General features: G+C 32.7%; 1 protein-coding gene and 1 long non-coding RNA gene across 4 annotated transcripts; both read left to right on the top strand.

The window, feature by feature from the left end:
* Positions 1 to 975: 975 nt before the first annotated feature.
* On the top strand, positions 976 to 35,278 carry LOC127712159 (zinc finger protein 271-like). Of its 3 annotated transcripts, XR_007986975.1 has the most exons (4): positions 976 to 1,971; positions 5,335 to 5,910; positions 18,473 to 23,883; positions 33,612 to 35,278. XR_007986975.1 is itself a non-coding variant. In XM_052218442.1 (3 exons), the coding sequence occupies exons 2-3, from the start codon at positions 5,451 to 5,453 to the stop codon at positions 20,815 to 20,817; spliced, it is 2,805 nt and encodes a 934-aa protein (XP_052074402.1). In that variant the 5' UTR covers positions 976 to 1,971; positions 5,335 to 5,450; the 3' UTR covers positions 20,818 to 25,159. The 3 variants fall into 3 exon arrangements, 2 of the variants coding, with proteins under 2 accessions (XP_052074402.1, XP_052074403.1); XM_052218442.1 differs by lacking the exon at positions 33,612 to 35,278 and having other exon boundaries at positions 18,473 to 25,159; XM_052218443.1 differs by lacking the exons at positions 976 to 1,971; positions 33,612 to 35,278 and adding an exon at positions 2,214 to 2,351 and having other exon boundaries at positions 18,473 to 25,159.
* On the top strand, positions 8,476 to 14,626 carry LOC127712186 (uncharacterized). The gene is made up of 2 exons (XR_007986978.1): positions 8,476 to 9,313; positions 13,963 to 14,626. It is a non-coding gene; the product is annotated as an uncharacterized LOC127712186 (long non-coding RNA).
* Positions 35,279 to 72,089: the final 36,811 nt, after the last annotated feature.

Consider the following 72,089-nt stretch of genomic DNA (forward strand, 5'->3'; position numbering starts at 1 on the left):
ACAAAACTTTCTTACCATCATGACCATGGAAAACTTAATCAACATTTATTGAAATAGATTGAAAAACAAAAAAAAATCAAAATTCAAATTTAAATTAACAAATTAAAAATAAAAATAAATAATAAATAATAAAAAAAAAACATTTGAAAAAATTAAAACAGTAATAAAAAAGAATTAAATGGAAAAGAAAAACAAAAGGGGTGGTCTCATATGAAGGTTTCCCTGGAGTAAACACAATTCCGAAAAAAACCCCGACACATTGCGTACAGAACACAGTATCAATGTAAGGCCAGAGATATGATTGGCACCAAAATGGGTGGATATTGGATCAATTTCTATGAAATTAAAGGTCAGAGATATGATTCGCACCAAATTGGGTGGATATTGGATCAATTTCTATGAAATTAAGCACAGTATCAATGTAAGGCCAGAGATATGATTCGTACCAAAATGGGTGGATATTGGATCAATTTCTATGAAATTAAAGGTCAGAGATATGATTCGCACCAAATTGGGTGGATATTGGATCAATTTCTATGAAAGTATATTTAATAGGTACAATCAGAAGTCCATTAGAGTCTAGTAATGGACTTCTGGTACAATTAAACAGTGGGCGAAAAATTAATGTTACAGGATGGGAGGTGGGAGATTGAAGGGGGTGGGAGATTGGAGGTGGGAGGTGGGAGATTGGAGGTGGGAGGTGGGAGACTGGGGTGTGGGAGGTGGAAGAGAGTACCCCCCCCCCCCCTGTCCACCCCCTCATAATTATTTGAGACCTCTGACGAATCACGGTAATGATATTTTGACGAATCAAGATAAAAAAAAATAAACCATTTTGACGCTAACGGTAGCCGAAAATTGACCGTTTAACGCCTGACGGTAAAGGAATATTCCTACCCTCATCTATGTACACGGTAAAAGCTCGGGTAAAAGTTTTTTTACTCGGTAAAAGCAGAGACATATGTGATCATATCCTCGTGTATTGTGTTTTCGACCTACTTACAATTTATCAATATTTCCCCTTTAATATGTTTGAACATATACATGCCTAATATTTTTTAGAGTCACTAGTATACTTGTACATTAAATAATTGTATCTAAAATATATTTCGATCTTAAATATTTTTTTTATTTCAGTTCATTAGATCGATGGCACCTTTGTTGACAAAAACTAGCGTCTTGTGTTTTCGACCTATCTAAGAAACGGGTCCAAAGTCGGAAATGACATGTCGTACAAATCCGGAATTGGTTATAATTTGATGCCAATGTTTATATCAAATTATTCAAAGTTTTAGAGGCGATCAAACTTATGATTTAATGAATTAAATGGTGACATATACAACTATAAGATATAAAATATTATTTTGATATCTTTATTTGACTAGTTGTACACATTTCACATGAGGACCTTGTATACAGTCATGTTTCTGTTCAATATACTTCAGTGAAGGCATTATAAAGTGAGGTTGGTGAGTATTGTCTGTAATCTCCCCTGACAGACTGCTGTTTCTGTGAATTAAAATTAATTGATATTTTATTTTTTTCAGCAAAAAACTGTAAGAATCATCCACATTTCCGTATTAAAAATAACTTTTAAGTATATCACCTAACCACATGACAGTCATGTGACGTAATGACCTTGATGTTAACTTCACATGCTAAAAGTCCTCGGCCATATTTCTAGAATATTTGTTTATTTTTGATAGATTCTTGTGGAAGGTAAAAAAAGTATTAGTGAAAAGGTACAAAAATGTGATATCAAATAAAATAACGTAAATACTTAATTATAATAACTTTACTTGAAACATCTTCACCACACGTGGTATTATTTGCTATTGTTACTAAATATAGCAGCCAAATGTGACGTCACACGGGCATGCGCAGCATACGGGAAGTGAAAGTAGAATTAGGTCGAAAACGTACGTAAGACGGTCTAAAACACAATACGAGACGATATGTCTCTGGTAAAAGGTAAAATCCAGTTAATTTACACTTTCTTTATATACACACAAAATACGAAATATAAAAAGTAAAATAACAAAAATACTGAATCCCAAGGAAAATTCAAATCAGAATACGATGCTTAAATTTCAAATGTCTTTCGCTTTCAAATGTTCACGATTCCTTTTCTTTTTCACAAGGACAAATATAGAACGGAAATGCCGAAATCAACCAATCAAAAATTTCGATACAAATCCGAGTTCTGACATAAATTAGAATGATGAATTGTCGCATTTATTGATTTCTAGCAGCAACAAAAACAGGAGTTTTTTGTCCTTTGGGCAAAAGTTATGAATAGAAAATGCATTTATTTTTCAAGGTGATATATTTAAAGATTATTGAGTCATATGGTGAGTCCGTATTACATGTATATGTCTCTGGTAAGTCTGAATAAAACTTAACCAAAAAAACAATGATTTGATATTTTTAGACAATTTTAACAACGCAATGACCAGTTGTTGTAATTTTCTCATTTTATTTTGGAACTTATAGTATTTAAATGATTGAGAGACATCTGGAGACAGTCAAGTACAGTTTTGTCTGTTAATGTGACACACCTAAGTCTAAGACTGAGTAATTTTGTGTGTATTGATCAATGATGATGGTAGCCTGAGGCTGAGATGGAACAGGGACTTTCTATATATAGAAAATATAGAAAGTCCCTGGATGGAACCACTAGACTCCTATTGTTTTCAGAGTTTAATTAGAATAAATATGTTAACTTATTATGCCTACTCATTCCAGGGGCGGGTCCAGGTGGGCTTAATGGGCGTACGCACCCCCCCCCCCCCCCCCCCCCCCCTTTTAAAAAAAAACAACAAAAAAAACTATCGTTATGTGCTAATATTGTATTGAATATGGCAATTTATGCATTTCACAATTATTTTATGTTTTTTAACAAAAAAAAGGTCCAAAATTTTGTTCGCCTCGCTCCGCTCAGCGAAATTTTTCATTCTACACCCCCTCTTTCAAATATCCTAGAAACGCCCCTGCATTCTGTAAGTATGATCCCAATTCAAACTTTGACTTTCAGGCTCTTTTACTTATCTATTTTAATACAATAAATTATAATGATAATAAGAGACAAGAAGCCTCTCCACACTTCAAATATTTCTTGTTGTTGAAGGCTGTACAGTTGCCTATAATACACAAATCCCAAGTTGTTTTTTATGAATGAGTGGCACTGGTTGACCTTAGGTCAATCAGTGTAAATGACTTTATCAATCAATCAGTTCTTACTGTGATGTAATGACATAAGCATTTTGACATAAAATTTAAGGGAAAATGCACAAATTCGAAAATTATTGCTTTAGTTACATCCACTTCTGGATAGTTGTCTCATCGACAATTATACCACATCTCCTTATTTTTATATTATAATGTTATATCATATGGTCATACTTTTCTGTAATCAGATATAAAATAAATAAATAAATTAAAAAAATTTAACAGGAGATCTTTTTGAATCAGTTATTTTTATAGTTGGAAAATACTAATTTCTTGTACTTTATTAAAGAAAAGATACTGTAAAATTTGACTTCTGGGAACATAGGATTTTATTTTCAATCAGTTGTTTACTTAGATACTTCCTGTCTAGTTCATTGTAGTTAAAGGACAAAGAATAAAATCAGATATTTTTCTTACTTTTGAACCCTTTCTTCAAAACAACATTTTTCTTTTCCTGATCATGACATCATGACCATAGTTAAAAACTAAAAGTTGAGATGTAAACATATACCTAAAACAGATACGCCCCTAAAACGATTGTGAAGTACTCACTTCAAAACAATTGTTTCTATCCAAAGTTGAAATTCGAACCATTATATTTCTTTCCCTAAATTCTTAGCCAATTATGATTTTTAATTGCCAAAATTATTATTTTTAACAAAATGCAAAAAAGGCAACCGCCAGAGGAAACCCTGCAAGCAAATACTCCAATAGCAGAATCCTTGCAAGCAAATCAGGGTTTCCCCTGGGTCAATTTTCTTTTTCGCCATCTCTTTAGCCAATACAATATATTTTTCGCCACTTTCAATTTATTTTTCGCCAACTAAAACATATTTTTCTTTAAAATTTTCCTTCTTGCAAAAAAAAAAATCAGTTTGTCCCATTGTTGTCTATGATAATTCTACAAATCTTATTTTATAATCTACATTGTAATGAATAAACACTAAGCATTTACTTTTTAAACGATACTAAAATTGCAATATAGATCTATATTCATCGTTTTTGACTTCTGGGAACATGAGATTCATCTTCAATAAGTTTATCGGATATATATTTCCCGTCTAGTTGAAGGATAAAGAATAAAATGAGATTTTTCTTACTTTTGAATATATGTCTTCATTATCATAACAGTTTTCTTTTCCGGACCATCGTAAAAGTTGAGACATAAAACTATGCTTGAAACTCGTGCATCGCCAAAACGATTGTAAAGTACCCACTTCAAATCAATTATTTCTATCAAAGTTAAAGGATAAAGTTTAAAGTCGGAGATTTTTCTTGTTTTTCAACATTTTTTGTCATTACAACAGGTTTTTTCCGGACCTTCGTTAAAAGAAAAAGAGGAGACGTAAAACTATGCTTCAAACACGTGCATCGCAAAGTTGTAAATAAATCTTTTAGGTGTCATGTGACGCCATTTCACCTCATCCTTTCATTAAACCATACAATCAACACCTTTATTAATTAGTCCATTGTTGCCAGCAGCTATAAAATGCAATCAGCTGATTATTGATTTTCTGTCAAAAACGTAATGAGTTCAAGGTGAATTCCCAGTATTGTCTGATCAGGTAAAGTCCGAGAAACACCAAAAAAAGAAACAAGATGGATGAAATCGAATCGTTATGATTCTTTCGCCAAATTCTTTCACCAATAATTAATTTTAATCACCACAATTTTTGTTTTTTTCGCAAAATGCGAAAATGACGACCACCAGCGGAAACCCTGAAGCAAATACTCCAATGTAATTGAAAGTAATTCATTTATTAACATGGCAAAAAGGCAATGTAATTCATTACTTTCAATTACAATTTATTAAAAGATGCTCTATTGCTCATTACTTTAAATTACCTTCAAATTTGTAATTAGTTACATTGAGTACATGTATATGTTATTAAAACTATATTTTTGATCACCCCAGGCCTGATTATACATGTACATAAAATGTTCTATGTTCATATCTTTAACATGTTTAAGAAATTATATTTTAATAAGTTACTTTATTTAAAATGTCTTGGTTTTGGGTCTTGCAATATAATTAAGAAATACATATATTTTAACATTAAATGTACATGTACATGTAAGATGCACAATTTTTTTTATGTCTTCCAGAAACATCAGTATTTGATTATTACTGCTATGAATGATAAAGTTCCTGTTTTGAAAATGAAAAAACATCATACGTATACTATATTTTGGGCTACCAAGAATTGAGTTGAAGTGCTATAATGGAAAAGCAAACAGAAAATCTGGTGATTGAAATAAAAACTGAGCCTTCAGATAACTATTATGATAACAAAAATGAAAACTGTAATATTGGTCACTACAGCAGTCATGGCAATAAGCCATCAGATATTGATAATTTACAACTTGAAGAAACTTCACTGACTGTCCCTAACATAAAAACTGGAACAAAACTAGAGGATGCAGTAGAAGGCAGTCCATTCAGATTAAGTGGTAGAGCTTCATTTTTGTATCAGAAATCATCAGGAGATCTAAATTTAAATATATGTGGTAAAGAAAAAGATACGAAAAAGTCATCAAATGAGGTAGAATGTCCAAAGTTTATAGAGGATACTGCTAAAGTTAAAATGATATCATCAGAACAGGAAGAAATTGTTATAGAACATGTTGAAAAAGGTATAATGGACAAGTTGAAAATTTTGAAAGAAGACAACAAATCAAAAGGTAATATCTGTGTTTAATTAAGATTTTGTCTCGAACATGTCTCATTCATCAAATAACACACTTATAATTGGAGTAAAACATTTATTTGAAAATTTTGTGTTTTCTAAGTGGTGTGGCTGATAAACTGATTTTAAATCCATCATCATTTTGATGCGATTTCTTGGGGATAACTGTAGAACTGTATTTAAGTCATATGAAATGAATTTCTTTCTTGTAATTTTAATGTTATCGAAATTATTGAACCAATGCATGCACCTGTCCTAAGTCAGGAATCTGATGTTCAGTAGTTGTCGTTTGTTGATGTGGTTCATAAGTGTTTCTCATTTTTTATATAGATTAGACCATTGGTTTTCCCGTTTGAATGGTTTTACAGTAGTAATTTTTTGGGGCCCTTTATAGCTTACTGTTCGGTGTGAGCCAAGGCTCCGTGTTGTAGACCGTACTGTGACCTATAATGGTTTACTTTTATAAATTTTGACTTGGATGGAGAGTTGTCTCATTGGCACTCATACCACATCTTCTTATATCTATATATACTAAACTAAGTCATGTATGTACAATTTTTATACGACCGCAAAAAAATTTTTGTCGTCGTATATTGGTATGACGTTGGCGTCGTCGTCGTCCGAAGACACATTGGTTTTCGCACTCTAACTTTAGTTTAAGTGAATGGATCTCTATGAAATTTTACCACAAGGTTCAATACCACAAAAGGAAGGTTGGGATTGATTTTGGGGGTTATGGTACCAACAGTAAAGGAATTAGGGGCCAAAAAGGGGCCAAAAATTAGCATTTTTGTAACTTCCAGACATAACTTGTGTGTAAGTGTATGGATCTCTCTGACATTGTACCACAAGGTTCCATATCACAAAAGGAATGCTAGTATTGATTTGGGGGGTAATTGCCTCAAAATTTTAGGAATTAGGGGCCAAAAAAGGGGCAAAAAACAAGCATTTTTCTAGTTTCATGACAATAACTTGTGTGTAAGTGTATGGATCTTTCTGAAATTGTTATACAAGGTTCCATATCACAAAGGGAAAGCTGGGTATGAGTTTGGGGGTAATTGTCCTAAACGTTTAGGAATTGGGGGCCAAAAAGGGGCCAAAAAACACATTTTTCTAGTTTCTAGACATTAACTTGTGTTCAAGTGTATGGATCTCTCTGAAATTGTACTGCAAGGTACCATAACACAAAAGGAAGGCTGGGATATTTTGGGGGTAATTGCCTCAATATTTTAGGAATTAGGGGCTAAAAAGGGGCAAAAAACAAGCATTTTTCTAGTTTCAGGACAATAACTTGTGTGTAAGTGTATGGATCTCTCTGAAAGGTACCATACCACAAAGGGAAGGCTGGGATTGAGTTTGGGGGTGATGAATCATAAGGGGGTTCAAAAAATTTGGGGGGGGGGGGGGTTTCCTTTTTTTTTTCTTTTACCATTTTAAGTTGGTTATTTCTGATTTATATTTAAAAGCAAATAATAATGATATGGTAGGAGATACACACCAAACAGGATGTGTAAATTATTATATAATAAGTATTGTGCAATAGCAAGAAATTTTCAATTGCACAGTATTGCACAATAGCAAGAAATCTTCAATTGCACAGTATTGCGCAATAGCAAGAAATCTTCAATTGCACAGTATTGCGCAATAGCAAGAAATATCCAATAGCACAATATTGCACAATAGCAAGAAATTGTCAAAAGTACAGTATTGCGCAATAGCAAGAAATATTTAATTGCACAGTATTGTGCAAAAGAAGATACTTTGTATAAATTGCTTATTTCTTGACCAATTTCAATGGGGTTTTATTCTTGAATTCTTGGGGTTTTTTAATATGCTGAATCATACCATGTATTAAGTTTTTGGATTTTGGGCCCCGTTTTTAAATTGGTCCACATTGAGGTCCAAAGGGTCCAAAATTAAACTTTGTTTGATTTCATCAAAAATTGATTTATTGGGGTTCTTTGATATGCCGAATCTAACCGTGTATTTAGATTCTTAATTTTTGGTTCCGTTTTCAAATTGGTCTACATTAAGGTCCAAAGGGTCCAAAATTAAACTTAGTTTGATTTTAACAAAAATTGAATTCTTAGGGTTCTTTTATATGCTGAATCTAAACATGTATTTAGATTTTTGATTATGGGCCCAGTTTTCAAGTTGGTCCAAATCGGGGTCCAAAATTAAACTATGTTTGATTTCAACAAAAATTAAATATATGGGGTTCTTTGATATGCTGAATCTAACCATGTATTTAGATTTTTGATTTTTGGGCCCCGTTATCAACTTTGTCCACATTGAGGTCAAAAGGGTCCAAAATTAAACTTTGTTTGATTCCATCAAAAATTGAATTCTTGGGGTTCTTTGATATGCTGAATCTAACCATGTATTTAGATTTTGGATATTGGAACATAATAGGTGAATGTCCAATTTAAAATTTTTAAGTTCTTAGACCACATTCATTCTGTGTCAGAAACCTATGCTGTGTCGAATATTTAATCACAATCCAAATGCAAAGCTGTATCAAGCTTGAATGTTGTGTCCATACTTGCCCCAACTGTTCAGGGTTCGACCTCTGAGGTTGTATCAAGCTGCGCACTGCGGAGCATTTTATTATATTTATAAGAATCTACATGTATAAGGTATTATCAACAAATAATATTTCATTCAGTGAGTGTTGATCGCAAGCTAATTAATTTTCAAATGTGTTGCCGAAGTTTACTGGATAGTGACATTCATAAACAATCAACACAGAGCACGTGGTAGCCTTTTCAATAGTCGTCTGGCGCGAAAACAAATGGAAAAAGGCCGATAACTCAATTTTAGAATTTAATATTTTCGGAGACAGTCAATTTCCAGAATTGCATGCTTTATCATCACCATTTTTTCTTTGGCCGTCAATGATGACACTATTGCTGCATTCTTTGACAATAAGGTATATTTAACAAGACAGTATTATCAATGTATTATCGTGGTATCAACATATGTTAGCAATGTTAGATACCTGAATTAATTCTAATTTTGGCAAGGACAATTCATCACTTCCCCGGAAAACATGATTTTGTACAAGTTCACTTTTCGGCATCTCCAGGCAGCAAAGCAGATCAAATTCCTGATGATTTTTACTACGGCATTCTGCTTTTTATTCGACCGCAAAAAATTTTTGTGGTCGTATATTGGTATGACGTTGTCGTCGTCGTCGTCCGAAGACACATTGGATCGGAGCATTTTATTATCATTTACCATAAGGTTCAATACCACAAAAGGAAGGTTGGGATTGATTTTGGGGGTTATAATTATGGTACCAACAGTTAAGGAATTAAGTGCCAAAAATAAGCATTTTTGTAACTTCCAGACATAACTTGTGTGTTAGTGTATGGATCTCTCTGACATTGTACCACAAGGTTACATATCACACAGGGAATGCTGGGATTGATTTTGGGGGTAATTGCCTCAAAATATTAGGAATTAGGGGAAAAAAACAAGCATTTTTTTAGTTTCATGACAATAACTTGTGTGTAAGTGTATGGATCTTTCTGAAATTGTACTACAAGGTTCCATATCACAAAGGGAAAGCTGGAATTGAGTTTGGGGGTAATTGCCCAAAACGTTTAGGAATAAGGGGCCAAAAAGGGGGCCAAAAATAAGAATTTTTCTAGTTTCCAGACAATAACTTGTGTTCAAGTGTATGGATCTCTCTGAAATTGTACTGCAAGGTTCCATATCACAAAGGGAAAGCTGGGTTTGAGTTTGGGGGTAATTGCCCTAAACGTTTAGGAATTTGGGGCCAAAAAACAAGCATTTTTCTAGTTTCCAGACAATAACTTGTGTTCAAGTGTATGGATCTCTCTGAAATTGTACTGCAGGTACCATACCACAAAGGGAAGGCTGGGATTGATATTGGGGGGTGATGAATCATAAGGGGGTTCAAAACATTTGAGGGGGGGGGGATTTTTTTTTCCTTAAAATTTTCCATTTTAAATTGGTTATTTCTGATTTATATATAAAAGCAAATAATAATGATATGGTTTGAATAGGTAAATTAAAAAAATTTAAGTTCTTAGACCACATTCATTCTGTGTCAGAAACCTGTGCTGTGTCAAATATTTAATCACAATCCAAATTCAGTGCTGTATCAAGCTTGAATGTTGTGTCCATACTTGCCCCAACTGTTCAGGGTTCAACCTCTGCGGTCGTATAAAGCTGCACCCAGCGGAGCATTTTATTATTAATTGCTACATATTACCGCTTTTTTTAAATCAATTTTTGTTTATATTAACAAATAAGAGTAACATACATTTTTTTTTTGTACTAGTTCGAGTTGTCGTTCGTAGTGTATAGTTTGTTCCAATAACAGTGTTTGTTTCTGGTACAGTTTGGCAGTTGTTTATTAACAATAAAGTTGTTTCAACCTAAACACATGTTAGCTTCAGTGCGTGGTTTTTTGTCGAGCCTGCGACTTTTGTCGCAGAAAGCCCGACATAGGGATAGACCGATAGTGATCTGGCGGCGGCAGCATTAGCTAACTTCTTAAAAGCTTTATACTTTAGAAGGTGGAAGACCTGGATGCTTCATACTTTGTATATGGATGCCTCATGTTACGAAGTTTCCATCAGTCACATGTTCAATGTCCTTGACCTCATTTTCATGGTTCAGTGACTACTTGAAAAAAAAAGTTAAGATTTTTTGTAATGTTAAATTCTCTCTTATTATAAGTAATAGGATAACTATATTTGGTATGTGCATACCTTGCAAGGTCCTCATGCCCGTCAGACAGTTTTCACTTGACCTCGACCTCATTCCATGGATCAGAGAACAAGGTTAAGTTTTGGTGGTCAAGTCCATATCTCAGATACTATAAGCAAAAGGTCTAGTATATTCGATGTATGGAAGGACTGTAACGTGTACATGTCCAACTGGCAGGTTTCATGTGACCTTGACCTCATTTTCATGGTTCAGTGGTTATAGTTAAGTTTTTGTGTTTTGGTCTGTTTTTCTTATACTGTATGCAATAGGTCTACTACATTTGGTGTATGGAATGATTGTAAGGTGTACATGTCTAGCTGGCAGGTGTCATCTGACCTTGACCTCATTTTCATGGTTCAGTGGTCAAAGTTAAGTTTTTGAGTTTTGGTCTTTTTTTCTAATACTATATGCAATAGGTCAACTATATTTGGTGTATGGAAATATTTTATGATCTTAATGTCAGTCGCGCAGGTTTAATTTGACCTTGACCTCATTTTCACGGTTCATTGCTCAGTGTTAATTTTTTGTGTTTTGGTCTGTTTTTCTTAAACTATAAGCAATAGGTCAACTATATTTGTTGTATGGAAGAATTATTAGCTGTACATGCCTGCCTAGCATGGTTCATCTGACCTTGACCTCATTTTCATGGTTCATTGCAATTGGTCAATGTTTAGTTTTCTTGGTTAATGTTAAGTTTATGTGACAGTTGTAATAAAGCTTTATATTTAGGACTATCAATATAATATCAATGATTAGTAAAGAAGGCGAGACATTTCAGCTTGTGCACTCTTGTTTTAATTAGTAATTGTTTACAAAAACAAATTGTTTCTAAATACATTTGGCAGATAGGATTATTATGTAATTGTTATTTCCCTTGTTTAAAACTATAAATTGCTTGTTTCTATATTTAACGATTTACATGATACTTCTTCAGTACATATTTGTTAAATTGAATAGATATGGCTATTTTGAATGCATTTGTTAAAGATGTTTATTTATGTTCTAAAGTTTAGTATTTGCATCGTTGCTAATCATTTATAACCTTCGATGAGAGACTTAATCATTTTATATAAGTGGTTTGGTATTATGGTACAAATGTATTGAAATAAACTGACTGTGCAAGGGCTGTACAGCCAGACAAGGTCGTTAAAAACTTCCATATATACATGTATATTTAATTAAATTTATTAAATGCACTAAAATCTCCCTATCAGGTTAGTGCATTGTCATTGTTTTTTGGTTTTTCTTTTATTTAGATAATCATAGCGCTTTTACATAAGGCATCCATCGTCTTATATATCAGTTCACAAACAGAGCAACTGTCATTGAACTGTGGTCGGCACCCACTGCAGAATTGCTCCTGCTACATACATGACCCTACCCCCTTTTCTTTTTTGGCTATCAGTGAGGGGGTGGACAGGGGGCATTGATTCCCAGTTCCCTCCCCACAACTCCTACTTCACTCCGTATTCTGTTCCTCTGCACTCCTATTGTTTCGTGAATTATCCCTGTTTTAAAAACCCTTTCCTCACGGTTAACACCACCCTGACTTCAGCTTCCATCCACCCAATTTCCATTTCCAGCCCTCTCATTCCAGAATCCAGAGTTCCCATAATTCCCTATCAGTGTCACAATGACTCGCACCCATTAACAACTCATCATTTGGCCACAAATTATATTATACTACCTGATTTGTTTCCTATATGCAAAAATTACGAGTCATGACTTTTGCTTTAATAATGGCCATTAATGGGGTAAGCAAAAAAAATACCTAGAAGATGTTTTAAAAAATAGACTAAAGTTGATGAGATACCTCCTCGTGTAACAAGATTTATCTCTCCTGTGATTAAAACACATAGAGATTGAGATTGAATTGTCTCCCTTTGATATCAGCCAGTACCAAAGCACAATTATTTCTTTTGTGACTTTTTATTGGTTAACAATAGTTAAATAAAAGAAAAAGGATAATACTTTCAATTTCGAGTTCTCACAAAAACATATTTACCTGTTATTATAATTTAACATTAAAAACCCAAATTTAGATGAAAAGGCTACATTGTACATGTGGAAAACGTGACAAATAAGTGAATAGATATATATATAGAGCCATGACATTTTTTAATTAAACTTTTCCTTAACAGTTGTTAAATGATTTGTTGTATTAAATTTGTTTTTTTAGAATCAGTTATTACCATTTACACCTTCAAGTGTAGGTTTGTTTACATTCATTCATCACAGTTTTCCCCCTGGCACTTGCCCTGTGCGGTTGCCAAAGTTCGAACGAGAGGTCTCGTAGTGAAGGTCACTGTATACGGGAAAATATCGGTGAATTAGTGTACTGGAAGTCATTAATTCAATAGAAGTACATTTATGAAGATTTTGATAATATAAAGGATTTTCTTTTACAAGAAAGTTTACGTACACTTGTTTTATAGTAAAACTTAGCCATTAGAGTATATAAAACATATTCAACTTTTTTTTTAAATTCAAAGTTCCATATGACTTTAATCATGTTAATGGGGAATGATATTTTGGAAATAATTTTTTTCATTTTTTTTGTAAAGTTTTTGAAGAACTTCGTGAAAGGTTTGTTTGTTATTCTGTATAAATTACTTTTCAGAATGCTATATATATATGTAAAATTGAGAATGGAAATGGGGAATGTGTCAAAGAGACAACAACCTGACCATAGAGCTGACAACAGCCGACGTCTACCAATGGGTCTTCAATGCAGCGAGAAACTCCTGCACCCGGAGGCGTCCTTCAGCTGGCCCCTAAACAAATATGTATACTAGTTCAGTGATAATGGACGTCATACTAAACTCCAAATTATACACAAGAAACTAAAATTACAATTTGATACAAAGCAAGGTTGGGCGGTATTTACCGCCCCTGGTATTTACCGGCGGTATTTACCGCACCGGACAATACTCCTCAAGTGGTCAATACTGGCAAATACTGGTCGATTGAAACTTTCATGGTGGTTTTTATACGACCGCAAAAAAATTTTTGTGGTCGTATATTGGTATGACGTTGGCGTCGTCGTCGTCCGGCGTCGTTGTCGTCCGGCGTCGTCCGAAGACACATTGGTTTTCGCACTCTAACTTTAGTTTAAGTGAATGGATCTTTATGAAATTTTACCACAAGGTTCAATACCACAAAAGGAAGGTTGGGATTGATTTTGGGGGTTATGGTAATAACAGTAAAGGAATTAGGGGCCAAAAAGGGGCCAAAAATAAGCATTTATGTAACTTCCAGACATAACTTGTGTGTTAGTGTATGGATCTCTCTGACATTGTACCACAAGGTTCCATATCACTAAAGGAATGCTGGGATTGATTTTGGGGGTAATTGCCTCCAAATTTTAGGAATTAGGGGCCAAAAAAGGGGCAAAAAACAAGCATTTTTCTAGTTTCATGACAATAACTTGTGTGTAAGTGTATGGATCTTTCTGAAATTGTACTACAAGGTTCCATATCACAAAGGGAAAGCTGGGTTTGAGTTTGGGGGTAATTGCCCTAAACGTTTAGGAATTTGGGGCCAAAAAGGGGCCAAAAAACACATTTTTTTCTAGTTTCCAGACAATAACTTGTGTTCAAGTGTATGGATCTCTCTGAAATTGTACTGCAAGGTACCATACCACAAAGGGAAGGCTGGGATTGAGTTTGGGGGGTGATGAATCATAATGGGGGTTCAAAAAATTTTGGGGGGGGATTTATTTTTTTTTCCTTTTTTTCTTTTTTTCCTTTTTTGTTTCTTTTAAAATTTTCCATTTTAAGTTGGTTATTTCTGATTTATATTTAAAATCAAATAATAATGATATGGTAGGAGATACACACCAAACAGGATGTGTAAATTATTATATAATAAGTATTGTGCAATAGCAAGAAATTTTCAATTGCACAGTATTGCACAATAGCAAGAAATCTTCAATTGCACAGTATTGCGCAATAGCAAGAAATCTTCAATTGCACAGTATTGCGCAATAGCAAGAAATATCCAATAGCACAATATTGCGCAATAGCAAGAAATTGTCAATTGTACAGTATTGCGCAATAGCAAGAAATATTTAATAGCACAGGATTGTGCAAAAGAAGATACTTCCTATAAATTGCTTATTTCTTGACCAATTTCAATGGGGTTTTATTCTTGATTTCATGGGGTTCTTTAATATGCTGAATCTAACCGTGTATTTAGTTTTTGGATTTTGGGCCCCGTTTTTAAATTGGTCCACATTGAGGTCCAAAGGGTCCAAAATTAAACTTTGTTTGATTTCATCAAAAATTGAATTATTGGGGTTCTTTGATATGCCGAATCTAACTGTGTATTTAGATTCTTAAATTTTGGTTCCGTTTTCAAATTGGTCTACATTAAGGTCCAAAGGGTCCAAAATTAAACTTAGTTTGATTTTAACAAAAATTGAATTCTTAGGGTTCTTTGATATGCTGAATCTAAACATGTATTTAGATTTTTGATTATGGGCCCAGTTTTCAAGTTGGTCCAAATCGGGGTCCAAAATTAAACTTTGTTTGATTTCAACAAAAATTGAATATATGGGGTTCTTTGATATGCTGAATCTAACCATGTATTTAGATTTTTGATTTTTGGGCCCCGTTATCAACTTTGTCCACATTGAGGTCAAAAGGGTCCAAAATTAAACTTTGTTTGATTTCATCAAAAATTGAATTATTGGGGTTCTTTGATATGCCGAATCTAACCGTGTATTTATATTCTTAATTTTTGGTTCCGTTTTCAAATTGGTCTACATTAAGGTCCAAAGGGTCTAAAATTAAACTTAGTTTGATTTTAACAAAAATTGAATTCTTAGGGTTCTTTGATATGCTGAATCTAAACATGTATTTAGATTTTTGATTATGGGCCCAGTTTTCAAGTTGGTCCAAATCGGGGTCCAAAATTAAACTTAGTTTGATTTCAACAAAAATTGAATATATGGGGTTCTTTGATATGCTGAATCTAACCATGTATTTAGATTTTTGATGTTTGGGCCCCGTTATCAACTTTGTCCACATTGAGGTCAAAAGGGTCCAAAATTAAACTTTGTTTGATTTCATCAAAAATTGAATTCTTGGGGTTCTTTGATATGCTGAATCTAACCATGTATTTAGATTTTGGATATTGGACCATAATAGGTGAATGTCCAATTTAAAATTTTTAAGTTCTTAGACCACATTCAATCTGTGTTAGAAACCTATGCTGTGTCAAATATTTAATCACAATCCAAATCCAAAGCTGTATCAAGCTTGAATGTTGTGTCCATACTTCCCCCAACTGTTCAGGGTTCGACCTCTGCGGTCGTATCAAGCTGCGCCCTGCGGAGCATTTTATTACTATTTATTGAAGTAAAAAAATGATAAAAAGTAAGATATATTTAAACTTTTATCTTTTGGCATGTTTCAGCTGATATAAATGAATGAATTTGATATGTTTTATTCATTTTAAACACTTATACCTACTAATTTAGTCCTTATAAGTTATGATATTGCATATTTTAGATATATATAAAGAATTGACAAATTAATTATTACAACAGTTTTCAATCAAGATAATTTTTATTGAAAATGCATAATTTTTACAGGTACATAAAACTACTGGTAAATGAAGGTACAGGCTTCTTATTACCTATTACCTGGCATTGCTAGGTGTGAAAATTTAATTACTATAAAAACAACAGCCCCCAATAAATGATGACAAAACATGGTTGAAAGTAATAAAAGTGATATTTGAAGACTCACTTAAACAATAAAATATTTCCTGTCTATTAAATGTGAGACAAAAATCATCTTTATGCAGGAAATGGAAGGTATGAAGGACCTTAACTCTTATGGCTGAACTGTAATTTATGTTTTAAACCAAAAAAATATATAATGTAGTATAAATTTTACCTTTACATAATCAATATTTACATGATTTACATACATGTAGTACAACCATCTTGACCTTAAGTACCAAACTGAAATCTGAAGACCCTATTTGAGATTATTTTTCTTTGAACGAGAAAAAACTAATTTAAAAAGAAATATTTTGTTTTTTTTCTTAAACTATTATTTATAAAGCAACTTTGTAATTAAAATTTATGCAATAAATATTAATAATGATCAAATAATTGCTATGAAAACAAAATGAGGCTTGATCCTTAAATGGCTTCATGGTGCCAAGAAATATATCCTTTGCACGATAAAATTTAATAAATTTTCATTTATCAAGGCTTATGAACAATTTCTGTCTGTTTACCTTTGGAACTTTTGTACAATATAAGGCAACAACAAAACCAGTGCAAAATGCTATAGTCAGTGCAAAAGCCACCTGATGAGTTTCCTTGCGAGGGACAAAACATTTTTTTATCTTATGTACTAATAAATCATTGTAAATCACTGTTTATTAAGAATTTACAATAAAAATAGAAATGAGAACATTTAAAATGACTTTAACACTTTCATTATTTCATTACTAAAAGTAATTGACCAATAGAGAGTGGTTTTTATAGTAATGTCCACTCAAAATTTCAATCGACCAGTATTTGCTAGTATTTACTGGTATTTACCGCCGGCATGGTCAATACTAGTATTGACCGCTTTTTTGCCAACCTTGGATACAAGACTAACAAAGGCCAGAGGCTCCTGACTTGGGACAGGCGCAAAAATGCGGCAGGGTTAAACATGTTTTTTGAGATCTCAAACCTCCCCCTATACCTCTAGCCAATGTAGAAAAAACAAACGTACAACAGTACGCACAGTAAAACTCAGTTTAAGAGAAGTCCGAGTCCGATGTCAGAATAGGAAACAAAAGAAAATAAACAAAATGACAATAGTACATAAATAACAACAGACTACTAGCAGTTACTGACATGCCAGCTCCAGACCTCAATTAAACTGATTGAAAGATTATGTCTTCATCATATGAATATCAGGCACAATCCCTCCTGTTAGGGGTTTAGTATTATACCATCATAAAATATATGAGAAGAACATAACCCGTGTCATGCCAACAACTGGTTTTAGAATAAATATATTTAATTCCGATGCAAAGACCCAATAAGTAAATCAATATTAAAGCCAAAATATGCAATCTTTAATGACCTGACAACAGTATCGTAACTATATCCCTTCTTAATAAGTCTGTTTAAAGGTTTTGTTAGCTTTTGAGGTGAATACTGACATTTTTGTGCTTTATTTTTTTTATGAAGAACACCCCTTTAAAAAGTTAGCTCATATTGTCCATTTTAATAAATAAATTGATTAAATTCTTGATGTACTTTGATATGCTGAATCTGTCCAAATCGGGGTCCAAAAATTGAATATATGGGGTTCTTTGATATGCTGAATCTAACCTTGTATTTAGATTTTGGATTTTCAGGACCCTGTTATCAAATTGGTCCACATTGAGGTCCAATTGGTCCAAAATTAAATTTTGTTTGATTTCATCAAAAATTAAATTCATGGGGTTCTATGATATGCTGAATCTTACCGTGTATTTTGATTTTGGATAAGGACAAAAATAGGTAAAAGTCCAATTTTAAATTTTTCAGTTCTTTGACAAAAGAAATAAGAATTTAGATTATTAAAGAACTGAAAGATATTTACATTATATTTTCTACATAACATATTGAATGAAATTCTTCCCTGAATTTACCCTCATCATGTTATTAACGACAAAACAAAGTGGAATAATATGAAAATATTGGCAGTCACATTCACCAGTATTTATTTTTTTTTGCTTGTATCACTTACAATTGTTAACTGTCATGACTGTTATGATTTCTAACATATGAATAATTTTTACATCTCTTTTTTTCATAGAAAGAAAGGCTGACATGCCTCAAAGTGTTATAGATTTTCCAAGATCAAGCGAGCCTTCAGGGATAGAAAATCCAAATGTAAACTCAAGAGCTTTGCTGCAATATGGATCTGATTTAACAGAAACCAAAATAAAAAGACTAGATGAAATAATTTCAGAAGTACGTCAAAATCTTGAACTTGATCCAAAATTTCCAAAAGACCAACTGCCAAAAGCTTCAAAAATAAGTATTGAGATTAAGTCTAGTTCTAATCAAAGTTTAGATGAAAGTTATTCCTCTGAAGATGAAAAGAGTGAAAAGTTTTCAAATTTGAAAAATGTCATGGAGAAAATGACAAAAGAAAACCTTCCCAGAAAACCTGGAAAGAAAGGTTCCATTTGGAGTGACGATGTGTTTGGACAGCCAGGAGAAAATCGCTATATTTGTCCTTCTTGTGGTAAAGGCTTTTTTTACATGAGTCACTTGAGAAAACACAGCATGATCCATTCAGAGGTAAAACTGTTTACATGTCCAACATGTGGCAAAGGCTTTAACCAGAAGTCTAATTTAAGGACACATTTGAGAACACATGCAGATGAAAAAATGTTCACATGTAATCAATGTGATAAAGGATTCAATCACAATGCATCTCTACAGATTCATATGAGATCACATACTGGTGAAAAACCTTTTGTTTGTAGTGTATGCAATAAAGGATTTAGTCGAAAAAACACTCTTAAAATACATGAGACCACACATACACCTGACAAACCTTATGTATGTACTACATGTGGTAAAACATTTGGGAGACGTTATGTCTTACAGAGACATGTACTAATACATGAGGGAGAAAAACCTCACATATGTCAAAGATGTGGACGTGGATTCAGTCAGAGCGGGGATTTACAGAAACATATTAGAACACACACTGGAGAGAAACCATATGTATGTACTATATGTGAACGAGGCTTTGCTCAAAATGGTGACTTGACAAAGCACATGAAAACACATGTAGGAGATAAATCTCATGTTTGTTCTATTTGCAAGAGAGGATTTGATGAGCATAATGAAATGCAAGAACATAAAGAAAGTCATTCAGACCAATTATTTTTTGCTTGTACTAGGTGTGGCAAGGAATTCAGTCAAATCAAAGAATTAAAAAGTCATAGGTTATCACAGGCATGCAAGACTTTTGAAGCTACAGTTATAGATGATGATGATGATGATGATGATGATGATGATGATGATGATGATGATGATGATGATGAAGATGATCATGGTCATGATAATGATGATAAAGATAAATATGAAACAATAAAAAGACAAATCAGTGATAATTATACAAGTATTCAACAAGCCTCAAATGAAAAGTTGTTGTTTGCTTGTGTTAAGTGTGGCAAGGAGTTCAGTCAAATGGAAGACATACAAGCACATAAAATGTCACAAGAATGCAGTACTGATCTATCAGCCATAACTCATAACAGCAGCTGTGACACATTTGATGATGCAATAAAGCAAGAACCTATTGATATAATAGATACGTCTTGTAATACATCAGATAACTCAATTGGAAATAATGAAAAATTTAATGAAAATGATCCTCAGAATTATGTCAAAAAAGGAAAAAACTCTTCATTACAAGAAGAAGAGAAACATGTTTGTGCTACTTGTGGAATGAAATTTAATGAGGTATCAATGTTACAAGATCATTTGAAGCTACATTCTGAGCTGGAAAAATTAACAAGTTCATATGTAGCTGAGTCAGAAGGGCAATCAAATACAGATGAAGCTGAAAAGCCATTTAAATGCCATTTATGTGAGAAGTCTTATCAGGGGAAAAGTTCTCTACAGGCACATATCAGATCCCATACAGGAGAAAGACCTTTCTCATGTCAGACATGTGGCAAAAGTTTTCGACTAAAGAGAGATTTACATCGACATGACCAGTCACACAGTGGTGATCGACCATTTGCATGTACAGAATGCAGCAAAAGATTCCGCTGGAACTGGGACCTACAGAAACATATGCGAATACATAGTGGTGAGAAACCTTTCTCATGTGCGATTTGTGGCAAATTTTTTAGACAAAATAGTACACTTCAGGCACATATAAGGACTCATACTGGAGAAAAACCCTACACATGTACTACATGCAGCAGAGGTTTCAGTCAGAGTTCAGACTTAACCAAGCACATGAGAACTCATACTGGTGAAAAAGCTTTCTTCTGTGAAATGTGTGACAAATCATTTAGCTTAAGACACAACTTGCAGAAACATATGCAAAAACACAACAAGTATAGACACAAATATAAATCAGATGCACAGGAGCTTGAGAAGACAGTTAAAAAAGAGGAACAAGTTGATTAATTTTGTACCAGTATGAAAATATTAAAAAGCTTCATAAATGATCATTTTGAATTAGCATGTTCCCTGGACTTAGTGAAATAACTTTTGTCTTTTATAAATGTATACACATGTATGTTTAAATACATGTTTATTTGTAAGAGTCAAATCTATGTCGGGCCTCAATTTAAGTCCTTTCCTCAAATATGTGTCCTTTCCTCAGATCTATGTCCTGTGACGTCATTATACTCAATTGCAAATATGTGGCCCTTTGTTTATTCAAATCTGTATCCTATTTATAAGATAGGCTTTAAGTAATGTGGCTTGACTTGGGACTGTGAGGCACAAATAGAATGCAGTGGGATTATAGAACTACCCTTACCTAATCTGGGACCTTTGTGTAACAACACAACATAATAACAAACAGTAAAATCAGTTGGAATGTGCTTGACAGGAGACATAAGACACAAATCTATTTTACCATAAATTTGCTTCAAGACTTTGACACTGTGCATTTAACAAACTCTAAAAAAGCATTTCTGACTAATGTGTCTTTATTGAGAGAAAAAGGGTTTCTGACTGTTATCACTATTTAACTATTTCCTTGATTTAAAAATAATTTTTAAAAACATTGTTAATAAGGCTAATTAATAGCTAAAAGATAACTTTTTTTTACATAATTTTAATAAGTGTAAGCACCTTTTTAGAGGAGGTTAACATGGTGTCTCAGATTCCCGCATCCCTCCCTTTTACTCCAGATGAAAACTGGTCAAAGCAACTTGACCAGTATTTCCCTATTTTATACCTGTTCCCGCTTCCCACCCCTCATTCCCTTGTTCCCATATCCCCATTGAGCACCTTTATGTACATAGTTTAACATACATGATTTTTTCGATGTCCTTAACTAAATATGAAATCTTTGACAACAAAAATATTGCCTAGAAGACGTTTTGTTATTTCTGAAGTCAACATGACTTGTTGAAAAGGACACAGATTTGAGAAAAGAAAGGACATAGATTTGTGACATCTATATATGATGCAATAAAGAAAAGAACACATATCTGAAACTGGACATAGATTTGAGTCTTACATATATATGATCATGCATTACAGTAATTGATTTGTTTGGTGTCCACTTGTATGACTATGTTATGGTCGCCATTATGAAAGGAAACTTTTTCTTACAGTTGTACATGTATATAGTCCAATGAACAGATATCAATTAATCAGACCTGTGTTAATCAAAGTTGGAATTGAATACTGGTACTTTTAAATTAACTTAAAAATTATTTCAATCAAGCCACTTCCAAAACAGAAAAAACCCAAAATATATAATTATTATACACTCTTATTAATTTGTCATTATTAACCTTGTTTACTTTGTATCACATGCTACTTTAAGAGAGATGACATTCCTAAGAAAAAGTACTCTCTAAACATTTTCAGGATTAAACATGATGAAAATGAATTTTATTTTTTTCATACATGTCATATTCAAGAGAAATTATGCACAGTACTTCAAAGACATTACTATATTGAAATAAGATTTAGGGTATTAATGAAAGGAATAGGGACAATGAGGCTCATATTTGGCCCAAATTAAATTTTAATTCCAAAATCTTAAAATTTGCCCTTACTTGGCTTAGGTAAAATTTGTCCAGAAAATGAAGACAACTTTAATATTTCCTTGTTTTGTATCAACTTTTCAATACATTTTGCATTTTTTTATGCCCCCGTCGTAGCAGAGGAGGCATTAAGGTTTATCCTTGTCCGTCTGTACGCCAGTCCGTACGTCTGTACACCCTTACATCCATACGTCCCGAAATTGGTTTCCATTCTCTAACTTTAGTTTGCCTCAAACAAATGCTATGAAACTTATACACAATGCTTATTACAACAAAACACAGATCAAGTGTAAATTTGGGTGACATCACTTTTACCTTTCTAGAGTTATGTCCCTTTACAAATGGAAAAATTGCTGAATTTTTCGTTTCCGTTCTCTAACTTCTAGTTTTCCTTGATACCAAATGTTATGAATCTTATACACAATGCTTATTACCAAAAAACTCAGATCAAGTACGAATTTGGGTAGCGTCACTTTTACCGTGCTTGAGTTATGTCCCTTTAAAACGTTATATGCAAGCAGGCGCATCATCTGTGTCCAATGGACACATTCCCCATTTATTTTAAGGTGAGTTAAATTTGTATCTCAATTGGGACTCTGTATTTATATATATATATTATAAGTTCAAATCAGAAAATTTATAATTGAGCAGAATTATACATTGAATCAGATACAAAAGAAATCTTTTGCTTTTTAAAAAAATTAAACTGAGGACAAAATGTTTTGTTTTTGCCAGAATTTTTAGTTATTTCGATCTGGATTTGGAATTTAGAGGGAAACAACATTAAACTTGATGAAGTTTGGAAAGTTATCCTGAAAAATGTAAGGCTACATTTTGGGAAACACACTTTCAGAAGCATATCTCAAAGTCTTCTCTTAAATAAGCACAAAGAAGAATTACACAAATTCCCAATTTATCTGCCAATTTTTAACCTCAATTTTCTCGAAAACAAGCAGGGTAACCAATGTTTTATTTTTTGATTTTTCAAAGAACTTATCTCTAACTACAACATATCTTAAAATCACAATAAGCAACATACAATTTGAAACCTTAATTCTTCCTCATTTAAGGAATGATTTGATATTTGTTCTGGATTTTTAAATTATTGAGTTAGAGCTAACGTCTCTATGTATTTACATATCCTAGGCTTTCAAATATTTGGGTTTGACTATTCCTGATGAATTTAAATCCAGAAAAGCGCTTAATATGCACCAAATTTTAATGTGTTATTTTCTTTTTTACCATGTAATGTATTTTCAGATCTGCCAGGCAGTCTCTTTCGTATCTGACTGATGATTTTTTGAATTTTTATTATACCTGCTGAGCATGAAATTTTTTATACGACCGCAAAAATTGCGGTCGTATATTGGTATGACATTGTCGGCGTCGTCGTCCGAAGACATATTGGTTTTCGCACAATAACTTTAGTTTAAGTGAATGGATCTCTATGAAATTTTACCATAAGGTTCAATACCACAAAAGGAAGGTTGTGATTGATATTGGGGGTTATGGTACCAACAGTTAAGGAATTAGGGGCCAAAAAAGGGCCCAAATAAGCATTTTTCTAGTTTCCAGACAATAACTTGTGGATCGGTGTATGAATCTCTCTGAAATTATACCACAAGTTTCCATACCACAAAGGGATGGTTAGGATTGATTTGGGGGGTTATGGCTCAAACCGTTTAGGAATTAGGGGCAAAAAAAGGGGGAAAAGCAAGGGTTTCCTGGTTTATGGACAATTTAAAAGCAGTGTAAGGGAGGTAATCCAAATACATTAAAAGTATTAAAAAAAATTTGGATTACCTCCCTTACATTGCTTTTAAATTATGTATAAAGATGTTGTATGGTCTTGATGTGATAAGCTGTCAATTAATTTTTATACGACCGCAAAAAAATTTTTGTGGTCGTATATTGGTATGACGTTGGCGTCGTCGGCGTCGTCGTCGTCGTCGTCGTCCTGCGTCGTCGTCCGAATACACATTGGTTTTCGCACTCTAACTTTAGTTTAAGTGAATGGATCTTTTTGAAATTTTACCATAAGGTTAAATACCACAAAAGGAAGGTTGGGATTGATTTTGGGGGTTATGGTACCAACAGTTAAGGAATTAGGGGCCAAAAAGGGGCCAAAAATAAGCATTTTCTAGTTTCCAGACAATAACTTTGGAACAGTGTATGGATCTCTCTGAAATTATACTACAAGTTTCCATACCACAAAGGGATGGTTAGGATTTGCTTTGGGGGGTTATGGCTCAAACCGTTTAGGAATTAGGGGCAAAAAAGGGGGAAAAACAAGGTTGTCCTGGTTAATGGACAAATACTTTAGTACAAAACATAATTTAAAGCAGTGTAAGGGAGATAAATCAAATACATCATTGAAATTATCTCCCTTACACTGCTTTTAAATTATGTATAAAGTAATGGTTAATGAACAATAAAGATAATTTAAAACAGTGTAAGGGAGGTAATCCAAATACAACGTGTTGGTTACTTCCCTTACACTGCTTTTAAATTATGTTTAAAGAAATGCATATTTATAAAGGAAGACCAGTAAAAATATCTGCAAATGTTGCATCATTTTATTTTACAAAAAAATCTATATGAAAGATTTGACACTATATTTTTAATTCTTTTATAAAATAGATTAAGTTAGCACTATGGTAAAATTAAATGGGTAATTATGGTTGCCAACTCCATTGGAAATTTGAATTGAGATTATGACCATATCTTGAGGGAAAGAATTTTTTGGGGAAAACATGGGGGGGGGATAAAAAGAAATTGTGGGGGGTCAATTTTTTCTCATTTCAGATTTCAGAAATTAAAAAGAATTATTCTTCAAATATTATTTTTTTTTCAAATTTCAAATATTGAAAAATTTCAAGAAGTAATCTTTAATTGCACAGTATGGCACATTAGATTTGTAAAATCTTTGATCACATTTATTTATTTGTTATGCCGAATCTAACAGTGTATTTAGATTTTTAATTTTGGGTCCAGTTTTCAAAATAGTCTACATTAAGGTCCAAAGGGTCCAAAATTAAACTTTGTTTGATTTTAGCAAAAATTGAATATATGAGGTTCTTTGATATGCTGAATCTAAACATGTATTTAGATTTTTGATTTTTGGCCCAGTTTTCAAGTTGGTCCAAATTGGGGTCCAAAATTAAACTTTGTTTGATTTCAACAAAAATTGAATATATGGGGTTCTTTGATATGCTGAATCTAACCATGTATTTAGATTTTTTATTTGTGGACCCCGTTATCAAATTGGTTCATATTGAGGTCAAAAGGGTCCAAAATTAAACTTTGTTTGATTTCATCTAAAATTGAATTATTGGGGCTCTTTGATATTCCAAATCTAACCGTGTATTTAGATTTTTAATTTTGGGTCCTGTTTTTTAAATTGGTCTACATTAAGGTCCAAAGGGTCCAAAATTAAACTTAGTTTGATTTTAACAAAAATTGAATTCTTGGGGTTCTTTGATATGCTGAATCTAAACATGTGTTTAGATTTTTGATTATGGGCCCAGTTTTCAAGTTGGTCCAAGATAGGGTCCAGTATTTAAACTTTGTTTGATTTCAACAAAAATTGAATATATGGGGTTCTTTGATATGCTGAATCTAAACATGTATTTAGATTTTTGATTATGGGCCCAGTTTTCAAGTTGGTCCAAATTGGGGTCCAAAATTAAACTTTGTTTGATTTCAACAAAAATTGAATATATGAGGTTCTTTGATATGCTGAATCTAACCATGTATTTAGATTTTTTATTTGTAGGCCCCGCTATCAAATTGGTTCATATTGAGGTCAAAAGGGTCCAAAATTAATCTTTGTTTGATTTCATCAAAAATTGAATTATTGGGGTTCTTTGATATGCCAAATCTAACCGTGTTTTTAGATATTTAATTTGGGTCCCGTTTTTTAAATTGGTCTTCATTGAGGTCCAAAGGGTCCAAAATTAAACTTAGTTTGATTTTAACAAAAATTGAATTCTTGGGGTTCTTTGATATGCTGAATCTAAACATGTGTTTAGATTTTTGATTATGGGCCCAGTTTTCAAGTTGGTCCAAGTTGGGGTCCAAAATTAAACTTTTTTTGATTTCAACAAAAATTGAATATATGGGGTTCTTTGATATGCTGTATCTAACCATGAATTTAGATTTTTTATTTGTGGGCCCCGCTATCAAATTGGTTCATATTGAGGTCAAAAGGGTCCAAAATTAAACTTTGTTTGATTTCATCAAAAATTGAATTATTGGGGTTCTTTGATATTCCAAATCTAACCGTGTATTTAGATTTTTAATTTTAAGTCCTGTTTTTTAAATTGGTCTACATTAAGGTCCAAAGGGTCCAAAATTAAACTTAGTTTGATTTTAGCAAAAATTGATTTCTTGGGGTTCTTTGATATGCTGAATCTAAACATATGTTTAGATTTTTGATTATGGGCCCAGTTTTCAAGTTTGTCCAAGTTGGGGTCCAAAATTAAACTTTGTTTGATTTTAACAAAAATTGAATATATGGGGTTCTTTGATATGCTGAATCTAACCATGTATTTTGATTTTGGACATTGGACCATAATAGGTAAATTAAAAAAATTCAAGTTCTTAGACCACATTCTTTCTGTGTCAGAAACCTATGCTGTGTCAAATATTTAATAACAATCCAAATTCAGAGCTGTATCAAGCTTGAATGTTGTGTCCATACTTGCCCCAACTGTTCAGGGTTCGACCTCTGCGGTCGTATCAAGCTGCGCCCCAGCGAAGCATTTTATATATTTTAAAACTTTTATGATGTATTTAAATGGGTAATTATGGTTGCAAACTCCATTAGAACTTTGAATTGAGATACTTACCATATCTTGAGGGAAAGATTTTTTTTTTTGGAATAAGGGGGGAGGTGAAAAAAATTGGAGGGGGGACAATTTCTCTCATTTCAGATTTCAGAAATTAAAAGAAAATGTCTTCAAATATTTTTTTTTGGGGGTTAATATTCAACAGCATAGTGTATTGCACAAGAGCAAAAAAAAAAGGAATATAAATTCAAATCATATAACCAATTTGAAGTTCTTTGACTACAGTTATTCTGTGTCAGAAACCTATAATGTGTCAAAAATTTAGTTACAATCCAAATTCAGACCTGTATGAAGAGTGAATATTGTGTCCATTTTGGCCCCAACTTTTCAGGGTTGGACATCTGCGGTCGTATGCAGCTGCGCTCAGCGAAGCAATTTATTAGAAGTTACTATTAAAGGAATATTAATTTTAGCCATGATTTTGTATGTCATTTTCTATTTTAAGACTTTTATGATGTATTTAAATTGGTAATTATGGTTGCAAACTCCATTGGAAATTTAAATTGAGATTATGACCATATCTTGAGGGAAAGAATTTTTTTTTTGGAAAAGGGGGGGGGGGGGGAGGTGAAAAAAAAATTGGGAAGGGAAAAGGGGGGGGGGAGGTTAAAAAGAATTTGTGGGTGGGGGCAATTTTTTCTCATTTCAGATTTCAGAAATTAAAAAGAAAATTTCTTCAAATATTTTTATTTTTTTTGGCAAAATAAAGGGGGGGGGGGGGGTCAATATGCAACAGCATGGTGTATTGCACAAAAGCAAAAAATTGAATATAAATTCAAATTATATAACCAATTCTAAGTTCTTTGACTACAGTTATTCTGTGTCAGAAACCTATTATGTGTCAAATATTTAATTACAATCCAAATTCAGACCTGTATCAAGAGCAAATATTGTGTCCATTTTTGCCCCAACTGTTCAGGGTTGGACCTCTGCGGTCGTATCCAGCTGCGCTCAGCAAAGCATTTTATTGTAAATATCTAATAACGAGTGAGAGTTTACTTTGCATAACATCATGTGCAACCTCTTGTTCTTTTTAAAGCTAAAATAAATATTTTAAGCAAACCTCATCTGATTTTAAATTGTCCAAGAATGTTGAAAAAACACATTTGACAAGTAAGATGTACCTTAGAAATAATGATGAAAAGACTTGTTTGTTTTGTAAATTTTCAAATTCTCTTGTTTCATTGTATCAACTTTGAGTACTGGTATATTATAAATTTGAGCGCTGTCATGTGTGCAATTCTTGCCAGAATTTTATGAAACTTATATCATAGGTTTATATCAGCAATGTCTTTGAAGAGTTCGAAAATAAGTGTTGATCAATTATTTTTAAAAGAGTTGTGCCTTTGGAAATATTAATAATATGGAAAATTACCTTATGAGCGCTCTTATTTGTACAATTTTTGCCAGATTTTTATGAAATTTATATTATAAGTTTATATCACCAATGTTTTTGACAAGTTTGAAAATCAGTGCCGATCATTTTTTTATAAGAGTTATGCCCCTTGGAAACATTGATTTTATGGAAAATTGCATTGTTCAGCACTCTCATCTGTACAATTCTTGCCAGATTTTTATGAATTTATATTATAAGTTTATTATCATCAATGTCTCAGACAAATTTGAAAATCAGTGCCGATTAATTATTTTTAAAAGAGTTATGTCCCTTGGAAATATTGATTATATGGAAAATAACATTGTTAGGGCTCTCATGTGTACAATTCTTGCCAGAATTTTATGAAACATATATCATAGGTTTATAAAAGCAATGTCTTTGACACTTTCGAAAATAAGTGCTGATCAAATATTTTTAACGAGTTATGCCCTCAGAAATATTAATTATAACGGAAATCCCATTGCGTTTGCTCTTCATTTCTCTAAGATATTTATAAATTGTTTTGAAGAAAAAAAAAAGTGTTTTTTTTTAGTTATTACCCTAGTACCTTGGATAGATAAAATTTGTGCAACACGGGGGACAAATTTGAGAAGCATGTGCATAAGAGTTACTGGAAAAACAACTTTATATTTGGTGAGATTATTTAAAAAGCTATTCAAATGCTTTTCTCAAATCATTTTGTTGTGTCTTGTCTGCACACTATTTCTACAAAGAAAATGCAGTTGGAAAGCTTCATAAAATCAACATTTTCTGGTTCCAGAAAATCATTCTATAAAGATAATATTCTCCCACTCATCAACTAATGTTGTTTTGTATGGGAGTGGTTGTGTTAAAAATGAGCAAGCAAGAATACTTTTAATTAAATTGCAGAAAGGGACGGCAAGACTTATATTAGATGCTGACTAATCACACAAATCAGCCTCATCACCATTGTTTAAACAGTTTGGATGGATGACAGTAAAGAACATAATCTTAAACCATAATTTTTTTGCTGCCTAAATGCCATAAATATGAGACAAGCTACTTTATATTTTATTGAACATTTTTTTTTAAATCCCAGATGACAACCAATATTACTTAAGGAATACATCAACTGCAAGTCCCAATAGTCGAAATGAAAAAGAATTATAAACATCTTTCATAAACATGTTTTCTGAATCTTTATTATGGAATAACTCACCATGTGCCCCTCAATATATAAAATCAACCTACAGTTCAAGTTCATTAAAAAATAAAAGGTGAGAGCTAGAATGGTTTTATATTGGTGTAAAATTGTTAATAATGAATCAAAGCTGTGTAGTTTATTGTATAGATTGATGCTGGAGTATGTGAAAAACATCTAAAGCAAGTGTGACATATACATGTATGCATACATGTATATGTCACACTTGCTTTAGATAATTTTCGTCTGTAAATTGTTATGTTAATTAGAATGTCAGTACTGTAATGTATTTTATTAGTATTTACTTTGTTAATGGTACATTTATGACAACTTCTTATCTGAGTTTTTTTATATATGTATATTTGCTTGATTAATTGTTGCCCTACAATAGTAGTGGGGCATTATGTTTCTGATCTGTGCATCATTTTATCCTCTGTCTGTTCTGTATAAGTTATAGTGTTGGTTTAAGGAAGGTTAAAGTTGTGGTTATATCAACTTGAAACTAAGAACAAGTGTTCATTATGATTTTAACTTTATAGAATATATGCCAGATTTTTTAGAGAAGCATAAGGGGAGATTATTCAAACCTTTGAAAGAAATTTAAACCAACAAATTTACTTATAAAAGTAAATATTACTTACATCTTTAAGTATATAAGTATAGAAACATGACATATAAGTATTACCTATGACTGTACTAGTTTCAAGGTTCATTGTTCTTGGAAATGTAATAATGTGAGGGGGCAAGGTGTCCTATTAGCACATAATTTTGTTTATATTTAATATTCATCGTATTTTATGATGACCTCAGGGAAGATTAGCTGTACACTTAACTGTGTTACCCTCTTTAAATGAATTATTATTATTATATTGATTATTATTATTATTTTCCTTGATTTTTGAGAAAAGGACACATATTATGACATAATTATGATGTCATAAAACATTAAAAATCTAATTCATTCACATATCTTGATTTCTGCATTGTCCTGTATTATAATGTATGTGCAATTTTGAAATAATTCTCGCATTAGTTTTTTTGTCTTAATACTGGTACCCCTACTCTTTTTCTTTACCCAGAATGCACTAAATGGCCAAACATTTTGTTACTATTTCTCTTCAAACACAGGACTGTTTTATTTAAAAGCCTTCAATTGTTAGATTATTTCTAATGTAAAGTTGCTTTACCCATATAAGTAAGTAAATAAAAAAATTACTTCATATGATCAGTGTAGTTAAAAATCTGTTTCATTATCTCAGCAAAAATGGGCATTTTTTTAAGAATATTGTATTTTTAACACAAGCATGGAGTCAAATGTGTACATACTTGGAAATGGAGAAATGTTTTTGTGTTAAAAGCTAGTAACAAAAAGTTATTTACTGAAATTTTCAGTATGTCATAAAAATTCTTTCTCAGTTTGTGGTTTTGTGTTTTATCAGAAAGATTGTTTAGTGGTGGAGGGAGGAAGGATCACATTACAAGACATGGATTTTGACTTTTCTAAAAGTGTCAGAAGTAAAGTTGACAATTTTATTTTATTTTGTTTAAACAATTGGTAGGTCATAGTCTTCAAAAGGATTATGCCAATTCTTCTAGTATTGAAGTAACTGAAGTATGCAGACATATAAGTAATCTTTTTTTAAAGTCGGGTTGCATATATACTTAATAACAAGGAACATGAGCTCTTAAGAGCTCTTTAACCGACTGATAGTTGCTGACTTTTTTTAGATATATGTGTGATACGATTAATTTAAACATAAGATCTACAATTTAAACAGAAAATTGTTTACCTTCAAAGATTGACAGGTCAAAAAGTTGACACTAAAAATATTGTCTACTTTTAAGGTCGACAGGTTGACAAGTTGATGTTAATAAAAAATTGTCTACCTTCAAAGGTCGACAGGTTGACAGTACAAACAAATATGTTTTATTTCAAAGGTCAACATGGTATTTTTTCATTATTTTAAATTGCCAACTTGTCAACCTATCAACCTGGTAACTGGTATTTCCCATTTTATCAAATTGTAAAATTTTATTCTTGTAAACTTGTCAATCATAATGGTTCTTATAAAATTGTCAACATGTCAACCATAATGGTATTTTTATCAAATTGTCAACATGTCATCCTGCGAACTTGTCAACCATAATGGTATTTTTATCAAATTGTCTACATGTCAACCATAATTGTTTTTTTGTCCCGCGCATAACTCGTTGCTGGGGACATGGAAATACCCAAACTCCATACAGCAATATCGTTCGGGTCATACTTCCCTTTCTCTACAAACACTGCCATTGGCCCTTCGGGTGTTTTCGGTTATTTGCTGTGGAATAGACTGGAACTACTTTTTCCTTAGCAGCAATAGCGTCAAAATGGCTGCTTGGCAGCAGACGCCGGAAAAATCACCGACATAAGCTGTTGTTTCTGTTTTAGAACCAATCTTTCGAACTGTTATTCAACTGTTATTCGCTTTCTGGACCTAAATTTTCAAAATTTTACAATTTATTTTCTTCTTCTTTTTAAATTGTATCCAATTACTGCAGGAAATCGTAAAAATACCATCAACTTGCCTATATGCCGTGGCTGTTTCCAAAAATAAAATCAAAATTTTATATCATTTAGGCAAGAAGCTTTGTCAAATTTGTCTAAATACAAAGGTGGATATATACAGTAAAAAAAGAGAATGGCTAACTTCTCTCCAGATTTAGAGTAAGAACCAAATCGATCATAGAATATTCTGACACTGACACAGTGACAGCTCCAACACTTACGGCATTGAATTACTATATATATATATCCAATTCAGTTCACTCTGCATAAATTTTCATGTTTTTCACTTACCTGGAAGAGCATGGAAAATTACACTTTTCCCGAAACCAACAGGAAGGTTAACTTACTACAACATCTTTATTGTTCAAAATAGCTGTAATTCCAGCCAGCTGTTCTCCTTTTATTGATAAATCTGGGTAAATTTCAAACAACAAATGGAAGTTTTTAACGACCTTGACTGGCTATACAGCCCTTGCACGGTCGGTAAATTTCCTGACACACCTCCTTAATTTTGCCACCCATTTCTACCCGGAAATAATGGGATAGTTCGTGTTGTGTTACTGCACAAAAAAAGAGAGTTCCAAATCCTTCGCTTTATTTCCTTGCTGTATACTTCATTGTTATCAAATTTATTATATATTGTGTAATTGTTTAATAAAATTGACAATTGGAAGAATATCTTAAATCATTTTGTTAATAATTTAGCACAACCACAAGAATCTTTTGATTTTAAAAAGGGCTGATGGCAGTGGTGTAAAGAAGCGAAGCATCATGTCACCACTGTTTCGGAGTTTGGGAAATACCGGGCGTCCGTCCGTGTGTCCGTCCGTCCGGTCTTGTTAGCGCTCTCACGGGTACAATTCTTGCCAGATTTTTATAAAACTTGTAGGTTAATATCAGCAATATCTCGGACAAGTTTTATAACGTGGCCGATCGACAATTTTAAAAGAGTTATGCCCCTTGGAAATATTAAATTTATGGAAAATGGCCTCGTTAGCGCTCTCACGGGTACAATTCTTACCAGATTTTTATAAAACTTATACTAAAATAGGTTAATATCAGCAATATCTCGGACAAGTTCAATAATGGTGGCCGATCGACTTAATTTTTATACGACCGCAAAAAAATAGCGTTCGTATATTGCTATCATGTCGTCGTTGGCGTCCGAAGACACATTTGGTTTCCTGACAATAACTTTAGTTAAAGTGAATGGATCTCTATGAAATTTTACCAGAAGGTTCAATACCACAAAAGGAAGGTTGGGATTGATTTTGGGGGTTAGGGTACCAACAGTTTAGGAATAAGGGGCCAAAAAGGGGCCAACAACAAGCATTTTTGTAGTTTCCGGACAATAACTTGTGTGTGTTAGTGTATGGATCTCTCTTAAATTGTACCACAAGGTTCAATATCACAAAGAGAAGGCTGGTATTGAGTTTGGGGTAATTGCTCTAGTTTTCTAGTTTCCAGACAATGATTTGTGTTAAAGTTTATGGAACTCTCTGAAATTGTACATTTTTCCTGAAAAGAAAATAATCTTCAAAATTTCGAGAAAAAAAATTTGGGGGCGGGTTTCAAATTTTTTTGGGATTTCAAATTTTTTGAATATTTCAAATCTTTTGCAATTTTTTTTTTAGGGTGGGGGTATTTATTTATTTTTTTTGGAGGGGAGGTTCATACTTTTTTCTTCCAAGATTTTTCAAAATTTCAAAGTTTTTCTAAAAAAAAAATTATTTCCCAAAATTTTTTTGGTTTTTTTTCAAAAAAATTTCCATTTTTACATAGATTATTTCTGATTTATATATAAAAGCAAAAAATACTGATATGGCAGGATATACACACCAAACAGGGTTTGTAAATTATTAAATATAACAGATTAACTAAGTCATGTAAGTATTGTGCAAAAAAAGTTAAATCACAAAAATACTGAACTCAGAGTAAAATTCAAAACGGAAAGTCCCTAATCAAATGGCAAAATCAAAAGCACCAACACATCAAACGAATGTACAACAGCACAGTATTGCGCTATAGCAAGAAATCTTCAATTGAAAATAAATACAAATCTTTTAACCAATTTAAATGGGATTAATTTAAAGTCTTTAATTTTTGGGGGTTCTAACCTTGACTTACTATTTTGGATATTGGGCCCCATTTTTGAATTGGTCTATATTTAGGTCCAAAGGGTCCAAAATTAAACTTTGTTTGATTTCATCAAAAACTGAAATATTACGGCTCTATGATATGATAAATCTCATTGTGCATTTAGATTTTTTTATTTTTGGCCCTGTTTTCAAATTAGTCCACATTAAGGTTTGAAGGGTTCAAAATTAAACTTTGTTTGATTTCAACTAAAATTAAATTTTTGGTGTTTTTTATATGCTGAATCTAACCATGTTGTTAGACTTTGGATATCAGACCATACTAGGTAAATTAAATGTTCCATTTCAAATTTTTAAGATCTTTGACCACATTCATTTTGTGTCAGAAACCTTTGTGAAGACCAGTAATGGCGGACAAATAGCGATAAGGTGTATGGTCTTGCAATGTATTAAGTTGCAGAATTTCAAAGGGTTTTAATTAATGATAAAAAGTTTTTCTTATATTAACAAAAAATAGTTTATAAAATTCATATTGCATGTATAGTCTTGATATTTGTATTTAAATTATTAAATTCTTACTTTGTACATTGAATATGCATGTTTACTGAACATGTTGAAGATGTGATAATGTAAAATGAACCTTGAAGACATTTTTTTCTTTTATCTTTTTTTTACATTTCAAAAGATTTGTTAGAGTTGTAGTATATGAAAGACTCTAAGCATGTTTAGATCTTATATACACAACTACACATGTATAAGTGAAGAGAATTTATGCATTTTAATTTGATTATATATATCTTAATAGCTAGTTACCTTGTTTTTATTTTCACCTGTGAAAAATATTGGGCATTGTGGAGGTATTGCTTTTCAGGTTAATTTAAATCTTGATTTCCTTCTTTCACCTAGGTTGCTCATTTCAGTTTACAGGACATGTTTCTATGAAATGAAAGGACTGGTTTTATATTCCTTTGTGCAAATCTTCGGGTAGTGTTCTACAACTGTGTCAAGTTTCATAAATATTGCACTTACAATTTGTGCATGGACAGATGGAAGGAAGGTCCATGGTACATGTGATTCCTATAAACCACACAAAAACTTTGTTTGCAACTGAACACTCAAATTTATATTACTGATAAACAGGGGGATGACACGATGTGGGATATAGGGGGTAAAAAAGTGAGGATGTGGGATATAGGTGGTAAAAAAGGGAAAAAAGTGGGATTTGGGAAAAAAAAATACAAACAAGTGGGATTTGGGAAACAAATGCAAACAAGAGGGATTTGGGAAATGAGCACCTCTCTTTCACCGTCCTCGCTAAAAATCTATGAATAGAAATATAATTATCTCTTCGCTACAAGGGTAGCCAATCGGACACATTATTTTGACTGAAAGACTACACATCTTTTCTCTTACACCTTGATGCCGTGTGCGTACGGGAGAAGCAGCAAATACGTATTTTCCAGTCTCAAGATTAGAACCAGCTGTGGAATGAACCCTGTATTTCCAGTACTTGAGGGACAAATGCTTAAATGAAACAACCAAGGTTAATTATGGACAATAGAAACTTGTTTATTGTTATAGCTGTGATAAGTTCAGTATTTTTATTGTACCCTATAGAAAACGATGCACTTGCAATGATGGTTTTATACAGCTGAGCTTGTATAAGATATCTCTTGAAATGTTTCAGTAAAATTTTTCTTACAAAAGTGATTGTACAGTTCAGCGAATGTAGATGTTCCTTGTGTACCTTGTTCATAAAGAAAGATTTATCGAGTTCAATTATCTGATTTTCCTTTCCTTTATTGTAGTAGCAAAGGTTGTCTCATGCCATGATATTGACACAGTGAAATGTCTCCCCATCCACGAGGATCTGACACTTGTTTGATAATAATAATCATCTTTAATTCCAGTGGGGAAGCTGAATTAGTACAAACTCTTATTTTCTCTTACATTCATTTAATAATTTCTGGATTATCCAGTGAAATGACATGTGTTGCTGTGCTTCTTAAAGTTTATAGTTGGAACAGAGAAAGCAAAAGACTTTTTAAAAGTGTTTGTTCTTGCCTTTGGTATATCCAGTAATTCAGTTGTGTTTGATCTAAGTCGCATTCCATTTCTATTTGTTACATGCTATCTTTATCTTATTAATGCCTTATGGTAGATTAAACTATCAGTTAATCTAAGCCTGGCCAAGATAACTTGTCAAAAAGTGTATATGATGGGATACCGAAAGGTCTTTCAGGAATAATTCTTGCCCATTTTTGGGGTAGAGATTACATTCATACAATCAACTCTCATGTGACTGGCTTTATCACTCCTTTTGACATAAACAAAACATAGTGCATTTAGCACAACCGATTCTATACATACTATCCATGAACATTTCAAGAAATTAATTAATGAAATATATACTCAAAAATTCAAGTTACAAAATGATGTGTATAATCATACTTGTCAAAAAAAATTACATAAATTTTGCATGGTGCATGAATTTATTATCTGTTCTAAAAATATTTATGATGTCATTGTTGAATTTGATGTGGTATGACATTGTCCTTGTCGTTGTCGTCCGAAGACATTTGGTTTCCAGACAATAACTTGAGTTTGAGTATGAGTATGGATCTCTATGAAATTGTTACACCAGGTTCTATACCACAAAAGGAAGGTTGGGATTGATTTTTTGGGTCATTGTCCCACTGTTGAGTCCATTCATTTTCAACATTCAACATTCGATTTCAACATTCAACATTCAAAATTGTTTTTTTTTGTTGAACTTTTTTTTCAATTTTTTTTTTTTTTTTTTTTTTTTTAACATTCGTTTTCAACATTCAACATTCGTTTTCAACATTCGATTTTCAACTTTCAACATTCGTTTTCAACATTCCACATTCGTTTTTTAACTTTCAACATTCGTTTTCAACATTCAACATTCGTTTTCAACATTCAACATTCAAAATTTTTTTTTTGTGAAACTTTTTTTTCAATTTTTTTTTTTTTTTTCAACATTCAACATTCGTTTTCAATATCCGATTTTCAACTTTCAACATTCGTTTTCAACATTCAACATTCGTTTTTAACATTCGATTTTCAACATTCAACATTCGTTTTCAACATTCAACATTCGTTTTCAACATTTAACATTCGTTTTCAACATTCAACATTCGTTTTCAACATTCAACATTCGTTTTCAACATTCGATTTTCAACTTTCAACATTCGTTTTCAACATTCAACATTCGTTTTCAACATTCAGCATTCGTTTTCAACATTCCACTTTCAACATTCAACATTCGTTTTCGACATTCAACATTCGTTTTCAACATTCGATTTTCAACTTTCAACATTCGTTTTCAACATTCAACATTCGTTTTCAACATTCAACATTCGTTTTCAACATTCAACATTCGTTTTCAACATTCATTATTCGTTTTCAACATTCAACATTCGTTTTCAACATTCAACATTCGTTTTCAACATTCGATTTTCAACATTCAACATTCGTTTCGACATTCAACATTCGTTTTCAACATTCGATTTTCAACTTTCAACATTCGATTTTCAACATTCAACATTCGTTTTCAACATTCAACATTCGTTTTCAACATTCAACATTCGTTTTCAACATTCGCTTTTTAACTTTCAACATTCGTTTTCAACATTCAACATTCCTTTTCAACATTCGATTTTCAACATTCGTTTTCGACATTCAACATTCGTTTTAACATTCGAACTTTCAACATTCGTTTTCAACATTCAACATTCGTTTTCAACATTTAACATTCGTTTTCAACATTCAACATTCGTTTTCAACATTCAACATTCGTTTTCAACATTCAGCATTCGTTTTCAACATTCGATTTTCAACATTCAACATTCGTTTTCACTTTCAACATTCGTTTTTAACATTCAACATTCGTTTTCAACATTCGATTTTCAACTTTCAACATTCGTTTTCATCATTCAACATTCGTTTTCAACATTCAACATTCCTTTTCAACATTCAACATTCGTTTTCAACATTCGATTTTCAACTTTCAACATTCGTTTTCAACATTCAACATTCCTTTTTAACATTCGATTTTCAACATTCAACATTCGTTTTCGACATTCAACATTCGTTTTCAACATTCGATTTTCAACTTTCAACATTCGTTTTCATCATTCAACATTCGTTTTCAACATTCAACATTCGTTTTTAACATTAAACATTCTTTTTCAACATTCAACATTCGTTTTCAACATTCGATTTTCAACTTTCAACATTCGTTTTCAACATTCAACATTCCTTTTCAACATTCAACATTCGTTTTCAACATTCGATTTTCAACTTTCAACATTCGTTTTTAACATTCAACATTCCTTTTTAACATTCGATTTTCAACATTCAACATTCGTTTTCGACATTCAACATTCGTTTTCAACATTCGATTTTCAACTTTCAACATTCGTTTTCAACATTCGTTTTCAACATTCAACATTCGTTTTCAACCTTCAACATTCGTTTTCAACATTCGATTTTCAATTTTCAACATTCGTTTTCAACATTCAACATTCGTTTTCAACATTCAACATTCGTTTTTAACATTCGATTTTCAACTTTCAACATTCGTTTTCAACATTCAACATTCGTTTTCAACATTTAACATTCGTTTTCAACATTCAACATTCGTTTTCAACATTCAACATTCAAAATTTATTTTTTGTGAAACTTTTTTTCAATTTTTTTTTTTTTTCAACATTCAACATTCGTTTTCAATATCCGATTTTCAACTTTCAACATTCGTTTTCAACATTCAACATTCGTTTTTAACATTCGATTTTCAACTTTCAACATTCGTTTTCAACATTCAACATTCGTTTTCAACATTCAACATTCGTTTTTAACATTCGATTTTCAACTTTCAACATTCGTTTTCAACATTCAACATTCGTTTTCAACATTCAACATTCGTTTTCAACATTCGATTTTCAACTTTCAACATTCGTTTTCAACATTCAACATTCCTTTTCAACATTCAACATTCGTTTTCAACATTCAATTTTCAACTTTCAACATTCGTTTTCAACATTCCTTTTCAACATTCGATTTTCAACATTCAACATTCGTTTTCGACATTCAACATTCGTTTTCAACATTCGATTTTCAACTTTCAACATTCGTTTTCAACTTTCAACATTCGTTTTCAACATTCAACATTCGTTTTCAACATTTAACATTCGTTTTCAACATTCAACATTCGTTTTCAACATTTAACATTCAAAATTTATTTTTTGTGAAACTTTTTTTTCAATTTTTTTTTTTTTTTTTCAACATTCAACATTCGTTTTCAATATTCGATTTTCAACTTTCAACATTCGTTTTCAACATTCAACATTCGTTTTTAACATTCGATTTTCAACTTTCAACATTCGTTTTCAACATTCAACATTCGTTTTCAACATTTAACATTCGTTTTCAACATTCAACATTCGTTTTCAACATTCAACATTCGTTTTCAACATTCAACATTCAAAATTTATTTTTTGTGAAACTTTTTTTTCACAATTTTTTTTTTTTTTTAACATTCAACATTCGTTTTCAATATCCGATTTTCAACTTTCAACATTCGTTTTCAACATTCAACATTCGTTTTTAACATTCGATTTTCAACTTTCAACATTCGTTTTCAACATTCAACATTCGTTTTCAACATTCAACATTCGTTTTCAACATTCGATTTTCAACTTTCAACATTCGTTTTCAACATTCAACATTCCTTTTCAACATTCAACATTCGTTTTCAACATTCAATTTTCAACATTCAACATTCGTTTTCAACATTCGATTTTCAACATTCAACATTCGTTTTCGACATTCAACATTCGTTTTCAACATTCGATTTTCAACTTTCAACATTCGTTTTCAACATTCGTTTTCAACATTCGTTTTCAACATTCAACATTCGTTTTCAACATTCGATTTTCAACTTTCAACATTCGTTTTCAACATTCAACATTCGTTTTCAACATTTAACATTCGTTTTCAACATTCAACATTCGTTTTCAACATTCAACATTCAAAATTTATTTTTTGTGAAACTTTTTTTTCAATTTTTTTTTTTTTTCAACATTCAACATTCGTTTTCAATATTCGATTTTCAACTTTCAACATTCGTTTTCAACATTCAACATTCGTTTTTAACATTCGATTTTCAACTTTCAACATTCGTTTTCAACATTCAACATTCGTTTTCAACATTTAACATTCGTTTTCAACATTGAACATTCGTTTTCAACATTCAACATTCAAAATTTATTTTTTGTGAAACTTTTTTTTCAATTTTTTTTTTTTTTTTTCAACATTCAACATTCGTTTTCAATATCCGATTTTCAACTTTCAACATTCGTTTTCAACATTCAACATTCGTTTTTAACATTCGATTTTCAACTTTCAACATTCGTTTTCAACATTCAACATTCGTTTTCAACATTCAACATTCTTTTTCAACATTCAACATTCGTTTTCAACATTCGATTTTCAACTTTCAACATTCGTTTTCAACATTCAACATTCCTTTTCAACATTCAACATTCGTTTTCAACATTCAATTTTCAACTTTCAACATTCGTTTTCAACATTCAACATTCCTTTTCAACATTCGATTTTCAACATTCAACATTCGTTTTCGACATTCAACATTTGTTTTCAACATTCGATTTTCAACATTCGTTTTCAACATTCGTTTTCAACATTCAACATTCGTTTTCAACATTCGATTTTCAACTTTCAACATTCGTTTTCAACATTCAACATTCGTTTTTTAACTTTAAACATTCGTTTTCAACATTCAACATTCAAAATTTATTTTTTGTGTAACTTTTTTTTCTTTTTTTTTTTTTTTCAACATTCAACATCCGTTTTCAATATCCGATTTTCAACTTTCAACATTCGTTTTCAACATTCAACATTCGTTTTCAACATTTAACATTCGTTTTCAACATTCAACATTCGTTTTCAACATTCAACATTCGTTTTAAACATTCAACATTCGTTTTCAACATTCGATTTTCAACTTTCAACATTCGTTTTCAACATTCAACATTCGTTTTCAACATTCAACATTCGTTTTCAACATTCCATTTTCAACATTCAACATTCGTTTTCGACATTCAACATTCGTTTTCAACATTCGATTTTCAACTTTCAACATTCGTTTTCAACATTCAACATTCGTTTTCAACATTCAACATTCGTTTTCAACATTCATTATTCGTTTTCAACATTCAACATTCGTTTTCAACATTCAACATTCGTTTTCAACATTCGATTTTCAACATTCAACATTCGTTTTCGACATTCAACATTCGTTTTCAACATTCGATTTTCAACTTTCAACATTCGATTTTCAACATTCAACATTCGTTTTCAACATTCAACATTCGTTTTCAACATTCGCTTTTTAACTTTCAACATTCGTTTTCAACATTCAACATTCTTTTTCAACATTCGATTTTCAACATTCGTTTTCGACATTCAACATTCGTTTTAACATTCGAACTTACAAAATTCGTTTTCAACATTCAACATTCGTTTTCAACATTTAACATTCGGTTTCAACATTTAACATTCGTTTTCAACATTGAACATTCGTTTTCAACATTCAACATTCGTTTTCAACATTCAACATTCGTTTTCAACATTCGATTTTCAACATTCAACATTCGTTTTCAACTTTCAACATTCGTTTTCATCATTCAACATTCGTTTTCAACATTCAACATTCGTTTTTAACATTCAACATTCGTTTTCAACATTCGATTTTCAACTTTCAACATTCGTTTTCAACATTCAACATTCCTTTTCAACATTCAACATTCGTTTTCAACATTCGATTTTCAACTTTCAACATTCGTTTTCAACATTCAACATTCCTTTTTAACATTCGATTTTCAACATTCAACATTCGTTTTCGACATTCAACATTCGTTTTCAACATTCGATTTTCAACTTTCAACATTCGTTTTCATCATTCAACATTCGTTTTCAACATTCAACATTCGTTTTTAACATTCAACATTCGTTTTCAACATTCAACATTCGTTTTCAACATTCGATTTTCAACTTTCAACATTCGTTTTCAACATTCAACATTCCTTTTCAACATTCAACATTCGTTTTTAACATTCGATTTTCAACTTTCAACATTCGTTTTTAACATTCAACATTCCTTTTTAACATTCGATTTTCAACATTCAACATTCGTTTTCGTCTTCAACATTCGTTTTCAACATTCGATTTTCAACTTTCAACATTCGTTTTCAACATTCGTTTTCAATCTTCAACATTCGTTTTCAACATTCGATTTTCAACTTTCAAGATTCGTTTTCAACATTCAACATTCGTTTTCAACTTTCAACATTCGTTTTCGACATTCAACATTCGTTTTCAACATTCGATTTTGATCTTTCAACATTCGATTTTGATCTTTCAACATTCGTTTTCAACATTCAACATTCGTTTTCAACCTTCAACATTCGTTTTCAACATTTGATTTTCAACCTCAACATTCGTTTTCAACATTCAACATTCGATTTTTCAATTTTCAACATTCGTTTTCAACATTCAACATTCGTTTTCAACATTCAACATTCAACATTCGTTAATTTTTTTGAACATAAATTAGGCCGTTAGTTTTCTCGTTTGAATTGTTTTACATTTGTCATTTCGGGGTCTTTTATAGCTGACTATGCGGTATGGGCTTTGCTCATTGTTGAAGGCCGTAGCGTGACCTATAGTTGTTAATTTCTGTGTCATATGGTCTCTTGTGGAGAGTTGTCTCATTGGCAGTCTTACCACATCTTCTTTTTTATATATACTAATAGTGGTCAAGTATCGTGAAAGCTCTGGTATAGGATCGTGAAGGAAATCTTATCGAGAAGACATTTGCTAGGTCAATTACTAATATAAATTAATGAACAATACGGACAAATTTACAACAAAAATAAAACTGTCTGCCAAATGGTTTAACATTATGATCAGTATCTTAGAAAAATCAAGGTTTAAAATTAAACCGTTTTTACAAAACTACAAAAGGCAGATTGCTGCTCGACATTTCTATGACATTAAATATGTAAACATACCAGATTTTTTTCATAATTCGAATGACTAAACAACTTTTCTTTGAAAAATGTCATTCCATGTTAAACTTATTAATTTAAATTGTTTTTAAAGTTATTTTATGTAAGCATATTGAGTGATTTTGCACACAATGAAATATTTACATAAACATTATTTTGTAGATCGTTAAAGATCGCGAACCGCTTTTTGAAGATCGTGAAAAGGATCGTGAAAGATCTGATGCTACGAAAACGTTTAACTCATTATCTAATCATATGATAATTTAAATTCTTAGTTTAATGACCCATTCAGGTTCTCTTTTTTTGGTGCATAGGGCTATAATCGTTCATTTAATCCATTGGATCTGATTATCTTATAGTACCACACCGACTAGGTGCTTTATAGCAATATCAGTCTATTTGTCCGTCCTTCGTAAGTTTTGATTTCTTATACAAATTTAAGATTGAGAATAGAACCCTAATCGGCTAAATTACAGTTCAAACTGGACATCATGCACATTCGATCGCGAGGCACGGTATTGGATTGGTAATTTCCCCACTTAAGTTGGTACAATGAGATATAATAGCTAAGTTTTAACAGACTGAAGTGATCGAACAATCGAGTAAAAATAACGTCATCTTGGTACATTTTTAGTGTATGTCAGCGCAGTCACGAATTAGTCCAACATTGTCATACGATGTACACACGAACGACGCTTCTTTAAACTGAAGGTAGCAACCCTTTAATTATAAAAAAAATGTGGTATGATTGTCATTGAGGCAATCCTTCACAAGTGACCAAATGACACTGAAATTAACAACTATACGTCACGGTAAGGCCTTCAAGAATGAGGAAAGTCCATACCGCATAGTCAGCTATAAAAGACCCCGAAATGACAAATGTAAAACAATTCAAACGAGAAAACTAACAGCCTACAAATTTATGTAGAAAATGATGAACGAAAAACAAATATGTAACACAGCAACACACGACAACCACTGAATTATAGGTTTCTGACTCTAAGTTAAAAAAAAAATGCGTACACATGCATATATATCCAGGGCGGATGCATTAAGCATTACAGATACATATATACTTTTACTTTCAAAAAGTTACGCTCCTGAAGGTCGTTTTATCTTTGAAATCTACTTATTTAGACACGCTTTTAGTTATTTTAATAAATTTGGAAAAAAAAATGAAAGCATTAATGTCCGTTCGTATTAAACTGATAACATACTTCAACTAGTTGCAAGTATATCAATTGGTAAAAGAAATATTGTTTTCTGACTATAAAGTTTGGTCCGTCTTAGGACGTTTACGCTTTTTGATTTGCACTTTTTTAGTGGTTAAGTGCACTTAAAATTTTAGACATTTGCGCTTAAAAAAAAGGGCATTTGCGCTTTATCAACATAACATATAAAAAATCATTTAATATAAAAGAAAAATACATTTATATACAGCTAAAATCATCAACATTTCCCCATCATGCTTGTATCAGACGGACAATAACACTCCAAGAGTATGGAATAGAACAAGTTCCTTATAACAACCACGACTATTTCTAAAAGTCAACAGGTACAGCAGGTGTTTTGAAAAAGAAATTTCGGTCTTCACAAATTGAAACTATCTTAGATAAACTATAATGGTACAGTTCCTTGGACTATTCGTTCAACAGAATAACCACAAGAGGAATATAGTTTCCAATCTTAACCCACTGATAAGAAAGCTAATTGAATAATTTTGGTCAAAATAAAAAAATTTCCATCCACAAAAGTTTCATTTTCTCTATCGTTTTCCTCAGAAACGTATACTATATTTCTTATAATATTTCTGGTTTACCCGAATAATTTATTCCTGATTTTGTCGTTTGTTCGGAAGAACTTTCAAAGAAAATGTGAACATCTTACAATGATTTTGGTAAATTTTCTTAAGATTACAGGTATACAAATATTAAAGGTAAACAGCACAAATGTCTTGTCAGTTTTGTTCAGGTGTATCAAAATGAACGGTTTCAAAGGAAAACAACTTTTATTTTACCGAACTATATAACACACCAAAGATTCAGTTTCAAATACATCATTATATATTTGAATGTGACCATTATAGGTACAAAACTTGTTTATTTTTTATTGAATGCCATACACTTGTATTGCGCCTTTTGTGTTTTCTACTGCATATTTTCTAAATCTTATTGCACAATATTATTGAGAAAGTTGAATCATTTTGACAGACATAATTTTTTATTCGGATTTTTCCGCGTTTTGAAAATACAGCAGATTTTGGCCAGATTGTGAAACAGAATTACAATTAATTACATTCACGATCCGATCGCAATGCTTGACCACCGTTAGGTATTCTTTCACGATCATTTTTCTCGATATACCGAATAACAGCCTTGTTCTTAAATATTTTTTGTAAAGGTACACAAATGTTACTCGATATACTTGTACTAAGGTATGATATGTCAATACATATTTCATCATGAAAGCATTAATAATCTAAAAGTATTCATTTTCATTCGAAATGGGATGTTAAATTGGTAGATGACCCAATGAATTGTCTTCTTATCCAACATATCATCCTTTCCCAGTAGCAACTTCAATTTTCAGCCATTCATCTCCGATCGTTTAATTCGTATGACCTACTTAACAACAGATTGATTGTTTATTACATCTCAGTCGTCTTAAAAATTGCATGAAATACCTGCCACTGAACGTTGAGCAAACTACAATTAATCAATCCACACATTTTGATAGATTTTCATATATGCCAATTACAATGTGTATTTCATCATAGAAAAATAAATAATGATTGATTCAGGCTCACGTGTAGACAATAGAAATTAATTTTAGAATTCCTTCCGTCGTTTTTCTGTTTTTTGAAATTCATATTTTAAACATTTCTCTTACATTTTGTGAAATGAGTGGTCAACAAAATAATAATTAACATGATTAAGAAAAAGACAAAATGAATATGGATTATAACGTTTAAAACTTCTTTCCTCGCCTACCGAAACAAGGCTTGGAATGAACCATTTGATATGGCACATATAATACAACACGAAGTAGTTCATAAAATCTGCTGCTCGGAGTTTTGTATTTTTATTTGTATACATGCATTGCTTTTAGTTTTATTTGTATTGAATACCGTTGTTTTGTTTATATAACTATCTGAGATATTCTGTACGATATTTATCAATTATGATAAGGTTTATTAAGCTAATCAGGTAAAAATAAATAAATATATTCTAGTATTTCAGAGATGATAAAGAAGATTCAGATTCAGATTTAATATTTTATCATACTAGTCTCACTTCGTGCAATATATATATATAGTACATACAGAGTATAATTATACACAATGTAAAACATACAAATGTTGAATGTTGAACACGAATGTTGAATGTTGAAAACGAATGTTAAAGGTTTAAAATCGAAGGTTGAAAACGAATGTTGAATGTTGAAAACGAATGTTGAAAGTTGAAAATCAAATGTTGAAAACGAATGTTGAATGTTGAAAACCAATGTTGAATGTTGAAAACGAATGTTGAAAGTTGAAAATCGAATGTTGAAAACGAATGTTGAATGTTGAAAACAAATGTTGAATGTTGAAAACGAATGTTGAAAACGAATGTTGAATGTTGAAAACGAATGTTGAATGTTGAAAATCGAATGTTGAAAACCAATGTTGAAAACGAAAGTTGAATGTTGAAAACGAATGTTGAAAGATCAAAATCGAATGTTGAAAGATCAAAATCGAATGTTGAATGTTGAAAACGAATGTTGAAAGATGAAAATTGATTGTTGAATATTGAAAACGAATGTTGAATGTTGAAAATCGAATGTTGAAAACGAATATTGAATGTTGAAAACGAATGTTAAAAATTGAAAATCAAATGTTGAAAACGAATGTTGAATGTTGAAAATCGAATGTTGAAAACGAATGTTGAATGTTGAAAACGAATGTTGAATGTTGAAAACGAATGTTGAATGTTGAAAACGAATGTTGAAAGTTGAAAATCGAATGTTGAAAACGAATGTTGAATGTTGAAAACGAATGTTGAAAGTTGAAAAAGGAATGTTGAAAACGAATGTTAAATGTTGAAAACGAATGTTGAATGTTGAAAACGAATGTTGAAAACGAATGTTGAATGTTGAAAACTGATGTTGAATGTTGAAAATCGAATGTTGAAACGAATGTTGAATGTTGAAAACGAATGTTGAAAGTTCAAAAATCAAAGGTTGAAAACGAATGTTGAATGTTGAAAATCGAATGTTGAAAACGAATGTTGAATGTTGAAAACGAATGTTGAAAGTTGAAAACGAATGTTGAAAGTTGAAAATCAAATGTTGAATGTTGAAAACGAATGTTGAATGTTGAAAACGAATGTTGAATGTTGAAAATCGAATGTTGAAATCGAATGTTGAATGTTAAAAACGAAGGTTGAAAGTTGAAAATCGAATGTTGAAAACGAATGTTGAATGTTGAAAACGAATGTTTGAAAAAAAAAAAATTTGATTGAAAAAAAAAAAGTTAAAAAAAAAATAATTTTTGAATGTTGAATGTTGAAAACGATTGTTGAATGTTGAAAACGAATGTTGAAAGATGAAAATCGAATGTTGAATGTTGAAATCGAATGTTGAATCTTGAAAATCGAATGTTGAAAACGAATGTTGAATGTTGAAAACGAATGTTGAAAGTTGAAAATCGAATATTGAAAACGAATGTTGAATGTTGAAAACGAATATTGAATGTTGAAAACGAATGTTGAATGTTGAAAATCGAATGTTGAAAACGAATGTTGAATGTTGAAAACGAATGTTGAATGTTGAATGTTGAAAACGAATGTTGAATGTTAAAAATCGAATGTTGAAAACGAATGTTGAAAAAAAAAAAAAAAAAATTGAAAAAAAAGTTTAACAAAAAAAAAATTTTGAATGTTCAATGTTCAAAACGACTGTTGAAAACGAATGTTGAAAACGAATGTTGAATGTTGAATGTTGAAAATCGAATGTTGAAAACGAATGTTGAAAACGAATGTTGAATGTTAAAAACGACTGTGAAAGTTGAAAATCGAATGTTAAAAACGAATTACGAATGTTGAAAACAAAAATAAAATTGAAAAAAAAGTTTAACAAAAACAAAATTTTGAATGTTGAATGTTGAAAACGAATGTTGAAGATGAAAATCGAATGTTGAATGTTCAAATCGAATGTTGAATGTTGAATATCGAATGTTGAAAACGAATGTTGAATGTTGAAAACGAATGTTGAATGTTGAAAACGAATGTTGAATGTTGAAAATCGAATGTTGAAAACGAATGTTGAATGTTGAAAACGAATGTTGAAAGATGAAAATCGAATGTTGAATGTTCAAATCGAATGTTGAATGTTGAAAATCGAATGTTGAATGTTGAAAACGAATGTTGAATGTTGAAAACGAATGTTGAATGTTGAAAACGAATGTTGAATGTTGAAAACGTATGTTGAAAGTTGAAAATCGAATATTGAAACGAATGTTGAATGTTGAAAACGAATGAAGAAAAAAAAAAAAAAAAAAAAAAAAAAAAAAAATTGAAAAGAAGTTTAACAAAAAAAAAAATTTTGAATGTTGAATGTTGAAAACAAATGTTTAAAGATGAAATCGAATGTTGAATGTTGAAAATCGAATGTTGAAAACGAATGTTGAATGTTGAAAATCGAATGTTGAAAACGAATGTTGAAGGTTGAAAACGAATGTTGAATGTTGAAAACGAATGTTGAATGTTGAAATCGAATGTTGAATGTTGAAAATCGAATGTTGAAAACGAATGTTGAATGTTGAAAAAAAAAAAAAAAAAATTGAAAAAAAAGTTTAACAAAAAAAATTTTGAATGTTGAATGTTGAAAACGAATGTTGAATGTTGAAAACGAATGTTGAAAGATGAAAATCGAATGCTGAATGTTGAAAACGAATGTTGACTGTTGAAAATCGCATGTTGAAAACGAGTTTTGAATGTTAAAAATCGAATGTTGAAAACGAATGTTGAATGTTGAAAAAAAAAAAAAAAAAAAAATTGAAAAAAAAGTTTAACAAAAAAAAATTTTGAATGTTGAATGTTGAAAACGAATGTTGAATGTTGAAAACGAATGTTGAAAGATGAAAATCGAATGTTTAATGTTGAAAACGAATGTTGACTGTTGAAAATCGAATGTTGAAAACGAATGTTGAATGTTAAAAACGAATGTTGAATGTTGAAAGATGAAAATCGAATGTTGAATGTTGAAAACGAATGTTAAAGGTTTAAAATCGAAGGTTGAAAACGAATGTTGAATTTTGAAAACAAATGTTGAAAGTTGAAAATCAAATGTTGAAAACGAATGTTGAATGTTGAAAACGAATGTTGAAAACGAATGTTGAATGTTTGAAAACTGATGTTGAATATTGAAAATCGAATGTTGAAAACGAATGTTGAAAACGAATGTTGAAAACGATTGTTGAATGTTGAAAACGAATGTTGAATGTTGAAAGATCAAAATCGAATGTTGAATGTTGAAAAAGAATTTTGAAAGATGAAAATTGATTGTTGAATATTGAAAACGAATGTTAAATGTTGAAAATCGAATGTTGAAAGTTCAAAAATCAAATGTTGAAAACGAATGTTGAATGTTGAAAATCGAATGTTGAAAACGAATGTTGAATGTTGAAAACGAATGTTGGAAGTTGAAAATCGAATGTTGAAAACGAATGTTGAATGTTGAAAACGAATGTTGAAAACGAATGCTGAAAACGAATGTTGTATGTTGAATGTTGAAAATCGAATGTTAAAAACGAATGTTGAATGTTGAAAACGAATTTTAAAAACGAATGTTGTATGTTGAAAACGAATGTTGAATGGTGAAAATCGAATGTTGAAAAGGGATGTTGAAATCGAATGTTGAAAACGAATGTTGAAGGTTGAAAACGAATGTTGAATGTTGAAAACGAATGTTGAATGTTGAATGTTAAAAACGAAGGTTGAAAGTTGAAAATCGAATGTTGAAAACGAATGTTGAATGTTGAAAAAAAAGTTTAACAAAAAAAAAATTTTGAATGTTGAATGTTGAAAACGAATGTTGAATGTTGAAAACGAATGTTGAATGTTGAAAACGAATGTTGAAAACGAATGTTGAATGTTGAAAACTGATGTTGAATGTTGAAAATCGAATGTTGAAAACGAATGTTGAAAACGAATGTTGAATGTTGAAAACGAATGTTGAATGTTGAAAGATCAAAATCGAATGTTGAATGTTGAAAAAGAATTTTGAAAGATCAAAATCGATTGTTGAATATTGAAAACGAATGTTAAATGTTGAAAATCGAATGTTGAAACGAATGTTGAATGTTGAAAACGAATGTTGAAAGTTCAAAAATCAAATGTTGAAAACGAATGTTGAATGTTGAAAATCGAATGTTGAAAACGAATGTTGAATGTTGAAAACGAATGTTGAAAATTGAAAATCGAATGTTGAAAACGAATGTTGAATGTTGAAAACGAATGTTGAAAACGAATGTTGAAAACGAATGTTGAAAACGAATGTTGTATGTTGAAACGAATGTTGAATGTTGAAAATCGAATGTTGAATGTTGAAAATCGAATGTTGAAAACGAATGTTGAATGTTGAAAACGAATGTTGAAAGATGAAAATCGAATGTTGAATGTTCAAATCGAATGTTGAATGTTGAAAATCGAATGTTGAATGTTGAAAACGAATGTTGAATGTTGAAAACGAATGTTGAATGTTGAAAACGAATGTTGAATGTTGAAAACGGATGTTGAAAGTTGAAAATCGAATATTGAAACGAATGTTGAATGTTGAAAACGAATGAAGAAAAAAAAAAAAAAAAAAAAAAAAAAAAAATTGAAAAGAAGTTTAACACAAAAAAAAATTTTGAATGTTGAATGTTGAAAACAAATGTTAAAAGATGAAATCGAATGTTGAATGTTGAAAATCGAATGTTGAAAACGAATGTTGAATGTTGAAAATCGAATGTTGAAAACGAATGTTGAAGGTTGAAAACGAATGTTGAATGTTGAAAACGAATGTTGAATGTTGAAATCGAATGTTGAATGTTGAAAAACGAATGTTGAATGTTGAAAACGATTGTTGAATGTTGAAAATCGAATGTTGAAAACGAATGTTGAATGTTGAAAAAAAAAAAAAAAAAATTGAAAAAAAAGTTTAACAAAAAAAATTTTGAATGTTGAATGTTGAAAACGAATGTTGAATGTTGAAAACGAATGTTGAAAGATGAAAATCGAATGCTGAATGTTGAAAACGAATGTTGACTGTTGAAAATCGAATGTTGAAAACGAGTTTTGAATGTTAAAAATCGAATGTTGAAAACGAATGTTGAATGTTGAAAAAAAAAAAAAAAAAAAAATTGAAAAAAAAGTTTAACAAAAAAAAATTTTGAATGTTGAATGTTGAAAACGAATGTTGAATGTTGAAAACGAATGTTGAAAGATGAAAATCGAATGTTTAATGTTGAAAACGAATGTTGACTGTTGAAAATCGAATGTTGAAAACGAATGTTGAATGTTAAAAACGAATGTTGAATGTTGAAAGATGAAAATCGAATGTTAAAGGTTTAAAATCGAAGGTTGAAAACGAATGTTGAATTTTGAAAACAAATGTTGAAAGTTGAAAATCAAATGTTGAAAACGAATGTTGAATGTTGAAAACGAATGTTGAAAACGAATGTTGAATGTTTGAAAACTGATGTTGAATATTGAAAATCGAATGTTGAAAACGAATGTTGAAAACGAATGTTGAAAACGATTGTTGAATGTTGAAAACGAATGTTGAATGTTGAAAGATCAAAATCGAATGTTGAATGTTGAAAAAGAATTTTGAAAGATGAAAATTGATTGTTGAATATTGAAAACGAATGTTAAATGTTGAAAATCGAATGTTGAAACGAATGTTGAATGTTGAAAACGAATGTTGAAAGTTCAAAAATCAAATGTTGAAAACGAATGTTGAATGTTGAAAATCGAATGTTGAAAACGAATGTTGAATGTTGAAAACGAATGTTGGAAGTTGAAAATCGAATGTTGAAAACGAATGTTGAATGTTGAAAACGAATGTTGAAAACGAATGCTGAAAACGAATGTTGTATGTTGAATGTTGAAAATCGAATGTTAAAAACGAATGTTGAATGTTGAAAACGAATTTTAAAAACGAATGTTGTATGTTGAAAACGAATGTTGAATGGTGAAAATCGAATGTTGAAAAGGGATGTTGAAATGGAATGTTGAAAACGAATGTTGAAGGTTGAAAACGAATGTTGAATGTTGAAAACGAATGTTGAATGTTGAATGTTAAAAACGAAGGTTGAAAGTTGAAAATCGAATGTTGAAAACGAATGTTGAATGTTGAAAAAAAAGTTTAACAAAAAAAAAATTTTGAATGTTGAATGTTGAAAACGAATGTTGAATGTTGAAAACGAATGTTGAATGTTGAAAACTGATGTTGAATGTTGAAAATCGAATGTTGAAAACGAATGTTGAAAACGAATGTTGAATGTTGAAAACGAATGTTGAATGTTGAAAGATCAAAATCGAATGTTGAATGTTGAAAAAGAATTTTGAAAGATGAAAATCGATTGTTGAATATTGAAAACGAATGTTAAATGTTGAAAATCGAATGTTGAAACGAATGTTGAATGTTGAAAACGAATGTTGAAAGTTCAAAAATCAAATGTTGAAAACGAATGTTGAATGTTGAAAATCGAATGTTGAAAACGAATGCTGAATGTTGAAAACGAATGTTGAAAATTGAAAATCGAATGTTGAAAACGAATGTTGAATGTTGAAAACGAATGTTGAAAACGAATGTTGAAAACGAATGTTGAAAACGAATGTTGAAAACGAATGTTGTATGTTGAAACGAATGTTGAATGTTGAAAATCGAATGTTAAAAACGAATGTTGAATGTTGAAAACGAATTTAAAAACGAATGTTGTATGTTGAAAACGAATGTTGAATGTTGAAAATCGAATGTTGAAAAGGGATGTTGAAAACGAATGTTGAATGTTGAAAATCGAATGTTGAAAACGAATGTTGAAGGTTGAAAACGAATGTTGAATGTTGAAAACGAATGTTGAATGTTGAATGTTGAAAATCGAATGTTGTAATCGAATGTTGAATGTTAAAAACGAAGTTTGAAAGTTGAAAATCGAATGTTGAAAACGAATGTTGAATGTTGAAAACGAATGTTGAATGTTGAAAACGAATGTTGAATGTTGAAAACGAATGTTCAATGTTGAAAACGAATGTTTAAAAAAAAAAAATTTGAAAAAAAAGTTTAACAAAAAAAAAATTTTGAATGTTGAATGTTGAAAACGAATGTTGAATGTTGAAAACGAATGTTGAAAGATGAAAATCGAATGTTGAATGTTGAAATCGAATGTTGAATCTTGAAAATCGAATGTTGAAAACGAATGTTGAAAACGAATGTTGAATGTTGAAAACGAATGTTGAATGTTGAAAATCGAAGGTTGAAAACGAATGTTGAATGTTGAAAACGAATGTTGAAAGTTAAAAATCAAATGTTGAAAACGAATGTTGAATGTTGAAAACGAATGTTAAAGGTTTAAAATCGAAGGTTGAAAACGAATGTTGAATGTTGAAAACGAATGTTGAAAGTTGAAAATCAAATGTTGAAAACGAATGTTGAATGTTGAAAACGAATGTTAAAGGTTTAAAATCGAAGGTTGAAAACGAATGTTGAATGTTGAAAACGAATGTTGAAAGTTGAAAATCAAATGTTGAAAACGAATGTTGAATGTTGAAAACGAATGTTGAATGTTGAAAACGAATGTTGAATGTTGAAAACGAATGTTGAAATCGAATGTTGAATGTTAAAAACGAAGGTTGAAAGTTGAAAATCTAATGTTGAAAACGAATGTTTAAAAAAAAAAAAATTTGAAAAAAAAGTTTAACAAAAAAAAATTTTTGAATGTTGAATGTTGAAAACGAATGTTGAATGTTGAAAACGAATGTTGAAAGATGAAAATCGAATGTTGAATGTTGAATTCGAATGTTGAATCTTGAAAATCGAATGTTGAAAACGAATGTTGAAAACGAATGTTGAATGTTGAAAACGAATGTTGAATGTTGAAAACGAATGTTAAAAGTTGAAAATCGAATATTGAAAACGAATGTTGAATGTTGAAAACGAATATTGAATGTTGAAAACGAATGTTGAATGTTGAAAATCGAATGTTGAAAACGAATGTTGAATGTTGAAAACGAATGTTGAATGTTGAAAATCGAATGTTGAAAACGAATATAAAAAAGTTTAACAAAAAAAAAATTTTGAATGTTCAATGTTCAAAAGGACTGTTGAAAACGAATGTTGAAAACGAATGTTGAATGTTGAATGTTGAAAATCGAATGTTGAATGTTAAAAACGACTGTGAAAGTTGAAAATCGAATGTTAAAAACGAATTACGAATGTTGAAAACAAAAATAAAACTGAAAAAAAAGTTTAACAAAAACAAAATTTTGAATGTTGAATGTTGAAAACGAATGTTGAAAGATGAAAATCGAATGTTGAATGTTCAAATCGAATGTTGAATGTTGAATATCGAATGTTGAAAACGAATGTTGAATGTTGAAAACGAATGTTGAATGTTGAAAACGAATGTTGAATGTTGAAAACGGATGTTGAAAGTTGAAAATCGAATATTGAAACGAATGTTGAAAAAAAAAAAAAAAAATTGAAAAAAAGATTAACAAAAAAAAAATTTTGAATGTTGAATGTTGAAAACGAATGTTGAATGTTGAAAACAAATGTTAAAAGATGAAATCGAATGTTGAATGTTGAAAATCGAATGTTGAAAACGAATGTTGAATGTTGAAAATCGAATGTTGAAAACGAATGTTGAAGGTTGAAAACGAATGTTGAATGTTGAAAACGAATGTTGAATGTTGAAATCGAATGTTGAATGTTGAAAAACGAATGTTGAATGTTGAAAACGATTGTTGAATGTTGAAAATCGAATGTTGAATGTTGAAAAAAAAAAAAAAAAAATTGAAAAAAAAGTTTAACAAAAAAAATTTTTGAATGTTGAATGTTGAAAACGAATGTTGAATGTTGAAAACGAATGTTGAAAGATGAAAATCGAATGCTGAATGTTGAAAACGAATGTTGACTGTTGAAAATCGAATGTTGAAAACGAATGTTGAATGTTGAAAACGAATGTTGAATGTTGAAAACGAATGTTGAATGTTAAAAACGAATGTTGAATGTTGAAAACGAATGTTGAAAGTTGAAAATCGAATATTGAAAACGAATGTCGAATGTTAAAAACGAATGTTGAATGTTGAAAACGAATGTTGAAAGTTGAAAATCGAATATTGAAAACGAATGTCGAATGTTGAAAACGAATGTTGAATGTTGAAAACGAATGTTGAAAGTTGAAAATCGAATGTTGAAAACGAATGTTGAATGTTGAAAACGAATGCTGAAAGACGAAAATCGAATGTTGAATGTTGAAAATGTTGAATGTTGAAAATCGAATGTTGAAAACGAATGTTGAATGTTGAAAACGAATGTTGAATGTTGAAAACGAATGTTGAAAAGTGAAAATCGAATGTTGAAAACGAATGTTGAATGTTGAAAAAAAAAAAAATTAACAAATTGAAAAAAAAGTTTAACAAAAAAAAACTTTTTGAATGTTGAATGTTGAAATCGAAAGTTGAATGTTGAAAATGAATAGTACCAAAAAAAAAATAAAAAAAAATTGAATGTTGAATGTTGAATGTTGAATATTGAACCAACTTGATATCCGTGAATCTAACCGTGTACTTAAATTTTTAATTTTGTGGCCCGTTTTCAAATTTTTCCACATTAAGTCCAAAGGGTCCAACATTAAACTTAATTTGATTTTAACAAACATTTAATTCGAGGGGTTTTTTGATATGCTGAATTTAAACTGTATTTAGATTTTTTGATTTTGGGCCCAGTTTTCATGTTAGTCCATATCGGGTCCAAAATTAAGTTTCTTTAATTTCAACATAAATCGAATTCAATGGGTTCTTTGATATGCTGAATCTAACTGTGTATTTAGATTTTGGATTTTGGGCCCCCTTATCAAAACTCGAGTAATCTTATAATTGATTGTTGTTTTTTTATGACTTCTCGATCAGGTGTTTGTAAAAAGAAAACAAAAAAGAAATTTCATTAACTAATTTTGGTGTTATGTAAAATGTGCTCACTAGAATCATAGCTGTCATATTTATGGCATTGATTTACCAGAGGTTGATAAGTGCATTAAACACGGACGGGAACTTAACGGTTTACTTATTCATCAAATAAAAAAAAAATGTGATTTTAAAAGGCCCTAGACTCATTCTCGTCAAGTTGGTTCCTTATTCCTTATTCCTTATCCGTTACTTATTCCTTATTCCTTATTCGTTACCTATTCGTTACTTATTCCTTATTCGTTACCTATCTGTTTCTTATTCCTTATTCGTTTCCTCTTCGATTTTGATATGTCCCCCCTTTTAATACTTTATTTTCCTATCTCTGGTAATAATTCTTGGTTTGAAGAGGTGAAATTACCCTTGTCGCGCGTAGGTACCCGTTTAAACACTCGACTGATACCTTGTTACTTTTTCGCTACATATTTGTTCCTTATTCTATTTTTATACGTTGCACCTTTTTACTGCTTTATTTTTGTGTCTCTGGTGTTGGTTCTTGGTTCGTAGAGGTGAAATTACCCTATTAGCGCGTGTGTACCCGTTTCCGCACTGGACCGATACCCTTTTACTTATTCGCTACTTATTTGTTCCTTATTCGATTTTTATACGTTGCACCTTATTAATGCTTTCTATCCTTGTCTCTGGTGTTAGTTCCTAACAGCTAGACTCAAGCTAGCAGCCACTCGCTAGCAGCCACTCCGCTAGCAGCCAGTTTTCAGGTATGTCTATAAACCCAAAAGTTGCATAAGATTCAAACTAACTTAAACTTTTCAATTTTATATTACCACTACAATATCTGTTTTAACTTCAATTTAGCCGTCGAAAACACTTTTCAGTGAATTTGAAAATTTCATTTCCTGTTCAATATGAAAATTTCATTTCCTGTTCAATATTTTAATAAACAATAGTATGTGCTTTTAACATCATGCAGGTGCTGCACGCTTAAAGACTTAACTTCAACTGTCAACACTGAAAAATGACATTATTTAAATGTTGCCTAAATTTTCTTGTTACATGGTATCGACTTTGCCATCAGAAAATGTTTGTGCGATATTGTGCGAAATAGCTTTCCATATTCTGTAAAATAGTTCCTAAAAAGTAAAAATATTTCTACGCTTCGAGAATACAAAGTTTAGTTCGTACTTTTAATACTTTCATGTCAAACAAATCTGTTTTGGCGAATAATTCTTTTTCAGTAACAGTGGGTTTCGCTTAGTTTTGATGACACGCAGGGTTTATTTTTAGTAATCAAAGTATGGTGTGCAAGTACATAACTAATTAATTATATAACAAATTAAAAAAAAAAATCCGTGCTATACCCCACCTGGATTTTTCAGTCAAGCATGCCTAAGGGTCCCAACTTTCATTTGCACCTAGTGTGGAAAAAAGTATTGCCTCAGAATTTTTTTTATAAACTTTGAAAGTTAGGGTAGGGTAGGGTGCCGGACCCCAACTTTGGATCAATTTAAAAAAAAAATCCGTGCTATACCCCACCTGGATTTTTCAGTCAAGCATGCCTAAGGGTCCCAACTTTCATTTGCACCTAGTGTGGAAAAAAGTATTGCCTCAGAATTTTTTTTATAAACTTTGAAAGTTAGGGTAGGGTAGGGTGCCGGACCCCAACTTTGGATCAATTTAAAAAAAAAATCCGTGCTATACCCCACCTGGATTTTTCAGTCAAGCATGCCTAAGGGTCCCAACTTTCATTTGCACCTAGTGTGGAAAAAAGTATTGCCTCAGAATTTTTTTTATAAACTTTGAAAGTTAGGGTAGGGTAGGGTGCCGGACCCCAACTTTGGATCAATTTAAAAAAAAAATCCGTGCTATACCCCACCTGGATTTTTCAGTCAAGCATGCCTAAGGGTCCCAACTTTCATTTGCACCTAGTGTGGAAAAAAGTATTGCCTCAGAATTTTTTTTATAAACTTTGAAAGTTAGGGTAGGGTAGGGTGCCGGACCCCAACTTTGGATCAATTTAAAAAAAAAATCCGTGCTATACCCCACCTGGATTTTTCAGTCAAGCATGCCTAAGGGTCCCAACTTTCATTTGCACCTAGTGTGGAAAAAAGTATTGCCTCAGAATTTTTTTTATAAACTTTGAAAGTTAGGGTAGGGTAGGGTGCCGGACCCCAACTTTGGATCAATTTAAAAAAAAAATCCGTGCTATACCCCACCTGGATTTTTCAGTCAAGCATGCCTAAGGGTCCCAACTTTCATTTGCACCTAGTGTGGAAAAAAGTATTGCCTCAGAATTTTTTTTATAAACTTTGAAAGTTAGGGTAGGGTAGGGTGCCGGACCCCAACTTTGGATCAATTTAAAAAAAAAATCCGTGCTATACCCCACCTGGATTTTTCAGTCAAGCATGCCTAAGGGTCCCAACTTTCATTTGCACCTAGTGTGGAAAAAAGTATTGCCTCAGAATTTTTTTTATAAACTTTGAAAGTTAGGGTAGGGTAGGGTGCCGGACCCCAACTTTGGATCAATTTAAAAAAAAAATCCGTGCTATACCCCACCTGGATTTTTCAGTCAAGCATGCCTAAGGGTCCCAACTTTCATTTGCACCTAGTGTGGAAAAAAGTATTGCCTCAGAATTTTTTTTATAAACTTTGAAAGTTAGGGTAGGGTAGGGTGCCGGACCCCAACTTTGGATCAATTTAAAAAAAAAATCCGTGCTATACCCCACCTGGATTTTTCAGTCAAGCATGCCTAAGGGTCCCAACTTTCATTTGCACCTAGTGTGGAAAAAAGTATTGCCTCAGAATTTTTTTTATAAACTTTGAAAGTTAGGGTAGGGTAGGGTGCCGGACCCCAACTTTGGATCAATTTAAAAAAAAAATCCGTGCTATACCCCACCTGGATTTTTCAGTCAAGCATGCCTAAGGGTCCCAACTTTCATTTGCACCTAGTGTGGAAAAAAGTATTGCCTCAGAATTTTTTTTATAAACTTTGAAAGTTAGGGTAGGGTAGGGTGCCGGACCCCAACTTTGGATCAATTTAAAAAAAAAATCCGTGCTATACCCCACCTGGATTTTTCAGTCAAGCATGCCTAAGGGTCCCAACTTTCATTTGCACCTAGTGTGGAAAAAAGTATTGCCTCAGAATTTTTTTTATAAACTTTGAAAGTTAGGGTAGGGTAGGGTGCCGGACCCCAACTTTGGATCAATTTAAAAAAAAAATCCGTGCTATACCCCACCTGGATTTTTCAGTCAAGCATGCCTAAGGGTCCCAACTTTCATTTGCACCTAGTGTGGAAAAAAGTATTGCCTCAGAATTTTTTTTATAAACTTTGAAAGTTAGGGTAGGGTAGGGTGCCGGACCCCAACTTTGGATCAATTTAAAAAAAAAATCCGTGCTATACCCCACCTGGATTTTTCAGTCAAGCATGCCTAAGGGTCCCAACTTTCATTTGCACCTAGTGTGGAAAAAAGTATTGCCTCAGAATTTTTTTTATAAACTTTGAAAGTTAGGGTAGGGTAGGGTGCCGGACCCCAACTTTGGATCAATTTAAAAAAAAAATCCGTGCTATACCCCACCTGGATTTTTCAGTCAAGCATGCCTAAGGGTCCCAACTTTCATTTGCACCTAGTGTGGAAAAAAGTATTGCCTCAGAATTTTGTTTATAAACTTTGAAAGTTAGGGTAGGGTAGGGTGCCGGACCCCAACTTTGGATCAATTTAAAAAAAAAATCCGTGCTATACCCCACCTGGATTTTTCAGTCAAGCATGCCTAAGGGTCCCAACTTTCATTTGCACCTAGTGTGGAAAAAAGTATTGCCTCAGAATTTTTTTTATAAACTTTGAAAGTTAGGGTAGGGTAGGGTGCCGGACCCCAACTTTGGATCAATTTAAAAAAAAAATCCGTGCTATACCCCACCTGGATTTTTCAGTCAAGCATGCCTAAGGGTCCCAACTTTCATTTGCACCTAGTGTGGAAAAAAGTATTGCCTCAGAATTTTTTTTATAAACTTTGAAAGTTAGGGTAGGGTAGGGTGCCGGACCCCAACTTTGGATCAATTTAAAAAAAAATCCGTGCTATACCCCACCTGGATTTTTCAGTCAAGCATGCCTAAGGGTCCCAACTTTCATTTGCATCTAGTGTGGAAAAAAGTATTGCCTCAGAATTTTTTTTATAAACTTTGAAAGTTAGGGTAGGGTAGGGTGCCGGACCCCAACTTTGGATCAATTTAAAAAAAAATCCGTGCTATACCCCACCTGGATTTTTCAGTCAAGCATGCCTAAGGGTCCCAACTTTCATTTGCACCTAGTGTGGAAAAAAGTATTGCCTCAGAATTTTTTTTATAAACTTTGAAAGTTAGGGTAGGGTAGGGTGCCGGACCCCAACTTTGGATCAATTTAAAAAAAAAATCCGTGCTATACCCCACCTGGATTTTTCAGTCAAGCATGCCTAAGGGTCCCAACTTTCATTTGCATCTAGTGTGGAAAAAAGTATTGCCTCAGAATTTTTTTTATAAACTTTGAAAGTTAGGGTAGGGTAGGGTGCCGGACCCCAACTTTGGATCAATTTAAAAAAAAAATCCGTGCTATACCCCACCTGGATTTTTCAGTCAAGCATGCCTAAGGGTCCCAACTTTCATTTGCATCTAGTGTGGAAAAAAGTATTGCCTCAGAATTTTTTTTATAAACTTTGAAAGTTAGGGTAGGGTAGGGTGCCGGACCCCAACTTTGGATCAATTTAAAAAAAAATCCGTGCTATACCCCACCTGGATTTTTCAGTCAAGCATGCCTAAGGGTCCCAACTTTCATTTGCACCTAGTGTGGAAAAAAGTATTGCCTCAGAATTTTTTTTATAAACTTTGAAAGTTAGGGTAGGGTAGGGTGCCGGACCCCAACTTTGGATCAATTTAAAAAAAAAATCCGTGCTATACCCCACCTGGATTTTTCAGTCAAGCATGCCTAAGGGTCCCAACTTTCATTTGCATCTAGTGTGGAAAAAAGTATTGCCTCAGAATTTTTTTTATAAACTTTGAAAGTTAGGGTAGGGTAGGGTGCCGGACCCCAACTTTGGATCAATTTAAAAAAAAATCCGTGCTATACCCCACCTGGATTTTTCAGTCAAGCATGCCTAAGGGTCCCTACTTTCATTTGCATCTAGTGTGGAAAAAAGTATTACCTCAGAATTTTTTTTATAAACTTTGAAAGTTAGGGTAGGGTAGGGTGCCGGACCCCAACTTTGGATCAATTTAAAAAAAAATCCGTGCTATACCCCACCTGGATTTTTCAGTCAAGCATGCCTAAGGGTCCCAACTTTCATTTGCACCTAGTGTGGAAAAAAGTATTGCCTCAGAATTTTTTTTATAAACTTTGAAAGTTAGGGTAGGGTAGGGTGCCGGACCCCAACTTTGGATCAATTTAAAAAAAAATCCGTGCTATATCCCACCTGGATTTTTCAGTCAAGCATGCCTAAGGGTCCCAACTTTCATTTGCACCTAGTGTGGAAAAAAGTATTGCCTCAGAATTTTTTTTATAAACTTTGAAAGTTAGGGTAGGGTAGGGTGCCGGACCCCAACTTTGGATCAATTTAAAAAAAAAAAATCCGTGCTATACCCCACCTGGATTTTTCAGTCAAGCATGCCTAAGGGTCCCAACTTTCATTTGCATCTAGTGTGGAAAAAAGTATTGCCTCAGAATTTTTTTTATAAACTTTGAAAGTTAGGGTAGGGTAGGGTGCCGAACCCCAACTTTGGATCAATTTAAAAAAAAATCCGTGCTATACCCCACCTGGATTTTTCAGTCAAGCATGCCTAAGGGTCCCAACTTTCATTTGCATCTAGTGTGGAAAAAAGTATTGCCTCAGAATTTTTTTTATAAACTTTGAAAGTTAGGGTAGGGTAGGGTGCCGGACCCCAACTTTGGATCAATTTAAAAAAAAATCCGTGCTATACCCCACCTGGATTTTTCAGTCAAGCATGCCTAAGGGTCCCAACTTTCATTTGCACCTAGTGTGGAAAAAAGTATTGCCTCAGAATTTTTTTTATAAACTTTGAAAGTTAGGGTAGGGTAGGGTGCCGGACCCCAACTTTGGATCAATTTAATAAAAAAAATCCGTGCTATACCCCACCTGGATTTTTCAGTCAAGCATGCCTAAGGGTCCCAACTTTCATTTGCATCTAGTGTGGAAAAAAGTATTGCCTCAGAATTTTTTATATAAACTTTGAAAGTTAGGGTAGGGTAGGGTGCCGGACCCCAACTTTGGATCAATTTAAAAAAAAATCCGTGCTATACCCCACCTGGATTTTTCAGTCAAGCATGCCTAAGGGTCCCAACTTTCATTTGCATCTAGTGTGGAAAAAAGTATTGCCTCAGAATTTTTTTTATAAACTTTGAAAGTTAGGGTAGGGTAGGGTGCCGGACCCCAACTTTGGATCAATTTAAAAAAAAATCCGTGCTATACCCCACCTGGATTTTTCAGTCAAGCATGCCTAAGGGTCCCAACTTTCATTTGCACCTAGTGTGGAAAAAAGTATTGCCTCAGAATTTTTTTTATAAACTTTGAAAGTTAGGGTAGGGTAGGGTGCCGGACCCCAACTTTGGATCAATTTAAAAAAAAAATCCGTGCTATACCCCACCTGGATTTTTCAGTCAAGCATGCCTAAGGGTCCCAACTTTCATTTGCATCTAGTGTGGAAAAAAGTATTGCCTCAGAATTTTTTTTATAAACTTTGAAAGTTAGGGTAGGGTAGGGTGCCGGACCCCAACTTTGGATCAATTTAAAAAAAAATCCGTGCTATACCCCACCTGGATTTTTCAGTCAAGCATGCCTAAGGGTCCCAACTTTCATTTGCATCTAGTGTGGAAAAAAGTATTGCCTCAGAATTTTTTTTATAAACTTTGAAAGTTAGGGTAGGGTAGGGTGCCGGACCCCAACTTTGGATCAATTTAAAAAAAAATCCGTGCTATACCCCACCTGGATTTTTCAGTCAAGCATGCCTAAGGGTCCCAACTTTCATTTGCACCTAGTGTGGAAAAAAGTATTGCCTCAGAATTTTTTTTATAAACTTTGAAAGTTAGGGTAGGGTAGGGTGCCGGACCCCAACTTTTTGATCAATTTAAAAAAAAAATCCGTGCTATACCCCACCTGGATTTTTCAGTCAAGCATGCCTAAGGGTCCCAACTTTCATTTGCATCTAGTGTGGAAAAAAGTATTGCCTCAGAATTTTTTTTATAAACTTTGAAAGTTAGGGTAGGGTAGGGTGCCGGACCCCAACTTTGGATCAATTTAAAAAAAAATCCGTGCTATACCCCACCTGGATTTTTCAGTCAAGCATGCCTAAGGGTCCCAACTTTCATTTGCATCTAGTGTGGAAAAAAGTATTGCCTCAGAATTGTTTTTATAAACTTTGAAAGTTAGGGTAGGGTAGGGTGCCGGACCCCAACTTTGGATCAATTTAAAAAAAAATCCGTGCTATACCCCACCTGGATTTTTCAGTCAAGCATGCCTAAGGGTCCCAACTTTCATTTGCACCTAGTGTGGAAAAAAGTATTGCCTCAGAATTTTTTTTATAAACTTTTAAAGTTAGGGTAGGGTAGGGTGCCGGACCCCAACTTTGGATCAATTTAAAAAAAAATCCGTGCTATACCCCACCTGGATTTTTCAGTCAAGCATGCCTAAGGGTCCCAACTTTCATTTGCACCTAGTGTGGAAAAAAGTATTGCCTCAGAATTTTTTTTATAAACTTTGAAAGTTAGGGTAGGGTAGGGTGCCGGACCCCAACTTTGGATCAATTTAAAAAAAAATCCGTGCTATACCCCACCTGGATTTTTCAGTCAAGCATGCCTAAGGGTCCCAACTTTCATTTGCATCTAGTGTGGAAAAAAGTATTGCCTCAGAATTTTTTTTATAAACTTTGAAAGTTAGGGTAGGGTAGGGTGCCGGACCCCAACTTTGGATCAATTTAAAAAAAAATCCGTGCTATACCCCACCTGGATTTTTCAGTCAAGCATGCCTAAGGGTCCCAACTTTCATTTGCATCTAGTGTGGAAAAAAGTATTGCCTCAGAATTTTTTTTATAAACTTTGAAAGTTAGATTAGGGTAGGGTGCCGGACCCCAACTTTGGATCAATTTAAAAAAAAATCCGTGCTATACCCCACCTGGATTTTTCAGTCAAGCATGCCTAAGGGTCCCAACTTTCATTTGCACCTAGTGTGGAAAAAAGTATTGCCTCAGAATTTTTTTTATAAACTTTGAAAGTTAGGGTAGGGTAGGGTGCCGGACCCCAACTTTGGATCAATTTAAAAAAAAAATCGTGCTATACCCCACCTGGATTTTTCAGTCAAGCATGCCTAAGGGTCCCAACTTTCATTTGCACCTAGTGTGGAAAAAAGTATTGCCTCAGAATTTTTTTTATAAACTTTGAAAGTTAGGGTAGGGTAGGGTGCCGGACCCCAACTTTGGATCAATTTAAAAAAAAATCCGTGCTATACCCCACCTGGATTTTTCAGTCAAGCATGCCTAAGGGTCCCAACTTTCATTTGCACCTAGTGTAGAAAAAAGTTTTTTTTTTAACTTTTTTCCACACTAGGGTTAAGAGGGAATATCTGGTATGCACGCAGTCTAAGTAATTATAAACTACTGCGGGTTGTTTCTCCACGTTGGCCTTGGAACCGGACGTAGATAAAGTAGAAATTGCCTCTAAAATGCTTTCAGCACTTATGCCCTTGACCCATACGAGCTTTGTTGATTCATGTATCATTGTCATTTTGCTTCTTTTCTTCTGTTACCTATTCTGACATCGGACTCGGACATATTTAAAACTGAGTTTTACTGTGCGTTTCTTTATTCTACATTGGCTAGAGGTATAGGGGAGGATTGAGATCTCACAAAACATGTTTAACCTTGCCGCATTCTTGCACCTGTCCCAAGTCAGGAGCCTCTGGCCGTTGTTAGTCTTGTATTATTTTTTTTTAAATTTTAGTTCATTTATATGTTTCGGAGTTTAGGGTGATGTTCATTTTTACTGAACTAGTACAAATTTTTGTTAAGGGGCAAGCTTAAGCCCGCCTCCGGGTGCTGGATTTTTTCGCTGTGTTGAAGACCTGTGATGGCCTTGAGTCTGCATTCTGCTCTTTGGTCGGGTTGTTGTCTCTTTGACACATTCCCCATTTCTATTCTCAATTTTACCAGAGGTAGAGGGTGACATTGCCTCTAAGATGGTCTATAATATTTATGCCCTAGACCTATACAAGTTTGTCAGCATAGGGTATTTGGTACCAGGTATGTCAAATAATCAGCATCGGGTGGGGGAACTTGGTATGTCACATAGTCCGACTTAACTATTGCAGGATTGCCAAACTAAAAGATTCACCACGTTGGTTATGATACAAAAGGTAGAGGAAGACATTGCCCTATCAAATGGCACTCAGCATTTATGCCCTTGACCCAAACGAGTCAGTATTGAGTAAGCAGGGAGTGGAGGGATACCCAGTATGTCACAAACTATTGCCGGCTAGCCAAACTAAGAGATTGTCCACCCGTATGAGTTTGTCAGCATAGAGTTTGGGGTATCGGGTATGTCACATAGTCTGACTTAACTATTGCCGGATGACCAAACTAAAAGATTCTCCATGTTGGCCATGATACCATACAATATTTTATTCTCTAAAATCCAATACTACCAGAGGTAGAGGGTGACATTCCCTCTAAGATGATCTATAACACTTATGCCCTAGACCTATACAAGTTTGTCAGCATAGGGTTTGGGGTACCTGGTATGTCACATAGTCCGACATTACTCTGGCCAGCTGGCCAACCTTACAGAGTCTCCATATTGGCAATGATACAAGAGGTAGACGAAGATATTGCCTCTAAAATGACCCTAAACTTATGCTTTTAGTCTGTACGAGTTTGTCAGCATCGGGTGGGGGGGGACTTGGTATGTCAAGTAGTCCGACTTTTGCTGGATGGCCAAATTAAAAAATTCTCAATGTTGGCTATGATACAAAAGGTAGACGAAGACATTGCCCTTTAAAATGGTACTAAGCATTTATGCCCTTTATCCAAACGAGTTTGCCAGCATTGGGTAAATAGGGGGATGATGAGTACCTAGTATATCACATAGTGTGACTAAACTATTGCCGGGTATCCAAACTAAAAAATTCTCCATGTTGGTCATGGTATTAGAGATCAAGTAAACATTGCCTCTTAAATGGCTCATACCACTTAGAACCGTACGAGTTTTTTAGAATCAAGGGGGTGGGGGCTCGGTATGTCACATAGTCCTACTTAACTATTGTCGGATAGCCAAACTAAAAGATTATCCACATTAGCCATGGTACCATACACCGCTTTATTCTCTTTAATGCAATACTACCAGAGGAAGACGGATACATTGCTTCTAAGATGGTCTATAGCACGTATAATCTACACCCGTATGAGTTTGTCAGCAAAGGGTTTTGGGTACAAGGTATGTAACATAGTCCGATTTAACTATTGCCGGCTCGCCAAACTAAGAGATTCTCCACTTTGGCCATGAAACAAGAGGTAGAAGAATATATTGCTTCTAAAATGAGTCTTAGCACTTATGCCATTGACCCAAACGAGCGAGTCACTATTGGGTGAAATCTGGGAGTAACTGGTATGTAGCATAGTCTGACTTAATTATTGCCGCCTAGAATAACTAAGAGATTCACCACGTTGGCCTTGGTTCTAGAGGTAGAGGTAGATATTGCGTCTGAAATGGATCATTTCACTTATGTGGTAGACTCGTACGTTTTCGTCAGTAAGGGATAAAAAGGGGGCACCTGGTATGTTACATAGTCCAATTTAACTATTACCGGCTAGCCAAACTAAAGGATTGTTCATGTTGACCATGAAACGAGAGATAGGAGTTTGCATTGCCTCTAAAAATGGCCTATAGCACTAATGGCCTAAACCCGTATACATTTTAACATAGAGTTAGGGGGCATGGTATGTCTCATTGTCCAACTTAAATATTGCCAGCTGATCAAACTAAGAGAAGAAGACAATACTAGTACCTCTAAAATGGTTCATAGGTTTTATGCCTAGCCTCGTGCGAGTTTGTCAGCATGTGGGAGGTCCTGGTTAGGAATATGACAATTGTTTTCCATTCATTTGATGTGTTTGAGCTTTTGATTTTGCCTTTTGATAAGAGACTTTCCGATTTGAATTTTCCTAAGAGTTCGTTTTTTTTGTTATATTACTTTTTATCTTAGTATGTCATAAAGTCCGACTTAACTATTGCCGGCTACCCAAACTAGATTATCCACGATGAACATGGTACCAGAAGAAGAAGTAGATATTGCATCTAAAATGGATCATGCCACTTATGCCCTAGACCTTTACGAGCTTGTCAGTACCAGGTTTGGGAGGGGTGGGGGAACTTGGTATGTCACATAGTCCGACTTAACTATTGCCGGATGGCCAAATTGAAAGATTCTCCACGTTAGTCATGGTCCCATATAAAAGCAGTATTCTATTCTCTTTAATCCAATACTACAAGAGGAAGAGGGACACATTGCCTTTCAGATGGTACAATGCACTTATGTCCTACACCAGTATGAGTTTGTCAGCATAGGGTTTGGGAACCTGGCATGTCACAAATTCCGACTTAACTATTGCCGGCTGGCCATACTTAGAGATTCCCTACGTTGGCCATGATGCAGGAGGTTGAAGATGATATTGCCTCTAAAATGGTCCTTAGCACTTATGCCTTTGACCCATACGGGTGTAAGGTAGGGGTACATGGTCATATAGTCTGACTTTACTATTGCCACCTGGCCAAACTAAGAGATTCTCCACGTTGACCATGGTTCCAGAGGCAGAGGTAGAGATTGCCTCTAGACCCGTACGTTTTTTCAGCATAAGGCGATGTAGTCGAGGTCCCAAGTATATAACATAGTCCGACTTAATTATTGCCGGCTTGTCAAACTAAGAGATTCTCTACTATGTTCATGATACAAGAGGTAGAAGACACTTCCTCTAAAATTGCCTTCAGCACTTTTGCCCTTGACCCATACTAACTTGTTTTTGATTATATACTTATGACGTGGATCTGTACTTATACATCCCGCATTGTGCTACGGTCAATATTGAGTTCTTTTCTTTAATTTTTGCTTATGTATTTTGTCTATATGCCATTTCCTGTTTCTTTGTTGAAACAGTTAATTGTTTTCATAGTGATTAAGATTATATTACAATGTTGACTGCTATACCCCGATTTTTGACGTTTTTACCTATTATGTCTGTTTGTTTTGCTCACACATTGTTGTCAATATATAATGGAATTGTATGCAACTGTCATACAATTGAGAGGTTTAGCTAGCTATAAAACAACGTTTAATCCACCATTTTCTACATAAGGAAATGCTTGTACCAAGTTAGGAATATGACAGTTGTTTTCCGTTCGTTAGATGTGTTTGAGCTTTTTATTTTGCCATTTTGTAAAGGACTTTCCGTTTTGAATTTCCTTCGGAGTTCGGTATTTTTGTTATTTTACTTTTTTGTCACTATTGGGTGAAAGGTGGGGGTACCTGGTTTGTCACATAGTCTGACTTTACTATTGCCGCCTGGCCATGCTTAGATTATCCACGTTGATCATGATACCAAAGGTAAAGGTAGATATTGCCTCTTAAATGGCTCACTCATGCCTTAGACCCGTACGATGTATCACCATATGTTGAAAAGGGGGGACACTGGTATGTCACAGAGTACACTGTAACTATTACCGGCTGGCCAAATTAAGAGATGGTTCACGTTAACCATGATACTAGAGGTAGAATGATATACTGCCCAAAAAAGGGCCATTAGCACTGATGCTCTAGACCAGTACGAGTTTTCAGTATAGGATTGGGGTACTTGGTTTGTCTCATTTTTAACCTTTACTATTGTCGGCTGGCCAAACTAAGAGATTCTCCACGTTGGCCACAATACAAGATGTAAAATAAAATTGACCATAAAATGGCCCTTAGCATTTATGCCCTTGAATCATACGAGCTTTTTCTATTGGGTGAAGGGTGGGGTACCTGGTTTGTCACATAGTTTGACTTAACTTTTGCCGCCTGGCCAAACTTAGAGATTCTCCACGTTGACCATGGTACCAGAGGTAGTAGTAGAGATTGCCTCTAAAATGGCTCATATCACTGATGCTCTATACCAGTACACGTTGCAAGCATACAATGAACAAAAGGGGGGAACCTGATATAAATTACATAGTCCAATTTAATTATTATCGGCTGGCCAAACTCAGAGATTATTAACGTTAACCATGATACCAGGGGTAAAAGTATACATTGTCTCTAAAATGGCTCACAGCACTGATGCTCTAGACCCGTACGAGCTTTAAGCATAGGGTTGGGGGTACCTGGTTTGTCACATAGTCCGGCTATTTTTTAGGGGAGGGTTGAGCGCTCATAAACATGTTTATATACATTGCCTCTAAAATGGCTCACAGCACAGATGCTCTAGACCCGTACGAGCTTATGCATAGGGTTGGGGTTACCTGGTTTGTCACAAAGTGCGGTTATTGCCGGCTGATCAAACTAAGAGATTCATCACGTTGGAAATGATACCAGCGGTAGTAGAAGCCAATGTCTCTGAAATGACCCATATGACTTATGCCTAGACCCGCACGAGTTTTTTTTAGCTTGTAGGGATCCTGGTATCCCAGTATGTCACATAGTTCGACTTAAGTATTGCCGGCTGGCCAAACTAAGAGATACGTCACGTTGGCCATGATACAAGAAGCAGAATAAGACATTGCGTTTAAAATGGCCAATAGTGTTTATGGCTAGACCCGTACGAAATTTTCAGCTTGTGGGGGGAGAGGGGTCCTGGTATCCTTGTATCCTCACATTATCATACCTCCTATACATTTCTAGGAATATGATTGGTTAAAAGCACCCGCATGGAGACCATATTGGGTTAGTAGGTGGAACTTATTTCAATACACGATTAGTAGTGGTGTTACGTCCCTTTATAAAAACAACACGGTGTTGAGGAAAAATCTAAAAGGTTTCAACAGACGAAGAAATTGACGATGAACGATTGAAATAAATTCATAAAACACATGTAAAGGTGACACGTTGTTATTTTTGGCATTTTCTTTTGTATAGACCAATGGAAGAAGGTTATTAACGACAGGTGAGATATGAGGGGTCGTCTCAAAAATAAAATTGAAAAAATATTATTGATCGCATATGATTATTTTGATTGCCAATGAAACAGCTACCCAACACGACGTGTATAAAAGCAATTGTTGTGTACCGTACCTTATTTTGTTTATTAAGTATTTGCCTATCAAAATTAAACTCAAGTTATTTGTGAATTGACTATGAAGAAAAGGAAGGACTTCAAGGTTCACTTCTTTTAGAAGTCGAGTTGGAAAATGAAAATAATAACTGAATAAATAAACCTGTATTTTTGTACTATATCGATGTTTAATTAATTAATGTGGTATGTCTGTTGAATAGGTCGGTACATGTTTCTACAATGTCTGTTAATTATGTCTTCGGATACCTCAATGTACTCATGACTAGTACTTTATTTCTTTTTGAATCACTAAACTTGAAATCGATATTCAGCATCAATGCAATTTAAATTTCGACTCTTTCTCTTTAAATCATTCGGCTTACTGTGCCGTCCCTGGACCTGCTTACTACCCGGCAACTAGATGCCGTAGCTGACAAGAGAGATGAGTTAGCTGATGAATTGCCTCGTCCTAATGTTGAACGACAAAAACAAACTAAAAGAAAAATAGCGCCCAAAAATGAACCTCAGTCGCAAGAATCAGCTGGAGTACAATAAATTCATAACAAAATAGATACCAAGATTTTTAAAGGCCCTTTGTGTCTCTTCTGATTAAGATTCAGATTCAGGTTCAAATCGTAAGCTTTTTTTTTGTTGTCTTGCTATTTTTATGACTTCCGCAGTAGGAAAAAATCACAATATGCAACTTTTAAAACAGACATTTTGAGTTACCGCATGGTCTGCATTTTGATTTCCCAAACCCCCAAAAATGAAATGAAAAGGAAACAAAGTTACCATCTTTGATCGAATAAAAAGGAAATGAATATGAGAGCGAAGCATAACGTCAAAATATTAAATTGTAAAATAAAAATTCTATTGTGACAAAAACTTACCAATTGCAATGACCAACTTATTCAGGAATTGTTTAAGGCGCATAAAACATGTGGCGGGGTTTTACTAGTATGATTGGATCTAAACCCTCCCCTGTGATGGTTAGAGATGAAATTTAAAAACCATTATGCATGAAAAAAATAGAAGTAAAAAAGGGTAAAAAACCAAAGCTATATCCT

The sequence above is a fragment of the Mytilus californianus genome, unplaced genomic scaffold (assembly GCF_021869535.1).
Source record: "Mytilus californianus isolate M0D057914Y unplaced genomic scaffold, xbMytCali1.0.p SCAF_8, whole genome shotgun sequence".
Lineage (NCBI taxonomy): Eukaryota > Metazoa > Mollusca > Bivalvia > Mytilida > Mytilidae > Mytilus > Mytilus californianus.

Coding starts and splice junctions, on each gene's coding strand:
- LOC127712159 (XM_052218442.1), top strand. CDS start 5,451: ATGGAAAAGCAAACAGAAAATCTGGTGATTGAAATAAAAACTGAGCCT. Junction 5,911..18,472: donor AGAAGACAACAAATCAAAAG/GTAATATCTGTG, acceptor TTTTTTTCATAG/AAAGAAAGGCTGACATGCCT.